A 71,185-nucleotide genomic window follows, 5' to 3' on the forward strand; every position below is an offset into this window, starting at 1 on the left:
TTTAATCAAAGATACTGAAATATATCGATCGAATTGTATTGAAATTATACTTATATACAGTAATAATCTTCTATTGATTTGTGTATTGAAATACTCCAATTTATAACGTACATGTTATATGTATTTTGAGCAAAACTAAGATTAGAAGGAAATTAGATTAAATACCATAACGAGGTGTGAGAAGTGGGCAAAACTATTAAATTGTGTTTATCTATTATTTTTAATGTTTAAGACGTCGATTTGATGTTAATTCGAATCGACGTGTCTTCAGATACCGTATAGTTTGTAGTAACTCTGTAACTTAATTACCGTACAAGAATCCTCTCCACCCTGAGCATGTTCGGCGCATATTATACCATCAGTGATATCAGGTGCATTAGGAAATTTGGAATAAGCTATTTTGCATTCGGCGTTCTTAATCACTGGCATTTGTACTTCCATTAATGCATTACGTCGTGGTCGTCCTACGAAGAAAATAAGAAAGATATTTAAGACTGGAACTATTTAATTTTATTATAAAATTGATATCACTTACTATATCTTAATGCTCCCGATCCAGCAACAAGGGGGTTATAGCCGACGAAGTTGCTCTTTCGTAGGGGCTCTTTCGTACAAATGGGATATACGTACCCTGAAAAATAAAAAAATAAATGAAAATGCAGGAAACGAATGACCAAAAGTATGAGAAAGAATTATACACGCTTTATGACACAATATATGTGTACAGTAAGAAATTTCAGGATATGATACTTCAGTAATACTCAATAGCATATATATATATATATATTTGAGGACTTACTCGAAAATGGCACCTCCTCCACCAATCTAAGAATGGCAATATTATGATTGTGTATGTTTTCTATTCCATCCATATGTGCACAATGTGCTGCGGTCAAAACATGCCTAGCCGATATCAGGGAACCTCCGCACTTCCATAGTGGTTTGTCTGGGTTTCGGGGATTACGAAAACCTAATGCAGCGATCCATGGCCAAGCGCCTAAAATGCAATAGTCATAGTTGTGAATATACATAATTTTTTCTCACATAACGGGTAACAACGATTATTACCTATTCGATATTCGATCATACAGCAGACGATAAGTACATACGTACAAATACTCTGAAATAGAGATTTGATAAAGACAGAAATTAAATTTTTATTCCAGTGGAATACAAATTATTAAATAATTCTATATAATTTCTATTTGAACTATACTGAACTATAAAGTTCAAACGTGTAATTTCTGCCCTAACAGTTTTTGATCTCTATCCATATTATTACTCCTATATCAATTTTTTATTTCAAGCAAAAAGATACTCTTCCTAACATGAAGTAAAAGAAAGAAATAATTCAAGTTAATAAGTAAAGTTACTACCGATAAAATCATAGCATTATTATTTAGTCTAATTGAAATGTACATTGATGTGCTGTTTAATGCCTTTAAAGTTCATTCTTTGCAGTAAATGGCTTATTATTAATCGGAAAGAAAGACATAAAACGTACCAAGTTCAGCTGGTTTACCATCGACCACCCTGGTATGAGAGACGTTGCTAAAACCACAGTATGGTGGTCGCAAAGCCTTATACTTATACACAGTTTTTATTAAAATTTCTCTCTTCTCTTTGTTTGGATCGTTCGGACAGCAAACGATCGTAACATTGCCCTGGTATCTGCACACTGATCGTCTATAAAAATCGGTGGCTGTACGGTACTGTATCTGCCATATTTCTTGCAGAGGTTTACATTTTCTGTAGTCAAGGCACCTGCCTTCTTGATTGTCCGGTGTGGTACATTCTGGATCAAACAATTTTAAAACATTTATACAGTTCAAAGATGCGTAAGAAAGCGACACCGATTACTCAACTTTCGAAGTAAAAGGCCGATCAAGTCCACCGGATTGCCCTACAGACACGTATTAATCCGTAAGAGTTAGTCATCATGTTGATAATAATTATCTAAAGAAACTTTTCACGTGAAAATATAAAATTTTAATTGATTAGATATTGTGTTAGCCATACTTAAGAAAGAAAATGAAAATGAATGAAATGAAAGAAAAGGACTACCTTCAACCTCATGTTTTAAATAAACACTTTGTCAGTTTTGCGGTAAATAAATTCTTAGGAATTCAGGACAGTTTTTAGTGAATCATTTTGTTTCGACCGTTCGCGGAGAGACGCGATCGCGAGATAGCACGTCAACGAGAGTTGTAAGTTCCCGTTACGATTAAATAATCGACGCCACGAACTGATCGATCCCCTTATTTCGATTATGATAATAAGGGTAGTTCAACGAAATTCCACAGAATTAACACAAATAAATTAATGTTTATTTCAACAACTTATTAACTAGAAAGATATAAATGGAACAAAAAAAATGTAACTGCGTTTTGGTTGATAAGTAATGCGCGACATACCACATGTGTTGACGGTTCGACATCTCGAAAAGTTCTGAACGCCTTTCGATTTTTTTCGTTTTTTCTGGAAGGCGACCCCCACTACGTTCGGATCACGCCACATTCTTTTACTGCGAGGTAAAATACGGGCCACGAGTCGACGTTTCTGGAAGTCGCCCTGCTTAATGAACCATGCGCTTGCCACTACAATGTTTGTTTGCCGGGCAGACGCGACGATCCGTCTGCGACATTATAGTGCCGCGATCGATAGTTAAGAATATGACCTATTGTAAGCCGCATGGCGTAACATTCTCCCCCCGTTGAGAGGGTACCGATCAAACTAGCGAGGTGTGGTTGAAGTTCCCATCTTATTTCGTCTCGGTGGCTAGTTGTTCGGGTTTCTCGAGATCGGGTTGAATTGGCAGTGGGACAAGCCTTTTGACGCCCCGATCCAAAATGCTCTTTGCCGTCTGAACTGTAGCTGTCCGGATGACACCATCGGCGCCTGGTTGAACCTTGATAACTCGGCCCAGAGGCCAATGCATGGAGGGAACGTTGTCCTCTCTGAGGATGACGATTGTGCCCTTTTGGATGCTGTGTCCACCCTTGCTCCATTTATTGCGGTTGGTTAGCTCGTTCAAATACTCCTTATGCCAGCGGTTCCAAAAATGTTGTTTAAGCTGTTGGATATGCTGCCATTTGGAGAGTCGGTTCGATGGAATGTCTCTGAAATCTCGATCACGTAAGCACATTAATGAATCGCCAATGAGGAAATGTCCGGGAGTGAGGGCTAGGAGATCATTTGGATCGGTGGAGATAGGAGTTAGCGGGCGGGAATTGAGGACTGCTTCTATTTCTATGATAAGAGTATTACGGTGTTAAGCTCATATGTTTCTGTTTCTCCACTCGCGCTGCGCCATAATATCCTTTGATATTTCCGATCCTCTGGTCGTACGAGGAATTGCCGATACAGGAATTTTCTCGATGTCGCCAGTGAGTACGTACTGATGAGCGCGGAATCTAATTAATATGCAAAATAAATTGTGAATTGATTCGAGAATATAGGATTTCCCCATTTTCATGATTATCGTGATTTTTGTATAAATATATTTTTTAAGATACTAATAATTAGGTACTTATAAATTAGTATTATCAATTATTTTGCATTTATAATTCCGCCTCTAGTATAAGTGTTAATTGAAAACTAACTTTATGTTTGAAAAAGTACTAGCAAAGTCGTTGAGTAACAAGCCACTGATGCTAACACAAATAGCATTGTCGTAATTAAATATTTCTAAATATTCATTTTTCATTTTGAACCTGTAGAAACAATTTATTATATATACTATTAGCTAAGTAATTGCATATTTAATTAAGTCGAAATATAAAACTTAGTTATTTTAATAATTTAAAAAATAAAAAACTGACAAACATTTCAATTTAATTTATGGTTGGAACAAAAGACAGTTATTCTTCATTAATTGAAATATTGCAATGCAGAGTACTTTCCAAAATACGCCGAGAGTATTCCTGATGGTGAAACGAGCGTTGCTTCATCGAACGCAGCTAAAGAAAACAACATCTATGTAGTTGGTGGTACGATGCCTGAAATAGGGGGCGATAAATTGTACAATACCTGTACTATTTGGGGTCCCGATGGAACTTTGATAGCAAAACACCGAAAGGTAAGTAATATATTCCTTTATGGCTTTGAATTTGAAAATATTGGGGCGAAGAAAGTGACTCTATCTAGGAATAATTTAGGAATATACATATGTACATACGTATACTATAACCAATTCTATAATTTACGGTTTATAAAATACGTTATGATACGGGAAACGCCCATTTTTGTTGTAATGTGTTTGTGTTGTATAAATTTTTCACATACTTAAAATATTATTATACTTATTTTTTCTCCTTTTTAAACATTATTAAATGATAGGATTTTTTAATAAAAGAAAGTGATAAAAACGCTGTCAGTTATTAAATAAAAAATAATTAAAGTTTAGGAGTTGGTAACTTTGATATTAAATTACAAAAGTTGCAGCAATAGAATTAGCGACTACATTTTTATGTTATTAGGTACATCTATTCGACATCGACATTCCTAATAAGATTACTTTTCGAGAGAGTGATTCACTCAGTCCTGGTAACTCCCTAACGACGTTCGATGTGAAGGGCTGCAAAATAGGTATTGGCATTTGCTATGATATTAGATTCGAGGAAATGGCACGCATTTATCGGAACAAAGGTACAGTAACTTAATCGATCAATACTTAACTAGCAAAAAATTAAATATCTTTCTTAAATATATTCTATATAAAATTAATATAATCTGTAACTCTGTATAAAAAGAAGCTTAATTTAAAAAACCAGTATATTTGCTGAAAATGAAACAAATAAAAGAATTAAAAGCACAATAAGAGGACTGTCCTCGCATATTCAGAAATGATGGAATGTGAATCGTGCAACTACGAAGTTAATTGGTATTCGGTGGCTTCATATTTCCTGCTTCTCTGGGTTAGGTTGCCAAATGCTGATATATCCAGCGGCATTCAATATGACCACTGGACCACTGCACTGGTCATTACTTCAGCGTTTCAGAGCGAATGATAATCAATTATACGTTGCCTGCATATCACCGGCTCGTGTTCCTTAAGCAAGTTACGTCGCATGGGGACATACACAGTTGACCAATCCCTGGGGAAAGATTCTTTACGATTTGGAAACTCAAGAGAATATGGCAGTCACCGATATCGGTAATTTACAGCTTAAAATTAAAAGCGAGAGATCCATGATGTAATTAATTTTTAGTCTCGTTAATTTATCGATTTAGCCATCTTCCTCTGTATTTGTTGAATTTATTAGTAAGCATTACTTATTACTTCGTATGTTTCTTTTTTCTATCAGATCTAAAAGTTGTTGAGGAAGTAAGGGCTCAGATACCTACATTTTCTCAGAGACGTACAGATTTGTACGACACTGTCTGTAAGAAGGAGTAACTCTACACTAAAACAGAAAATGTTTTTTTATAATATTTCTACTACGATATCCTTTTTTTGTGAATTATTACTAATTTCTTATCATTTGTACTAAATGAATGACTCAATTAAGAAAACCAAAACGTTATAAATAATAATCTGTATATCTTGTGTATCAACATGTAATTGGATATTATAATAATATAGGATAATAATATAGGAGAATAATAATATAGAAAATAATACATGCTTTTAAACACCTTTAATATCGATCACATAAATTGTAATAATTCACAATGATCACGCATACATAAAAGACCCTTTGATAGTAAAATTTACGATCAAAACGCAATTACGTATCGTTTAACAACATTTAATTTATAACACCTTTTAAACATTTAGACAGATTAACACATAACACTTCTTATATAGAAACATCAATTCGAAGTTATCAGCTTGGAGAAATTGGTCGATTAATACCTGTAGATTGTCTGTCTCGATGAAAGACTTAAAGAGAGCAAAAACATGATAATGCCGCTAATATAATATTCCTTCTTTCTTGTATCTGTCTGCCTCTCAGGTCGTTTTACTAATTACAATAAGTAATTTCGCCTTCTTTGCGCTCTCTTTTAACGCATTCGAGACCGAAAGAAATTCATATCAGTCAGTAGGCAAGGGTATAATATACATATTTTATATATAACTTATGTAGTAATGTATATATCATGTTAATTTCATATTTTTTTCAATATAGAATTATTATATATATATATTTAACTGTACATAATACATTATAGAATAACGTAGTATATAATTTTATATTTTAAAAATATGAGGCATACTATTCAAGATTGTCGTCGATTTAAAATCAAAGTATGAAAAGGATACCCTGGAGAGAGTAAAACACAGAATCATTCTAACTAAACATTCAGATCGTACCGACACCTAGGTATCGTCTTACAATTAAATCTCGGTCTCGAATGGATTAAAATGAAATACATACTTGCAGCTTCAACATCTTCAATATCGAGGAGATTCAAACTTTACAAATAAAAGCGGCCTGTTCCCCTTTCCACGACAGACTCTCATACCATATCCGCTCTTATCCAGGCTTTTACTTGAAACCAGCAATGCGTTCATTTACAATTTAAATTTACCCGGACCATCCACTGAATCGTCAGCCCTTTACAAGAAATGAGAGGGAACGTTCGCCCTTGAACACATAAAACAAAAAAAAAAAAAAAAAAATAGAAAAGGAAAAAAACCACAAATTTTAGTGAAGCTATTTTATTGAAACTTATTATATCATTTTAACAGCTATATATAAAACGTTGAATTATTTCCTTTCGCGCTGAGCAATTTTATTTCAAATTTCTAGCTTCAGAATGATAATTACGTATTTGTAATTATCAACAAGCTTTAAAAATATGGAATATTCAGCCAGATGAAATATAGGTAAAGTATTTAGAAGAAAAAAGATTGAAATGTTTTATGTAAAACGATTAAATTAAGTGGAAAACTGCGCTTCTTCCTGCTCCTCTACATGGCGCTACGCGGGACTCGCTTCTGAGCACGTCTTTCTCGTTGGAGGCTTCTTCTTTCTTTTCTTTCCCAGTAGAATTTTTGCACAATTCTTTCTCCCTTTTATCATTAAATTACCTCTAATTCTTAACAATCTTTAATCTTTGTCTCTTCTTCCCTATATATATATTTTTGTTTACTTTTCTCCGTAGCGAATTTTGTCTTTCTGACGCAGGATTAGGTTCCTGGACTTAGGGAGTTGCTACACGCCAGCTCCACCATGGCGACGGCATTCACTAGGCAGCCTACATAGCCACCTTTCAGCTCACGCTTCGGGACACTTTTTTCGCTGAGATTCTCCGCGATGAGGCATGAAAGCAGAGACCACCGTCTGCGGAGGCATGATTATTCTATTGTTCCTTTTAACGAGTAATCGTTTTACTCGAGTCCTCTCACTAAACCGTAAGTACGAAAGACTATTATACTTAGATAGGTACTTGGTCTCAAGAACCAACTTATTTTGGTCTTTCGATTAAGTTCTTAATTAAATGCTCAATTAGATATTCCTAAATATATCTTCATAATATTTCCCTCATCTATTTCTTTGACATTCTAGCAACCTCGTTAAGACGTCCGCCACTTCAACTTCTATCTACAAGTGGCAAAAACTGAAGCTGACCTTCTTCATGGAGAAACATGCCGGAAATGGCATCCGCACGTGTGAATAATTATACTCAGTGTCCAGGTAGTTCTTTCGATCATCCGATAGAAGTCGTTTCTGTTTTTCAGAGTTCGTTCACGTCTCCAGAATGTAAAAATATCCAAGGAAGTACCATTAGGAAGCAATGAAATTCAGAGTTTCTGTGGTTATTCCTTTTTCTGATTGTTTCTTTTCTTTGCCCAAAATGGATGATTTCTATATCAAATTGTTTATTCGTATTTTTTTTTTAATATTCCTTGAGATTTTCAATCAACTCGATTTCGAATTTTTTAGCACCCGATCTTCTGGTTGACGTCGTTAAGAAAGAGGAACGAGTGCACAGGAAGCATGGTCGGCGTGAGCATGATTAGATCCGGTCTGCCCGATGACCTTGCCAGTGATAATAGCGGTTCGTTAAGGTGGTTGCAGTCTTGATTTGCTTCTGTTTCGATTTCCAGCGAACTCGTCAGCCGGCATGGCTTCCGAGATGCTCCCCCTGAAACAAGTCGAAGGGAAATAATTAATGGACTCTCTGTTCGATTGTACGTGGATGACAAGCTGACCGTAAAAAGAAATATACAAATACGATTAGAAAATATAATCCGAACCCCTTTCGGTTTGATCTGAAGGTTTCTTTTTCTAGACGGAACCAAAGATTCTTATCTGGTTTATGGTGAGCTAAGGAACTCTTTGAAAACAGCATTTATAACTTTCGAAAAAGAGACAGGTATTTCTTGCGCGAACAATTGAATAATTAATTCGTTCTCTAAATATCCTTATTTGTTGTTCCTAAAATACATAATGATTGGAAGCTTCTTACGGGAAGCGCAATCAGCCGCTGATATCATTGAAGTCGAAACGCCATTAAAACCATATTACGATTCGCATGCGACATGCTCCATTCATGAAAACACAAAAGCAATAAACAAGTACAAATCAACGAAATAAATCCTCCGAGAACGAGACGTTACAGGAATTATACCATTGCGAGGATACAAAAGACTTGCTCATGAGCTACTTCCTTCAAGTAGTCGAGCGGTGTATTTTCCGGTCGTTAACTTCCATATAATGGGATATTAAAGAGTACGGACACAACGCTGCTATTTTTCAACTATTCATTATCAAATTACGCAGCGGGAATCGTTGCAACGACAAAACTGTAACGACTCGTACCTGCGTATCTTCCATTTAGCTGCGGTAAACGCTGACTTGTCTGCGTTTTTTTTTTTCACTTCCTCGTTACGGAAACCAGGAAAAGTGATTCACAATACAGTTTCTAACTGTACTTCTCGCGATTCTTTCTTAGAAACAAGCAATTGCTTCTTTTCAATTTCCTAAATCTATAATAAAACAGTCCATTCCTTGAATAGAAATTAACTTTAAAACTTTAGGCGCATACATTGTACGTATCGTATGTATGTATTTTGATTTGAAAAGAAACGCGGCAAACGCCTTTGAAAAGACGTTAGGTTTTCAACACCTTAACTAACTTAATTCCAGCGAGTTGCAAATCTGCTGCATCTCCAACATCTGAATATCAATCTTTTACAATGACTTGTTCTCCAATTTATTAAAATTACATCTCTCCCGTTGCACCGACCTTCTTTAAAGGTTCCCGCGGCAGGTTGAACCCGCATCACGTATCTTCCCTCTTCCTTCCACCCCCTGTTCCCTTTCTCTTTCTATCGGACGGGAAGAGCGGGAACGCTTAAAACGCGCGAATCACGCGAGCGCCTCACGATTTGCGAAACATCACGTGAAAATCACCGATCCGATCTCCGTGCGCGCGGTGCACCGTGGGGGTAACGATTAAATCGACAGGATATACTTTATTAGCTATTCCGTTATTACAGGCTGTAGTTGGCGGGGAAATAGTCACTATGGATCGATGAACTCCATTGTAACAACGCACCTTCGAATTGCATCGGAAACGCTTCTGTATTGCGTCCACCGTATAACCTATCATCGTGTGTTTAGGGTAAATCAGTGGATCGGAAGTTACGTTTCTATGTTTCTCGCCTGTCAGTATAACACTGTGCAAGAGATACAGCAAGATCCTAAAATCATTCGAGTACAAGTAGCGTAAAATGGTCGTTTAAATTTCAATAAATTAACTATTCATACGTTAATTGTACGCGGTCAGGATTAAGGGGTACGGCGATGGAGAAGATTTTGTTAGCTAGATGTTGAGTAAATAATCGAAGATGATAATTTTATAAATGTTTCGTATTTATGATGATGGAAAAGATTTAATTTGAGTTACGTTACGTTTGAATAAGATAGACTTTTCCAAGAGTGGAGGATTTGTAGAGATAGTGGACGTAATAGTAGTATGATTTAATACCTGATGTGTCTTTTTTTTCTTTGACATATAGGTCACTGTGGGGGTAATATTGATCTAGATATAACTATCTTTTCTGAGAAGTACGTATATGCTTATGGGAACTATGTTTGGTTAATCAATAGAGCCATTCTTTTGAGAAATTGAATCTAGAAGAATTTGACGATATTTTGCCTTGTTTCAATAGTACATCAGTTTAAAGAAACGCCTGCGATTATAGTATATAATTGCACATAGGTATATGCAAAATTGCATTTTCAAATAATTAAATCAAAAATATAGGAATGTATCAATGGGAAGAATATTTGTTAAAGATCTTTCCTTTTTAATCAAATTCGTCCAACAACCCCATTCTCGTCAAACATAAAATGAACGGTGCCTTTCTCAAAGAAACAAGAAGAAAATTGCTGTCGTTCTAAAGTTCTTCTCCATTGCTAAACTACACGTTCGTGTTTCTAGTTACACTCCAATTATTCGATTGTAAGAAGCAAGCAATCCCTCCATCCAAGCGCTAGATATAGTTTCTCGAGTAGTTCTCTTCAATACCGTTATATCGATGAACTCTTTTTGAATAAAGTTCACATTTATAAAGCAAACACAATAAAATACGACAGGACAATTGTAATCGATAAATAACATTTTATTAGGATATTATAAGAAGCTAAGATATCGAGTTCTAATTGTGAATATCAAGCGCTCGTCGTTCGAGGAGATTACCAATATTTTCTTCCTTAACAATATTAATTACGAAGTTTCGATACCGTTTATGACATTAAGATCTCTTGATAAAGTTGTATCGTTAAAATCTTACTGTTCCTAGGGAAAATATATAGTTAATATATATAGTTAAATATATATAGTTAAAACCGGAATATATATAGTTAAAACTTCCAGAGGAGCATCTCGCAGACAAATTATTGATTGTTAGTGTCGATTGACTGTAATCGATATTTGGTGCGTGAAGTTGTATGTTTCGTGAACCTGCGTTGATGCAGGGATTCTGTTGCAAATCATAAACTAAAGAGCCACTGGTCAAGGTGAAAGAGGTTCAATAAATCCAGTGTTAGTGTAATTTGACACTTTATGTGCACCGGGTGTATGCAAACAGAGTTTGATGTTCTGAACACCACGGTTGTAAGATTTTATTGAGACCCCAGTATTGTATCCGCACGGTGTGACCCTCTGTTGATGATTGCCCTCTCCACCAGCCGTTTAATCTCATCTGTCTATCGTGCCTTACCGGCCAGGGAGTTTCCCTAACATCTGAGATATCAGATTTGCAGCTCGGAGAGGACAGATAATTCGGAATATCCCAAAGAAGGGCAAGGTACTGGCCGAGCCCCAAATCACTTACATAGAATTACTTACATAGAACAATCACTTACATAGAATTTTTTTTTTCTTTTCTTTTCTTTTCTTTTTTATTTTCTTGTTGAAATTATAATTAATTCTCACGTCGAGAATTTTCAGTTACTTTACTTAGTATTATGCAGTGTTAGCTGATTATTAATAATAAGTTAAGACTTATTATAGATAAATATAATTTACTCACATAGAATAAATTCATTTAATTAATTATGAGATTAATTCACTTACATAATTATGACATACAAGTAAATTTTATAACCACAAATTTTTAAATGTTATACTTTGAATCTGTTCTTACATTTAATTTTAATTTTAATTTTAATTTAAAAAAAAACCTTACAGCCAGTACCTCTAAAATATTCGATAAAAATTCTGATGAAACATTAATTGAAACATCTAAACGCAACAAAGAATGGATATAATTATACAATTTTCCAATATTTCAACATTCATTCATGTACATCGATTTTTATTATCACATTTGTTTCATATCTGAAGAATATGTATTTGTTGGCATCAAAATATTCTCTGTTTCAATCCTTGGTCATTTTAGATCGAGACTTCAAAATCTTCTTGATTAAAATTCTTAAATTTTTTTAAATGAGAATCATTAATTAGAGGACAAAAAGTTGCTTCAATTATTTGAATATTCTGCTATTCATACAATAACATATTTCATTTTAAATTAAAACGAGAATAAATACTATTGTGTATAAATTTAATAGAACGACAAAGTAAATGTACAAAGTAGTTGCAAAGTAAATGAACAAATTGTACGAGGCAACTGTCATTAGCGTAATTTTAACGTGTACATTTACAGTATGATATTAACCATTATTTAGGATTGTTAAAGTGAATTAATGCGTAACTGCGTCATCCACGATTGACCATGATTATGGTAGTGATTATTGCTATAAATGAAGCTTAATAGTTGTCGAAAAGAATCACTCGAAAATCGCGTTCATAAATCATTCTCTCGTCTCGTATCGTGTTCGTCGGGCGGAAAACAAGATTGTGTTTTAAAGAAATCGCGTGTTCCGATTACTATCAAACTTACTGTGTCACTCGCATAGCAGAAGAGAAAGATTAAGATAAGGTCACCAATGAGCAAAACGTTTAACGTATAAGTGTGGTACATTAAAATTGAGTCCGCTGCAACCCTCATGACATTTAAAATCCTACGCGTATATTGAGTAAAGTTGTTATATTAAATATAATCATATTAAATACAAGCTCGTAGGCTGGATTCCCAAATTATTTGGTTAAATACTTTGAATACGAGAATACCGAGTGTTAACAGTAGTAAATCCTCTATATGGTATGTTTACTTTGCTATCTTGAATAGGTAAATAACATTTCACTTTAACACATTTAACCAATATTATACGCATATGCACATAATGTTACTGTTACATATAATGATATATACGTAGATATACACGTTAATTAAATCCTCTATATGGTATTTTTATATCAGTATCGTAAACATTGTAAACCGGAAATCTTTTATTACACACGTACATATACAGTCAATATTATTGTTACATATAGTGATACATACGTTGATCCACACATTAATTAAATCCTCTATATGCTATTTCTACTTTGCTATCTTGAATAGATAAATAACATGTCGCTTCCAGATGTCAAATAATATTTGCCAAATGCACATATAATGATATAATTACATATAATGATAATAACAATATAATAATTATATATAATATTGATAATAATGATATAATTACATATAATGATATATACGTTGATCCACACATTAATTAAATCCTCCATATGATACTTTTGTATCGGTGTCATGAACATTTTTCCCCGAACGACCTTCTATGACGCGTGTACGTATATCGAGAATATTATTGTATTATATATAGTGATACATACGTTGATATACACATTAATTAAATCCTCTATATAGTATTTTTACTTTGCTATCTTGAATAGATAAATAATCTCGAATATAGACATACAGGTACACTTACGTTGATATACACCTTTGTACAAGGTGTCAAAAAATTTTTTATCACGGCGTTTTTTTAAGACGATTTTATAGCTTCGAAATTGATCTTGACACGATTTTCAATGTCAAATTATTTTTCTATTGCATCATGTGATACTCATTAGGAGGAACGAAACTTCTGTTTTCTTAGAAAAAATGTTTGAAATTTCATTAATTCCTAGATTGATTTTATTTATACTTTAAGGTCAGATATGACATCAAATAATGTCAATACTAATATTTAGTTATTTGTCAATTTATAGCATCTGAAAAATAAGATATCTTCGAGACAGCGTGGGTTTTCTTTCCAACTTTCTTAACTTTCAACAATAAAATTTTCGTCAAACGATACAATCTATCCAACAAAGTTCTTGTAGACAGCCAATCTCGTAAGAACATAGATCTTCTTCAAGTATTATTCTTCACAATGCTTCGTGTGGAATTTCTACTTGACGAGTTATTATTAAACGATTAAAAGCTTATTATTATACGATAATGTAATATCGTACAATAGCTTTGATTGGAGATCGGCTGAAATTAGAAAACACCGTGTACGCCGTCTTTTTGTGGTTTGTTTACATCCAAGAGCGCCTAGTAACAATGACGCGAGAAAAGATAAGCAGCGTCAAAACAGAAGTACGGTTTCATATTTCAAGGAGTGGCAATCGAGAGGCCAGAGTATGTGAGCCGAAAAGTGTGTGTGTGTGTGTGTGTGTGTGTGTGTGTGTGTGTGTGTGTGTGTGTGTGTGTGTGTGTGTGTGTGTGTGTGTGTGTGTGTGCATTTACCACTGACGAATATAATATATATTTGAAAGGATGGAAATTTTATTTATCCGACTATATGACCATACTCGGTTAAGTATCAACAGCGACTATCTATCAAAAAGATTAAAAATTTTAGCCATGTGATTTGGTCCCTTAAAGCGGGGATTTTAGAAGTAATATTTTTATAATAAAAGAATTCATGAAAAAGTTGTATTATCATACAACTAATGATAAAATGATCTGGTTCTTCATTATATAATGTTCTAAAATTTGTCGTATATATAGGATGTACAAACCGTGATATCAAGGTATCAGTTCTTCCTTCCCAAGGGACAGTTTCATTAAAATTCTGATAGAATTAAAAATTAATTATTAATATTCTAACAATCATATATGTTAAATACGTTATAGTCAACGATATATACCTGAGCGAATGTAGGGGTGATTCCTTGATAATTATAAATGTCATCAGCCCACATCATTGTGCCACTTCTTTGTACTCCAGCCTCTAGATTAACAGCCTAAACAAACATACGAAATTTTATAGAAGCTGTACAAAATATAGTATATATGCGCAATATTGAAGCGTTCAAGGGGATATAAAGGTAATGTACATCACATACACGTGTACTCTCATGCAACAAAATACAATTAGATTTAATAGTATAAGCTCTTTTATTCATCATAATAGATTGGAAATTTAAGTGTCTTACGAGGGTGAGTAAAAAGTTACCCGCTCTGTCGGTGTAGAATTTATTTTAAGCAATTGTCAAAAAAGACATACATCATTTTTTGACATAATCACTCGATTTCTGTATACACTTTGTCCATTTGCCGAAGGACCTTTGTATTTTCTCATTAAAAAATGTTTTGGGCTGAGCTGCGAACCACGAATGCATCGTCGTCTTCACCTTTTCATCAGCTTTTTCGGCATCCATCTCGCACAAACTTTTTAAAATCCAAATCTGTCGTGCACTATTGCATAAGCAGAGCCGTGGCTGATTTGCAAATGATTTGCCACATTATCCAGTGTCACTCGTCTATTCCATAGAGCATAAGTTCATGAGCACGTTCAATGTTGTCATCGTGGATGTGGACGGGCGTCCAGCTGTTTTTTCATAACACTCGTGCGATCTTCTTTGAACTTTTGTGCCCATTCAAACACACTTCGTGACAAAACACTTTCTCCATAATGTGCATTAAATCTTTGATAAATATAGGCATCAAACATAACCTCCGACCACAAGAAACGAATCACAGCATCCTGCACTGTTTTCCTGCAAATCACCATTGCAAAGCGCCATTACTCGCGCAACGGTCACAAACGAATTGACGTAACACAAAGAAACCTGCGCAGCAGCACTGAACAGATATTGACGTCATACGAAGAGTGCAGATGGATCAATACGGTCGACAGAAGTTTTAACTATCTGGAGTGCGGATAAATTTTTACTGAGAGTCGTATAGGAATCTATAATCTGTAAGTACACCTTTGGCTGAATGGAAATTTCTCTTACATATAGTCAAAAATGCTGAAACTGTGTATTGAATTGGAAAGTGATAAAAAATAAGTGAAGTTTCGAGGTTGCATGTGATTGCATGAGTACACAGGACGTTTTTAGCGAATAAAAAATAATTTTGAAAGACACGAGACTTATCTTGTATTTTATGCACTCTCTGTGTCCGAATTTCCAGAAGCTCTCTATCTTATGAAGTGTTTTAGATTAGCCGGAAAATTTTGTACGTACGTACAAGAAGTATACGATCTAAGTGGAATATTCCATTATTCTCTTGATACAACAGAAACGAAATTTACAGAACTTCTCAGAAAGTTGGTTTATTATTACCAAATTAATAGAATTAATACACGTTTATCATCTTTACATACCTAAGTCGTGGAGGTTTATCGTGCGTAAAAAATTAGTGTCGTTTCAAAGTTACATTTCGTACATTTTAAGCCTATAATTTGTAACGTACAAAACAATGTAAATTTGAGCTGTTTCTTATCTCCACAATAAGAAAATCCAACTTTACGTTTTTTACACAATGATATTTATGGAACAGTAATATCATATTATTGCATCGCTTGGAGAATGAAGTCAAGGTACGATGTGACCCTAGTGTAAACGCTGGGATACCCAGCTGTGCCGCACTTATAAGCATAAGACACAATACCTATTAAATACGAGGTTAATTCATGTTGTATCAGCAGTGGTCCGCCGCGGTCAGCCTGAAAGGATCGTTAAATTTTTAATCAAAGATACTGAAATATATCGATCGAATTGTATTGAAATTATACTTATATACAGTAATAATCTTCTATTGATTTGTGTATTGAAATACTCCAATTTATAACGTACATGTTATATGTATTTTGAGCAAAACTAAGATTAGAAGGAAATTAGATTAAATACCATAACGAGGTGTGAGAAGTGGGCAAAACTATTAAATTGTGTTTATCTATTATTTTTAATGTTTAAGACGTCGATTTGATGTTAATTCGAATCGACGTGTCTTCAGATACCGTATAGTTTGTAGTAACTCTGTAACTTAATTACCGTACAAGAATCCTCTCCACCCTGAGCATGTTCGGCGCATATTATACCATCAGTGATATCAGGTGCATTAGGAAATTTGGAATAAGCTATTTTGCATTCGGCGTTCTTAATCACTGGCATTTGTACTTCCATTAATGCATTACGTCGTGGTCGTCCTACGAAGAAAATAAGAAAGATATTTAAGACTGGAACTATTTAATTTTATTATAAAATTGATATCACTTACTATATCTTAATGCTCCCGATCCAGCAACAAGGGGGTTATAGCCGACGAAGTTGCTCTTTCGTAGGGGCTCTTTCGTACAAATGGGATATACGTACCCTGAAAAATAAAAAAATAAATGAAAATGCAGGAAACGAATGACCAAAAGTATGAGAAAGAATTATACACGCTTTATGACACAATATATGTGTACAGTAAGAAATTTCAGGATATGATACTTCAGTAATACTCAATAGCATATATATATATATATATTTGAGGACTTACTCGAAAATGGCACCTCCTCCACCAATCTAAGAATGGCAATATTATGATTGTGTATGTTTTCTATTCCATCCATATGTGCACAATGTGCTGCGGTCAAAACATGCCTAGCCGATATCAGGGAACCTCCGCACTTCCATAGTGGTTTGTCTGGGTTTCGGGGATTACGAAAACCTAATGCAGCGATCCATGGCCAAGCGCCTAAAATGCAATAGTCATAGTTGTGAATATACATAATTTTTTCTCACATAACGGGTAACAACGATTATTACCTATTCGATATTCGATCATACAGCAGACGATAAGTACATACGTACAAATACTCTGAAATAGAGATTTGATAAAGACAGAAATTAAATTTTTATTCCAGTGGAATACAAATTATTAAATAATTCTATATAATTTCTATTTGAACTATACTGAACTATAAAGTTCAAACGTGTAATTTCTGCCCTAACAGTTTTTGATCTCTATCCATATTATTACTCCTATATCAATTTTTTATTTCAAGCAAAAAGATACTCTTCCTAACATGAAGTAAAAGAAAGAAATAATTCAAGTTAATAAGTAAAGTTACTACCGATAAAATCATAGCATTATTATTTAGTCTAATTGAAATGTACATTGATGTGCTGTTTAATGCCTTTAAAGTTCATTCTTTGCAGTAAATGGCTTATTATTAATCGGAAAGAAAGACATAAAACGTACCAAGTTCAGCTGGTTTACCATCGACCACCCTGGTATGAGAGACGCTGCTAAAACCACAGTATGGTGGTCGCAAAGCCTTATACTTATACACAGTTTTTATTAAAATTTCTCTCTTCTCTTTGTTTGGATCGTTCGGACAGCAAACGATCGTAACATTGCCCTGGTATCTGCACACTGATCGTCTATAAAAATCGGTGGCTGTACGGTACTGTATCTGCCATATTTCTTGCAGAGGTTTACATTTTCTGTAGTCAAGGCACCTGCCTTCTTGATTGTCCGGTGTGGTACATTCTGGATCAAACAATTTTAAAACATTTATACAGTTCAAAGATGCGTAAGAAAGCGACACCGATTACTCAACTTTCGAAGTAAAAGGCCGATCAAGTCCACCGGATTGCCCTACAGACACGTATTAATCCGTAAGAGTTAGTCATCATGTTGATAATAATTATCTAAAGAAACTTTTCACGTGAAAATATAAAATTTTAATTGATTAGATATTGTGTTAGCCATACTTAAGAAAGAAAATGAAAATGAATGAAATGAAAGAAAAGGACTACCTTCAACCTCATGTTTTAAATAAACACTTTGTCAGTTTTGCGGTAAATAAATTCTTAGGAATTCAGGACAGTTTTTAGTGTGAATCATTTTGTTTCGACCGTTCGCGGAGAGACGCGATCGCGAGATAGCACGTCAACGAGAGTTGTAAGTTCCCGTTACGATTAAATAATCGACGCCACGAACTGATCGATCCCCTTATTTCGATTATGATAATAAGGGTAGTTCAACGAAATTCCACAGAATTAACACAAATAAATTAATGTTTATTTCAACAACTTATTAACTAGAAAGATATAAATGGAACAAAAAAAATGTAACTGCGTTTTGGTTGATAAGTAATGCGCGACATACCACATGTGTTGACGGTTCGACATCTCGAAAAGTTCTGAACGCCTTTCGATTTTTTTCGTTTTTTCTGGAAGGCGACCCCCACTACGTTCGGATCACGCCACATTCTTTTACGCGAGGTAAAATACGGGCCACGAGTCGACGTTTCTGGAAGTCGCCCTGCTTAATGAACCATGCGCTTGCCACTACAATGTTTGTTTGCCGGGCAGACACGACGATCCATCTGCGACATTATAGTGCCGCGATCGATAGTTAAGAATATGACCTATGGTAAGCCGCATGGCGTAACATTCTCCCCCCGTTGAGAGGGTACCGATCAAACTAGGGAGGTGTGGTTGAAGTTCCCATCTTATTTCGTCTCGGTGGCTAGTTGTTCGGGTTTCTCGAGATCGGGTTGAATTGGCAGTGGGACAAGCCTTTTGACGCCCCGATCCAAAATGCTCTTTGCCGTCTGAACTGTAGCTGTCCGGATGACACCATCGGCGCCTGGATGAATCTTGATAACTCGGCCCAGAGGCCAATGCATGGAGGGAACGTTGTCCTCTCTGAGGATGACGATTGTGCCCTTTTGGATGCTGTGTCCACCCTTGCTCCATTTATTGCGGTTGGTTAGCTCGTTCAAATACTCCTTATGCCAGCGGTTCCAAAAATGTTGTTTAAGCTGTTGGATATGCTGCCATTTGGAGAGTCGGTTCGATGGAATGTCCCTGAAATCTCGATCACGTAAGCACATTAATGAATCGCCAATGAGGAAATGTCCGGGAGTGGGGGCTAGGAGATCATTTGGATCGGTGGAGATAGAAGTTAGAGGGCGGGAATTGAGGACTGCTTCTATTTCTATGATAAGAGTATTACGGTGTTAAGCTCATATGTTTCTGTTTCTCCACTCGCGCTGCGCCATAATATCCTTTGATATTTCCGATCCTCTGGTCGTACGAGGAATTGCCGATACAGGAATTTTCTCGATGTCGCCAGTGAGTACGTACTGATGAGCGCGGAATCTAATTAATATGCAAAATAAATTGTGAATTGATTCGAGAATATAGGATTTCCCCATTTTCATGATTATCGTGATTTTTGTATAAATATATTTTTTAAGATACTAATAATTAGGTACTTATAAATTAGTATTATCAATTATTTTGCATTTATAATTCCGCCTCTAGTATAAGTGTTAATTGAAAACTAACTTTATGTTTGAAAAAGTACTAGCAAAGTCGTTGAGTAACAAGCCACTGATGCTAACACAAATAGCATTGTCGTAATTAAATATTTCTAAATATTCATTTTTCATTTTGAACCTGTAGAAACAATTTATTATATATACTATTAGCTAAGTAATTGCATATTTAATTAAGTCGAAATATAAAACTTAGTTATTTTAATAATTTAAAAAATAAAAAACTGACAAACATTTCAATTTAATTTATGGTTGGAACAAAAGACAGTTATTTTTCATTAATTGAAATATTGCAATGCAGAGTACTTTCCAAAATACGCCGAGAGTATTCCTGATGGTGAAACGAGCGTTGCTTCATCGAACGCAGCTAAAGAAAACAACATCTATGTAGTTGGTGGTACGATGCCTGAAATAGGGGGCGATAAATTGTACAATACCTGTACTATTTGGGGTCCCGATGGAACTTTGATAGCAAAACACCGAAAGGTAAGTAATATATTCCTTTATGGCTTTGAATTTGAAAATATTGGGGCGAAGAAAGTGACTCTATCTAGGAATAATTTAGGAATATACATATGTACATACGTATACTATAACCAATTCTATAATTTACGGTTTATAAAATACGTTATGATACGGGAAACGCCCATTTTTGTTGTAATGTGTTTGTGTTGTATAAATTTTTCACATACTTAAAATATTATTATACTTATTTTTTCTCCTTTTTAAACATTATTAAATGATAGGATTTTTTAATAAAAGAAAGTGATAAAAACGCTGTTATAGTCAGTTATAGTCGCCAGTTGTCCTTGCTAATGGTTGCTTGTTGTCGCTAGTTAGTTCTCGTTATCGTTATGTATTCCATCAATCACGCGAAATTTAACGTATGGGAATTTATTCTTCTTTATTCTTTCTGTAGGGAGATTTTTTAAGACGAGGAAAATATAGAATATTTTAAGACGACGGTAAGGTTTGAATTTAAGTAACTGTTTTATGATACAACAAAGTGGAAAGACGATTTAATTTTATAAAGTTTAGGGTAATTTTTTAAAAAACTTCGAATTTAAAAGATTCAAATAGATATCTTAAACGTAATTAAACCCTCCATATCGTAAGAAATTAAATGAAACTGCGCAACAAAGTTGATACATTTAATGTATTATTTTAAACATTTATTTAAAAACATTTATTTAAAATTTAAGTGTAGGCGTCGACGCGCGCGCGCCATTCGAAGCATTTGTCAGTTCGTTACATCTGCGGTAAAAGTTGTAACTACGAAGAAGCTTAACATATGGTGCGTCTCAAGACGACAGTAAAAAGTATTAAGAGATTTTTCGAGATTTTTTCTTTTAAGTTTCCAAGTACTTTTTCTATTTAACTTCTTTTTTTTTTTTGTTGCATTTTCTAACAATATTCGATAAATAGAGACGAAATATGACAGTTCTTAGTTCGGGGATTTATTGGTTCGAAAGTTACTTGAAAAGTGTTTCTGGAGTTCGTGCGGTTAATACTTTTAAACTTTTACCGAGTACGACTTATTCCGTATGGCTGGACAAATCTTTGTTGATACTGTAAGCGTAACTGTAAGCGTCCGGATATTGTCTTGTGGAGATAGAAAAATACACGAAGTATTGATTGAACTACATATTTTTTTAATTCTTTTTTAATTCTTTTAGTTCTTCATATATTGATAATAAAACGATATTCCGCTACTTTGAGCACAATATAGTAATGTTTAAATAAATAATAAAATTTACGCATTTCGTCTTCATGCGTCGATAAGAAAATGCAAAAAAAGTTAAAGAAAGATGATGCGCAGACGCGAAAGATGATGCGCAGACGCGAAGTTTAGTCAGCAATAATATTTAAAACCTCTAAAATATATTGTACACATTTATTTGCAAATAAGCTCAATGAAATTGAACTGTAACTGTGTTTCCAATAATGTCTTCGATGTATTGCTCGCCATTATGTCGGATTAACAGCTCTAAGTGATCGACCTTAATCACTAAATGTCGGCCGTGATTCAGTGGTATAGCTTTACATATGACGGACATCGTAGGCGCTTGTAAGACGTCCATTGTGAAACGTTTCCAATAGCACCGTTTATGCACCGTTTATGTGATGGTGAAATCTGAATATATATATCGCTGAAATATATATCGCTTATCACTTGAGTCTGACACGATCGTTTTTAAATAGAATCACAATTTTTTATTCTTTACAAAATCAGTCTTTAAAGATTATGTGCAAATAAAATAGATAAATAGATAAATGGTTGTAGAAACTTATAAAACAGATATTACAAGTATATCTAAATAAATGATATATTTATAAATTGTAATATTTGATCTAAAGTTTAAATAAATAAAAGAGATACTCGTGACTTACAATAAACGTATTTTTTTTTTCAATTTTTAAACAAAGCAAAAGTGGATAACAATTTTTCAAAATGTAAAAATCAACACAATGGTTGGTTTCTTTAATTAATCAATAACGTTTAAAGTTAATTAATGTCCAGAGTGGTTTGTACATTTTGTATTTCGCCGTATTTCAACGTTCGATGTGTAAATAGAACTTGATGCCTGAAATATCGAAAAAATAATTAAATCCGATCGTTCCGTCGAATTTGCAAATTGTATACTCGTGTAAAATCGAGTGCGCTTGTGTATGCTGATACGAAAAGTGGTAGTATATTTTTCTTTTTTCGATTATCGTTATCACTTTTTGTGTGGAAAAATTAATTCCGTGAAATGGAAGTGCAATCAATACGGCTTATCACGAAATAATAGCACAACGACGGTACATATTGGTATTGACGTCAGCTTCACAAAATTTCCCGAGTATCGCGGTCGACTATTTGGGTTAAGAATTCATTTTCAAGGTTCTACAAGCACGAGTATCTTATGGATATGAAATTTTCAGTGTACATTTTAATAACCATATTCCATATTGCATGCTGCGGTCCAAGAAAAATCCGCAGTTAATATTCTGCTAATCCCTGCTGCTTTTAAAGACCATAAGTAGTCGTCCGTAAGGTTTAAAAGATTTCGAGTAGATTTGTATTACGTATTTTATCTTCTAATTTTTAAAGAGAGGATCGTGTTTAATTAATTGAAAATGACGAAACTGTAATGGGACATTATTATCAAATATTAAACGTGGTTCCATTGGGTACTTTTATGGTCTTTGCGAGATATATATGCATTATACGTTGCTATTGGCAACGCGTAGCGATGAACGATGGAGAGCAATACCTTCGTTATCTCGTCTCGGTTGTGTACATATCAGTAATGCACAGTACTCGTACTAAATATCTTACAAATTCCATACAGATTTTCAGATTAGTTTCGAATAATACCAACACGACCATGATAGTCACAGTACAGTATTAAATGGTGCCACTATGCATAATACACTCCTAAAATGTTTCTACAAATATATTTGTCCGAATATTTTTGTCAGCTACTATATCCTAACCACGATTTATTAAACAATATATAGATTTAAAAAAGAATATATAACGACATTACTTGTTTAGGCTAGATTGGTTTAACTTGTATAGTTTTAGTAACTGTGTAAGATCAAACAAGAACTTATCGTTAGTTTGGCGAGATTTGATTACACGAAGCAACATAATTGCTTTGAAACTCAGGACAGAAAACAATGTCAACCGGTAGACGCGTTTGTCTGGTGAACGTGTAACGCGTGAATAATAGATAGCGACAATCACGCGAACGCTAGTTACAGCTGACTTGGCTTACATTGTAGCATTCAAACTAGAGTATACGAGCCGTAAGCACTATTGAAAGTTCAAAGGCCGACTAGTGAGCTTCATCCTATCTCATTTTTTAATCAGGCGATGGATCGACGAATCGTATTGATTTCGAGGATTATTATAGTTCTGTGGAAATTTTAAAGCGCGGTTTGTCTAATCTTGTCTCGTTAGCTACAGACTCTTTGGCGAGCAGCCTGAAACTTGATCCAGTTTCGAGAAAATGAAAAATTCGTTTCTTCTCTTTGCTTCCCTGTTCCTTCTTTCCTCCTTTTTCCCTTTTTACATCGCGTTAAGACCCGTTAAATAATATTGACTGCCGTGGACGCTGGCTGAGAAGTGCACTTTATAACTAGCTTTAAAATCACTGACGTCGATGAGGACAAAGGTAAGTTAGAGGGTCATTTATCTGAGCTGGTGTTATTCGACCTGAACTCTGCAGCTTTTCACAGTTTCTTTCGTTTTTCTTTTAAGAGCAGAGATGTTAACTGGTCTCTTGTTACGTGTAAGAAAGTACGTGTATGTACTAAAGCTTATTTATCACCAATTGGTTGCTCAAAGTCGAGATATACATACCTATATTATATTAATACGTTACAGAAGATTACGCGTTAGTTAGCTTATGAGAATTTATAGTGTGTCACAGATCACAAAAGCAGAATGACTACTTTTTCATAAACGATATATGTATATGAATTGAAAGTTTAACTATTACGTCACATACTTCTCTCGATAAACGTCGTCGAGTGCATATTGTTAAAGAATATTAGCCATTTGAATTCAATAGTTTCGAAGATACTAATGCTTCTGTGAAGTTTTTGCAGGCTGTTAATTTTTTATTCAGATACTACAAATTTTAAATAACTTCGATTAGAAATAAAAATCACATTACATTAACGCGTAGAATGTAACGTAACGTAGATAATGTAAATATAAATTATATTACAAGGAAACAATACGGTAATTGTAGGTAATGTGAAACATTCTGGTTAAAATTGCATCCTTTGAAGGCTAGGACACACAGTACTTACGAAGTAGATTAAGTAGCAAATGGGGTACTTAAGAAAATTCATGTTGTCATTGTTTAATAAACATCTTCAGCTAATAGCTTTCTGCAAAAGCTGGTTTAAGTTATGCTAGCTTATTCCTTATTAATTGCAATTATATTGTTCGTATCTCCTAGAGGATTAACAATCCATTTTTATAATGGATAATAAAAGTAAATTCCTATTAGGTTGTCCCAAGTTTCTTTCGCTTTATAAAGAAATGACAGTTATGTTATTCTATATTATTTTATATTAAATTGGAAAAGTGCTAAAATATTTGATAAAAATGTTAAGAAATTCTGATATTGATTTAAGCGTATCGATTTATCTGCTCTTCATATTTGATCAAACAGAAATTGTTAATTATGATTTCCACTTAAAAGCGGATTGCATATTATGAGGATAAATTATCAAATTCATCTCTAATATACACATTAGAGAATCATTCATAGCCGTAATCCTGTTTACCGCTAACATTCCTGGTACTCAATCATTCATTAGGAGACTGCTCTAGCCGCACAGAATACACCTGTAAATAATTAATCGCCATTAATATTCCATCGACTTTTGAAAATCCCTCATGTGATCTATTTCATGCGATGAGAATATGTATAAATTGAGATTGCGATCGACCATCCTCAGTCGGATAAATCGAGTGATTCAAATTATAACACAAAAAAAAGTTAAAACTAGTTACATTATCTTTTTCAATTTTTATGTATTATTTGGCGGAAGAAACTTTGGTAATTAGTAAGTAAAGTTCACCTCCTTAATGTTAATGATTTTAATATGTTATTAAGCTCAAAGTTCTAAGGAATTTTCTATATATATATACATATACATAACTGTGTGCGTATATATATAATATACGTATAACAGCCAAAGTTCAGCTCTCAAGTGTACGCAAAACTTTTATGTTCATTTTACGCTATACCAGTATGTTTCATGAATTTGTTTGCTAACAGTATCGAAACAAATAACAAGCAGAGGACGAGCTATTCATGAATTGTTTTGCCAGCGTGTACGCTCCCAATATTTTCTATTTGAGAAAACATACTTGTTGCTATTGCAACTACAAATATTTTTACAGTCGACGCTTTTGCCGTGAATCATTGGCTAACATGTAAAATCGAGAAAAAACATGGTTTATTGTGATGGAAATGTGGAAAACCGCAAAACCGATATAGAAGGGAAAATAAAGGAAAGGAAGGTAGGGATAAGTAGAAGCTTGGGGCCAAGTTTAATTCACTGAAACCGAGCTGCTTGTATTATCACAAAACAAAATTGCCAGTACGTCATTTCCGTACTCTCGTCCTCGCGAAAATGGTTTTGCTCGTGAAGAAAAAAACGAAGAGACAGGGAAGAGAGGAAAAAGCAAACGGAGAGCGCTTTTAAAAAGCTGGCGAACCGTGTGTTACCACAACGAGACACGCGGTGCTATTTGTCGCTTTAAATTGTGTCGCAACTCGTTTTTGAGATCTTTGCCAGGGATGCGTTAAAACACGCTGCAAATATATTTCTGGCTTTTCTGGGGTTTAACTGAAATATGACAAATAACGTTGTAAAACATATGTACTTATGACTTACAGAGTAATTGAGTGTACAAAATATAATAGCCAGCGATTTAGGGCTTTAAAAGATCAAAAGAAAAGAAAAGAAAAGAAAAGAAAAGAAAAGAAAAGAAAAGAAAAGAAAAGAAAAGAAAAGAAAAGAAAAGAAAAGAAAAGAAAAGAAAAGAAAAGAAAAGAAAAGAAAAGAAAAGAAAAGAAAAGAAAAGAAAAGAAAAGAAAAGAAAAGAAAAGAAAAGAAAAGAAAAGAAAAGAAAAGAAAAGAAAAGAAAAGAAAAGAAAAGAAAAGAAAAGAAAAGAAAAGAAAAGAAAAGAAAAGAAAAGAAAAGAAAAGAAAAGAAAAGAAAAGAAAAGAAAAGAAAAGAAAAGAAAAGAAAAGAAAAGAAAAGAAAAGAAAAGAAAAGAAAAGAAAAGAAAAGAAAAGAAAAGAAAAGAAAAGAAAAGAAAAGAAAAGAAAAGAAAAGAAAAGAAAAGAAAAGAAAAGAAAAGAAAAGAAAAGAAAAGAAAAGAAAAGAAAAGAAAAGAAAAGAAAAGAAAAGAAAAGAAAAGAAAAGAAAAGAAAAGAAAAGAAAAGAAAAGAAAAGAAAAGAAAAGAAAAGAAAAGAAGAAAGATAATATGTTGCGGCAGTTTAAGTCGATCTAAGAAAATAGATAACGGGAGGGGGGGGGGAGGGCAAAGCTAGTTAATCTGGAAAGAATCCAAGCGTCAATTTCAAGCATTTACAGAGAATCAAGCGGGCTGGTTAAGGTCGTGAGTTGAGCAATTATCCCGCGTTAGGTTCAATCAGGTTAGTCCCACGCGAAATTGATCCAACCATGCGAAAACGAGTGTATTCTGATTTCTGTTGCAGATATTTCTGGATTGTTGATTTGTTTCCGCTTGTCATCGAAATTTTTTACCAACAATGAACGTGTACGTGAAAGCAATCATAATTGCGGCAATCATAATAGTGTCGGTTCTTCTTTATATTTTCCAGTTTGCAAAGATTGGTAAGTTGATACTGATTAATTATGCGATCGAAATCCTATATAATGGCTACAAAAAATATTTGCATCATTATTCTCGTTTCCTAATGAATCGCTGTTTTAATCAAGTTTTATATTGCATCAAATTTCTGTAGTTACACGAAAGTACTAAATTATAGAAAACTTGATATACACGGATTTAATTAATTGATAAATTAGCCAATATATAGGCATTATTATTTATTATATTATATATTATAGGCATTATATATTAGTAATGTATATATACACTTTTGAATTTTAGCCTTCTTAGCCTTCTATTCTTATATCCTTTAAACGTCATTTCAAGCTACAAGCTACTTTAACTCAAATAGCTCGATTTCAAGTTCTAACGTATACTGTAAAGCACACTTGCGAAGTGAAACAGTAAACACGATATGAAAACTCTCTCCCCAGTAAGAAATCGAATATCCAATTTCAATCGTGCTTCATCGATGAAGCATCAATGCTACGTAAAAGCATCGTGGCAGCCGCAATGCGGATCCGTTGAACAAAAATTTCCTGGCGCGATCGTTTTCGTAACGCTATTAGCCGTTTCAGTATCAGGGATGTTTTAAAAATCCGTATCGGATTGTACCATGAAGCGCAATAGCGCTTCGTTTATTTATTTACGAGAAGTGCCGATCAACTCGATTGCACTGCTCTTTTTTTTTTGTCGAAACATACCGTTCAACGCGTTCACGCTTCACTTCATCAGCTATATCAGAAACGTTACACTAAAGAGTCAAAAGGTTGCCAAATATTCGTGCTTTACCTTTTGTTTGTGTGACGTTCTGTAATTGGTTTTCCAATTCAAGAGGTAATTTATACATTAGTTTTTTCTTTATTTGGTTTACGATTATTTGAAAGAAAAGTAATTACGAGAGGAAACTCTGATAGACTAGCGGCAAGCTACGTTCGGAACCGAGCGCGTTGTGAATTGACAATCGTAACCAAACATCGCGACACAGTTCACCACACTACGTGTACAGCATGATCACGCTGAGTGGCGTTGAAACGGTTAACGTAACTGCGCGTACGACCGTCGAATGGCAAAGATATTCAAGCTGAGAATCGTTTTCAGATGTTACAAACAGCTGTGTTGACTTTCAAGGAGAAACCATTCGACATGATCTTACGTTTGAGCCGGGACCTTCGGTTTGCAGTTTCTGCACCTGCTATAATTCGAGGCTGAAGTGGTGCCAGTCGATCGTATGCGACCCGCCCGTAGTGAGTATATGCTCATTACTTAAACACTTAACACAACCAGAGAGAAACTAAAGCACACCGTTAACGCTTGCACGCTGGTCGTTAAAGCACATGCTACGCGAATAGGGTACACAACGATTCATCTAACTTGCCTTGAATTACTTTTACAAAGAGAAACATGGACAGGAATAATTTTTTGTTACGAGTCGTTTAATTTATTCGTTCGTTAGAACGATTGGTCTGACAAATTCAAAGTCTTGTTCCGTATAAATATTTTTAAACAAGTACGTCATAAGCTTTGTATATTTTTTTTATCGCAACGAAACTGTTCAGAGAAATGTTGAAATTATTAATTACAAAAGAAGACATTTACGTTGTAAAAATGTTAGCGAAAACATTTGTGAAAAAGTTACTTTGTTATAAATTCTACAAAAAGAAATATTGAAAATCACGCGCCATTTATTCAGTTGCACGTATGAAAAGTATTTTGCATTCGCGCAAAAGAATCCCTTAAGGATACATATTTTATAATAATTGGAGTGTCAAAGTTATTACGCGGATTGGCGTATACGTGCCTTTTAATGAAACTAGGTTATTCATTTGTTATTCGTTCCTAACTTTCAACTTTATGATTTTTGCGGAATAAAATTTTATATTCCGGTTCAGTTTATAAATGATTCATTTTGAATTTAATAAAATTAGAGTTACAGCAGTGCAATTTAATAAAGAACAAATAATCATTTGTACTTTATTAAAATGTTCTTTTAGCGTCTCGTTTTAATATTTCTCTAATAATATTTTGTTAACCGTTATATTTAAATGAAGGTTTTCAAAGCAGAGACGTACTTTAACGTAGGAAATGGACGTACATTTATAATGAGAATTCAGAAGCAAAAATATTTCATACAAAAATAAATATTCCCCATGTAAATAGGTGTAAATAGCTACGTTATGACTTTTATATGTATCTAACGTTTTTCCATGCAAGCTAACGTATATTTGCTTCTTCGCTTCTTCGATTCTGAGTAGTAAAACCTGGCATTCATGCGGTTGATAGGTAGTTACGCGCTGACAACGAAAAACATAAAATGAATAAAAAGCATGAGCCATCCTATAAAAAAAATAAAGCTGCTTTTATCTTTCATTATATATTCGTCAGAATATTGTTAATAAATATTTAAGTTCAGATTTCAGCTTAAATAAATGCATAGGATTGGACATTTATTTATATATGTATCTGTGAACGCTTTTTGACATAAAATTTTTATAACGACTAAAATGACATATTCCGATATTAAATTAATTTGATGAGAATAAAAACTGAATTTTTTAAACGAGATTTTGTATGAAGTTACATTTATTGGGAAAAATTCATTCTTTTATAATATGATAAAACGAGACTCATAGTCTGTATAAATCATTTCATGGAATATTATGTGTATGTACATGTGTTCTACGCTTTTATTATAAAAATGCTAAATGAACATAACGATCAAACGCATCGACAAATGCATTGAACATATCGATTGTTATTTTGAAAAATTGATTATCTTTTATTTGTTTCGAACTACAAATTGATTGAGACATTCGTGTTTGCTAAATTGCGAATTTAACGCAATGAAGTCGTCTGAATCCCTTGCGAGCATGTAAATATAGCGTCGAATTAACAGGTCAATTACTTGAGGTTGGAACTGAAAGAAAGAGAAAGATGGAGGAGGTCTTGCCTTTGAATGCTGGACACTTCTAAAGCCCACAGTTCGCTGAAATTGCCAGAGAATTCAATTAAATGGCAAATTAAACCATTGAACTGAATCTGTTTCCAATCGTGAGCTTGGAGGTTCTACCCTTTGAATTTTTAAACCAGTCACCCTTCTTTTGTACGTATGGTAACGAATATAATTCATAAACTAATGAAGTGTGTAATTCAATTGAAAGCTCTTTTCACTGAATCCAGTTTAGACTAAGAAAAATGATATAATAACGAAATTATCAATTTACAATTTATAGAGCGTATACTTTATTCGAAAGTGAAGTTTATTACTGCAAATATTAGTTGGCTATTTATAGCCTGTTTGAAAAGGTGATTTAATTTCGATTGATTTTCGATAAGTTTTTGTTGGTTTACTCAGGTTAATTAATCTCCAATAAAATAGAAATACCAATCCGGTAGTATAATTGCTTTCTTGCTTATTACCTTTTTACTAATTAGCGATGCACGATTCCAGACCAGTAAATATTTTTCCATCGGGAGAAGTCAGGTCGAGAGATGCAAGATTTATACGCTCGTTCTGTCAGTTATCCCAGTGTCTGTTACGCGATAGAAAATGAACGAACTGAATAATAAATGCATTATCGGCATGAAGATTGCTTGATGTAGGCCACCGCTTTTTTTTCTATCCTTCCGATACCATTTTTCTTTTTTTTTCTTCTTTTTTTTCTTTTTTTTTTTCTTTTTTTTTCTTTTTTTTTTTTTTTTTTTTTTTTTTTTGCGAAACACTTTGCTAGTCGTGAGAAGCAGCAATTCGGTAATACGAGCGGTAATACGAGCGGTAATACGAGACAAAGCGATTCAGAACTCGAATTCATTTGTTGGAACGACGCCATGGGCAAAAGTAGATAATGGAAAACTTTCTTCCAAAGACCATTTGATAGCGCCGACGTAATCAAGAGTGTGACGATATTGCCAGAGACGTTTCTGCAAATAGAAGACTAACTTATTTACGAATTGCCGTAACACGATTGCCGCTGGTAGTATGGTTAGTAATCGCTTTATTGAATTTTCGCTTGATGTGACATCGTCGAGAGTTTCTAGCGAAATTCTTCTCCCTGTAAAACTATGTTTCTACAGCAATGGCTGTAATTTTCGAGTTACCGTTTGCGAAGAAATCTTTTTCTTTGTTACGTGTAATAGATTATTTTTAAGTTTTAAGTTTTAAATTACATTGGTAACCTTCTATAATTTATTACTCGAAGGTGGTAATTTTTTCTTAAATAGTTTGTTTTTCCTATAATTTATTATAATATATTTTACTACAGAATCCTCAAAAACATGATGTATGTATATATATCCTGAAATATTATCAGTCTATTGTCAAGTTATAGAACATTATGGAAATTGCCAATTAAAGTCATAAAAAACAAAAAATAAGGAAGTTCGTTAAAATATGTGATTTTCCAATCAAGATATAGAATTTATTCGAGTAATATAGATTACGGTAGAGATGGTGACGGTAACAATGAGTGGACTGATTCTTCGTGCGAAAACAAATTGGAAGCGCAGAGCGATGTATTGTTTCAGCGAATATCGATTTTAAAGCACGGTTTTAAAGTACGTGTGCGTTTGACTAGGTGTGTTAATTAATATTGCTGTCTGATTTTCGATATGTAAATACAATATCTACATATCTTTAAACTTATGATAATTGAACTAACAATTATTTTAAATTTAAATTAAACATGATAATTGAACTAACAATTTTTTTAAATTTAAATTAATATTTATCCTTTTAAATGCAACAATTTTTTTTAATAATAATTTCACGCGTAAGTCAGCTGCGCACATATTTGATCGTTCTTTAAAGCTTGAATCTCTGCGAAGAGAAAAAATCTTTCAACCAACAAGAACTGGTTCTACGTTTTCTATCCATTTCCTTCCAGATAAATCTCTCTCTATCTAAAATCCTTATTTCCGTATTTCCTTGAAAAGGTTAAAGTCGTTTTGTATAAAATCCAACGTAGAGAAGAAGGAAGATCCGCAAAAGATTCTTTCAGCTTTCCCTATGTTTGAGCTCGAATCAAAGCAATCCTATTCCCAATAGGGTGACTATGCGTTTAACTTCTCATAGAATCTCTCTGATTCCGTGTGATACCTTCGGTGTTTTTGAAGTATGTAATTGATGTCGTAACGTCGACGCTTTGCAGTGCGAATTCAATTTTGAGTTGCAATTTCCCTGTTTGCGTGGCAAAAGCATAAAATCGATAAACACGTTTTCTTTGCCGATGGCGCACTGTAAATATAAATATTTGAATAAATATCGCGAATTTCATGTTGCTAAAAGATTTATACTATTTATTCGTAAATAACTGTTGGATATGTTTAAGTTGAAACCACTGCATTAGGTCTTTTTTCTTCTTTAAAATTATTTGTATTGGTAAATTGAATGAAAGTTCTAACATGTAATTTGTTCTTCTCTTATAAATAGTTTACGGAGGATAAAGCGTGGGTAACTCACGACTGTCGCGATCATGACACTATACATACCTATGTATAGCACGTATACTAAGCTAACTAAAATAGCAAGTCAGAGAAATGGAAACTTAGGAAAATCTAAAGGAAGATAAAACGTTCGAGCCTTGCCAGGAATATAAGATGCTAAGTAATCTTCCTAAGTAATCTCCTCCAGCTTTTTCTAGTTTGATCAATAATTATTAGTACATGTTAGGAAAATAAATAGAATTTTTGTTCTCAAGCGAGGTATAATTTAAATTTTGTATGTACACAAAAATGTTAAATATCTGTAATAAACATGGTATAATCAATTTTTTTACATAAAATTATATTGTATAGGCTATTGTTATTTAAACATTTTAAATTGGATGAAGGAAAAAAATGACGCAAATAAAACGTAGGACATTTTAATTAAAGAGACTAATATAGAGATTTATCTACTTAACTGTGATTAAATCATCTCCACTTAACGCTCTACCTCTTCTATTAATTATGCTTCGTTAAACTATGATTACAGAGGATGGGTTTTTTGATAAAATGACATTCTGACAAATATATATAGATCGATATATATAGATATAGATAGACAAATATATAGATTCTTACAACAGTAGTTATGAATGAACAGTAGTTATTGTATCAATTCCGTTCTTCAGAAGCTTCATTTGTGAAAAGACAATTCGCCAGAATATGGATTCACTGTAGTTATAGCTGTAGGATTTCAATCTAGTTGACAGACTTGCTTTACGTAGAGAATATCTGTCTCTTGTTCTACCTTATCGCGATTCTCTCCTCATCTTATACGCTTTGTCGAGCAAAGTAATATTGGCATATATCTCGGCTCTGGTTACAATCATTAGTTTCCGCCTAAACGGTTAGAATCACATAGCTCGCGCTCTACTCTCGTTTATTCAACATTCAGGCCATATGGTCGCATGCGACGAGTTTTATGTTAATTCCGACCGATTACAATACCTTTCTTTCGTTTACAAGGAACGACGAGACTGGCAGTTGCGTGATTTCCAATGCAAAAGCCGCGATATCTGCACGATAACCTAACCTCAACCGATTTTGTTGTACTATTCTTATGTGGACTTCGTTTGTACCACAACTTCGTCGTAACAAAAATAGAATACGTAGAACACGGCATTCCGTTATGCGATATTGTCGATTGCTAACATCCGAAAAATCAGAGATAATTTTTTCCCTACAGTTGTACATTTGTGTGAAAAATTACGAACGTAAAGTTGTTTGGTGCATGCACAGTCCTCCCCTCCGCTGCATTTGCGTGGACATGCTAGAAAGATTCACTTTTCCACGGTGAAACTGTATGAAATGTATTATAATTTCATTTTTACAAAGGTCGAACATCCTACTATGCATAAATTTAATATTAATATAAGCAGGTTTCGTGTTAAGTATTACATCTGACGTATAAGCACACGTGTGTACGAGCCTTGGTTTTAAATGTCTTATAGTAGACACCGAAAAGATTATTCAGTTGGATATCTGACTCAACATCAATATTTTACTAGGAGATAACATGTTAAGAACACGTTGGTGGATGGCATGGGAGATGATGAATGAAGACATACTTCTGTGAGATACATAAAATAGTAGTCAGAACGTATTTTGGCGCTTGGGGACAGCAACAGCTGGTGATACTGTCATACACCTCCATTTATAAACTTTCGAAAATCGATGTGACCTTCAAACTTTAGTGTATTCTGTTTCACAGCACAAAATGTTTCCGAAACGTACGTTTATTGTTACAATGAACTTGACTAATGGCTCTGAAATACTATCCTTGAAAAAACAATGGGGGAATTGGAGCAAAAAAAAGAAGGAAATAAACAAAGACCTTGTTGGTTCGTAAAAATAAAATATGCTACAGGAAAAACTTTTTCCAACGGATTGAGATGCGACGAGCTTTAAAAGCTATGACGCGAATCGAGCGTTTGTCTACAAGAGCGCATTTTCGGTGGATATATAGATATACATGTATATGTGACGAAATATACTAAAGCAATATTGACCCTTTGTCGCTGAAAGTATCAAAATACAAAACTTCCTTTCAAATTTTCAGAATAAGGAAATCAGGATCATGATAAATAATTGGAACATAATTAAAAATAATATATCTTCTCTATAAGATAATGAATACATTGGTTCATTTAATTTTTATGGATATTCAAACGCTTCTGTGAAATAAAACGTCAAGATTATAGAGTATAAAATTCATAGCTATGAAATAACTAAAACTCTGATGTATTATTAAAAATATACGTTAGGTTGTATGTAGTGATACATACAAAGATTACATGTACAAACCCATAATTAACACAATGCTACCGCAACCATTCTGCAATCTACCTTGCCCAAAACACTCTTCCAGTCACCTCCAAACTCTTCAATTCTCTCCACCTAATCACCCACAAACCATTCACAAACATGCAATTCTCGACAAAAGAAGAACTTATCGTCAGTTGTCCTTAACATCTCGTTCATTCATTTGGTCCCTATCCCCCTATTTCCTCCCACCGTGATGATCGCACTACATTTTTCCACATTTTCTACATTTTTCTCTATTCTATTCTCTGGATGACCTGAATTCTCGAGCAGTCGAGTGACGATTGATCTGTACAATTGATCGATTTCTTTTTACTACAGCCATGCAGAAAATTTCGCCTTGGAAAAGAATGTTGTGATTTCGAATGTCTGGATCACCTGAAGAACGTTACCGGAAGTGGTAAAATTTATGTCCTTGATTATGATGAATCCTCCAGCTCCTCGACTCAGCGACAAACGCTACTCTGGGTGATGAGCGTAATGGTGCTATTGCGGCTTGTTTAATTTTTCAACAAGGATCCAGATGGCGCCGTTGACGGAATTCTTTCGCTATAAACGTCAACGATCAACATCAGCCATCAGGCAATTTCATATTTGTGACTTATTTCTTCTGTGTTATTTCTTCTAATTTTATTGTTAGTTCTTCAATTTGTATTCCAAAAGATTGAACTCTTTTTACGTGCGTGTGTGTTTTTCTTTTTTTTGTAACTCGTCGAGTTGCAATTCTAATTTTTGCACTTCCTCCTTCATGTCCTCTATGTGTTTCTCGAACTCTTGTGTCGTCCTGTCTTTGTCGGAACATTCTACTTGAAGATCAGCGAGTTGATGCTCGGGATCGTAATTCAATTTTTGGTCGTTAGCAGTAATAAGCTCACGTAACTTCACTTTTGAACTTGATCTTGTTTGGTCTTGATTGTGTTTTCGTGGTGCTTGTGGTGTTCTAAAAGTAATCGTCACGTTACTTGCATTTTTAGTGCACATTGATACACTGCACTCTGCAGTTCTCCTATTTTCAAACTTGCTTCATTTAAGGTAACTTTATGAATTTCCGATTGATGCTTTAACATTTGATGTAAGCCTTCTATTGCTGTTTCACGTTCTTTCAACTGTTCATTAAATTCGTTGTTTAGCATATCCACTCGAGAAATTCCGAGTTCTTGAGCATCGTTTCTTCTTTTAGAAATTTGGCCTATTTTCTCTCGCCTGCTGCTACATGTTGCTGTCATTTTATCAACTTCTTTCTTCTTTTTTTTTCTTTTTTTTTTTTCTTGAACTTAAAATCTTGATTTAAGGTTTGTGTTTCACTATATGATTTATTATTATTAACTAGTTCAACATTATTTTCAGTAGATTTTTTTTTCGCGTGATTTTTATACTTATTTAAATAGTTTTACACGAACAAATGCATCGTACGTCAGATATACCATTTTTAATAAATTGTCGCCTTTACAACTCGAGTTACCTCTGAACGAGTCGCATGATTGATCAATAAGCCATGAGTAATTATGCAAATTCAGTTTTTTTTTCATCTATCTATCTGAATATTATAACAAAGACTTTACATTGAATATTTTATTAAAATTGTAAGTTTTTCATAAACGCTTCAAAATCCACAGTCTATTGATCAACTCCTCTATCCTTTCTCTTTCTCCTCACTAAAATAGATAAATTCCTAATGTAGTTTGTGGATAATATTTCGTTTTTTTTTTTTTTTCTAAAGCAAATCACATTTATCATCTGATATATTTTTTTAAATAATTTCTGTCTGTACATTTTCTTCTTTTCCCTTACTCCTCTTTCTCTTTCTAATGAATTCTTTTTATTCCGTAAAATAGTTTTTGTATATTCAATTTTGTTAAGTGCAATCCTTATTTCTGATAACTTACTTTTATTAGATAATTCTTGTGAATCTTCTACTACATCTTCCATATCATTTTGAGTGCGGCTTCTACCTTCAGTAAATTTAATATCTTGAACCGTATCATTAATTTCAATAGCTCTTTCGGTATCAAGTAAATCGCACTTATTATTTAATATACCTTTTGAATTGACTTCTGTCTCTGTAGTTTCTTCTTCTGTATCTTCTTCGAGTTTTCTTCGTTCTTCTAATCCACCTTTCTCATTTTCTAGGATCTTCCTTGTTGTTACGCCGCCTAAAACATCTGCACGCCAGCCCGCGCCAGCTCGCACCACCGGACAACAACCAGCCTGCGTAACGTCACTTCGACCCTCAATAAACCTAAGGACCCACCATAACTTTCACTTCCCTGTAGTGTTTCGCCATGTGTCTTCAATCCGTTTGTCTTGAAGAATTTCTAAAGCTTAAAAATATTCTCGAAACACAGTCGGTTTTTAGAGAGGTCCTTGGGTTTATTAGACGTACTTAAAACACGGAGAAAACGGGTATGCACCCATTAGGAAAATCCGAATAGCCCTCTAATAAAACAAGCTATGTTTTCCTCACGCACACAGTCATCTATCCACCACGATGGTAGGAGACTTCCTACTCATCCCTTCGAGCAGTAGTGCAGGTCATGACCAATCGACACCGCGGTTCGTTACCCTCACTTTTCCTAACGAAAGTGGGGACAACGAATCCGCGTTCTTTAGGCACAGGGGCATACCCACACCGAACTTTTCTTCTGTATTAGAAAAAGAGCGACAGTCAGTCTAAAAACTAACGCCTAACGCGGCAGTCTACACATAGCGCGAGAGTCGCATACTTTACGAAAATCTTTTGTCGGTTCTCGGTGTTGTCGAACATACATCTTCTCTCCTAAATATATTATAGTGCTAAGTACATTAATACATTAATCTCCATTATAAGAGCCCTGCTCTAGCGTACATATCTATCACATCTTCGTGCGACAAGTTGTTAACTATTTATTTCTCTACGTCAGTGTAATCTGTAAAGTGTTGGAAATATATAATTTATAATTCAGTGAATCACAGTGTTATACAAACTCAATCACCCCTATTATCTCAACGGAAATCAGGGGATCGATCAATTCGTGGTGTCGATTGATATAATCGTACGACCCCCGTTGACGTCTCTCCTCGCGGTTACGTCTCCCCGCAATTGGTCGGAATTTACACTTGTATTTTCATCTTCTTTAACTTCGACTTTATCCGATCTCCTAGGTCTGCCTCTATGTTTCGCTTCATCAGTTGCTATTACACCCGTTACTGCATTATCATTTTCTACAGATTTATACTTATCGCTATCACTAGCTGTGTTCGTTAAAAGAACTTCCCTTCGTTGACGAACTTATCAGTTGTTTCGTTTTCACTATCTGAAATTGATTTTTGTTTAACACCTCTTTTTTCTTCTTTGGCAAATTTATTTTCTACATTTTCCGATGCCTTTTGTTTATTAATTATTTCAGACTTGTCTTCGATTAATTTCGTCTTTAAAGCGCTTCGCAAAATTTTATTTGTGTTTGATTGTCTGGTTTGATTATAAACAATTTCTTCAAATTTTGGCGAAGTAGCAGGCTTTGCAGCAACATTATAACGACTGCTCCGTTTACTACTATCTAACATAGATGGAGATGGATTCTTGTCATCTTTATTCTCTAAAGACTTCTCTTGTGTATTAGCATCTAAATTTCTCGACATAAGATCTGCTGAAGTTTTTTATTCTGTAGTGTCACACGCATTTTTCGCTGTCATCATTTGGTCTTCTTCTATAAGCAAATGTTCATTATTGTAAGCATTATCTCTTGCTTTTTGTATGGATTCTAATGATATATTTTGTTCAACGTTGTCTATTGATTTTGTATCATTTTCAGCAGTTGATTTACTAACTGCTTCTAATTCCTTCGTTTCAATTTGGTTTTCTTTATTTGTATCGCCGTCCAAAATATTTCTCATTGAAATATTATCCTTCTTGTTATGATCTTTTTCTGCTTCTCCTAAACTTTTACTTTTTTTGTCGAACCGTTCTTGTAAATTTTGAGTATCTTGTGACGAAGATGGTGACAAATCATTATACAATACTGCAATATCTTCTTTCCTTCGTTTCACAGACTCTTTCTGGTATTCTGTTGAGCTATTGACATCAAACATTAAGTCTGTTTTAATGAAAATATAATCCTGTGAAGCGGTGTCAATTGATACTTTCTTTTCATAAGAATTTTCTACATTAGACTGCAATTCTTTTGAAAATTCTTTCAAAACCATTTCTTCATTTCCTACAGTAACGTCTGTTTTCTCCAAGCTTTTGTTCAAATTATTAGAAACTAAACTACCCTGATAACTCCGACTAGTCGCTACTTTAATAGTCTCCTTTAACAGTTTTCTTAACTTGATTTCGTTCTGCTTCTGCATAGCGTCTAGTATGGCCCGAATATTTGGATCCACACCAGTAGCCATAGCCAAGCCGGTGAAAATTATCCTTTGTTCCGTGGTATATATAGGGTAAAACGAATGGTAGACCGCAGCATAGTGGTTTCCAACGATCCACACTTGTTCTAATTCCTCACTCAACGTCTTTCGTGTCCATTGACGTAGAAAAAAGTAAGTTATTGTAATATCGGAATATATTAAAGGTGTAATTTTGTCCGATTAATTATAATTTATTAATAATGGATTGAAAATACAGATATTACAGACAGAAAATACAGACAGAGAAACGATGTTTGATTAACAGGAAAACTAAATGCAACGCTCGTATTTACATCAAATAACTTGACAACTATTTGGTAACTCTCTCTCTCTCTCTCTCTCTCTCTCTCTCACTAGCAACTCTAACACTCGACAACACTCGCAACTCAATTCTAACGACTCTATGCTTCGACGTCTCGATCAACTCTGAACCTCGCCAATGCATTCCTGCTCGGTCCTGCACGCACACACACGCACACACACACACACACACACACACACACACACACACACACACACACACACACACACACACACACACACACTTTTCGGCTCACATACTCTGGCCTCTCGATTGCCACTCCTTGAAATATGAAACCGTACTTCTGTTTTGACGCTGCTTATCTTTTCTCGCGTCACTGTTACTAGGCGCTCTTGGATGTAAACAAACCACAAAAAGACGGCGTACACGGTGTTTTCTAATTTCAGCCGATCTCCAATCAAAGCTATTCTACGATATTACATTATCGTATAATAATAAGCTTTTAATCGTTTAATAATAACTCGTCAAGTAGAAATTCCACACGAAGCATTGTGAAGAATAATACTTGAAGAAGATCTATGTTCTTACGAGATTGGCTGTCTACAAGAACTTTGTTGGATAGATTGTATCGTTTGACGAAAATTTTATTGTTGAAAGTTAAGAAAGTTGGAAAGAAAACCCACGCTGTCTCGAAGATGTCTTGTTTTTCAGATGCTGTAAATTGACAAATAACTAGATATTAGTATTGACATTATTTGATGTCATATCTGACCTTAAAGTATAAATAAAATCAATCTAGGAATTAATGAAATTTCAAACATTTTTTCTAAGAAAACAGAAGTTTCGTTCCTCCTAATGAGTATCACATGATGCAATAGAAAAATAATTTGACATTGAAAATCGTGTCAAGATCAATTTCGAAGCTATAAAATCGTCTTAAAAAAACGCTGTGATAAAAAATTTTTTGACACCTTGTACAAAGGTGTATATCAACGTAAGTGTACCTGTATGTCTATATTCGAGATTATTTATCTATTCAAGATAGCAAAGTAAAAATACTATATAGAGGATTTAATTAATGTGTGGATCAACGTATGTATCACTATATGTAACAATAATATTGACTGTATATGTACGTGTGTAATAAAAGATTTCCGGTTTACAATGTTTACGATACTGATATAAAAATACCATATAGAGGATTTAATTAACGTGTATATCTACGTATATATCATTATATGTAACAGTAACATTATGTGCATATGCGTATAATATTGGTTAAATGTTAAATGTTAAATGTTAATATTGGTTAAATGCGTTAAAGTGAAATGTTATTTACCTATTCAAGATAGCAAAGTAAACATACCATATAGAGGATTTACTACTGTTAACACTCGGTATTCTCGTATTCAAAGTATTTAACCAAATAATTTGGGAATCCAGCGGACGAGCTTGTATTTAATATGATTATATTTAATATAACAACTTTACTCAATATACGCGTAGCATTTTAAATGTCATGAGGGTTGCAGCGGACTCAATTTTAATGTACCTCGATATCTTAGCTTCTTATAATATCCTAATAAAATGTTATTTATCGATTACAATTGTCCTGTCGTATTTTATAGTGTTTGCTTTATAAATGTGAACTTTATTCAAAAAGAGTTCATCGATGATTATCCATTACAGGTTGTTAATAAACCTGAATTATGCACAAAGGAATTGCCGTTAATAACTTAAGATTCTCTGCCCGTCGTACAGGGTACATATAGTAATTATTCTCGACGATCGTAACGTTTAAGTCCAATTCGAGCTTATAGTCCCATGCGAGTTAAACAACGACAATAGTTTGAATTTCTATTTGTTCGTTTGTCGTCTGTTTATACCCGGAGCACCTGCTGTAAACCAATACAAAATTTATTAGATCTATAAATAACACATATAAAACTTATTAATTTATAATTAATATAAAATAGGAGAGCACGAAACTTCCTATTTTATGGATATGTTAAATCTTTGTAAAAAATACCATATCATTAGTATCATTTTAATCGTTCTAAAGGATTTAGCCGCATAAAGCTGTGACCCTTGGAAGAATCGATGTTCACGCGTGACAAATTGAAATTGTGCGAAGGTTCCGGTACGAACATCACAAGCCGAACATCGATACCAGGGGCACAGGCACATGTTCTGGGTTCATTATATATTTATAAAGGGCTGACGATTCAGTGGATGGTCCGGGTAAATTTAAATTGTAAATGAACGCATTGCTGGTTTCAAGTAAAAGCCTGGATAAGAGCGGATATGGTATGAGAGTCTGTCGTGGAAAGGGGAACAGGCCGCTTTTATTTGTAAAGTTTGAATCTCCTCGATATTGAAGATGTTGAAGCTGCAAGTATGTATTTCATTTTAATCCATTCGAGACCGAGATTTAATTGTAAAACGATACCTAGGTGTCGGTACGATCTGAATGTTTAGTTAGAATGATTCTGTGTTTTACTCTCTCCAGGGTATCCTTTTCATACTTTGATTTTAAATCGATGACAATCTTAAATAGTATGCCTCATATTTTTAAAATATAAAATTATATACTATGTTATTCTATAATGTATTAGGTACAGTTATATATATATATATATATATATATATATATATATATATATATATATATATATATATATATATATATATATATATATATATATATATATATTATATTATATTATATTATTTATTACATATATATATATTATATATATATATATATATATATAATAATAATATATTGAAAAAAATATGAAATTAACATGATATATACATTACTACATAAGTTATATATAAAATATATATACTATACCCTTGCCTACTGACTGATATGAATTTCTTTCGGTCTCGAATGCGTTAAAAGAGAGCGCAAAGAAGACGAAATTACTTATTGTAATTAGTAAAACGACCTGAGAGGCAGACAGGTACAAGAAAGAAGGAATATTATATTAGCGGCATTATCATGTTTTTGCTCTCTTTAAGTCTTTCATCGAGACAGACAATCTACAGGTATTAATCGACCAATTTCTCCAAGCTGATAACTTCGAATTGATGTTTATATATAAGAAGTGTTATGTGTTAATCTGTCTAAATGTTTAAAAGGTGTTATAAATTAAATGTTGTTAAACGATACGTAATTGCCTTTTGATCGTAAATTTTACTATCAAGGGGTCTTTTATGTATGCGTAATCATTGTGAATTATAACAATTTATGTGATCGATATTAAAGGTGTTTAAAAGCATGTAGTTTTTTTCTATATTACTATTCTCCTATATTATTATCCTATATTATTATAGCATTCCTATATTATTATAATATCCAATTACATGTTGATACACAAAATATACAGATTATTATTTATAACGTTTTGGTTTTCTTAATTGAGTCATTCATTTAGTACAAATGATAAGAAATTAGTAATAATTCACAAAAAAAGGATATCGTAGTAGAAATATTATAAAAAAACATTTTCTGTTTTAGTGTAGAGTTACTCCTTCTTACAGACAGTGTCGTACAAATCTGTACGTCTCTGAGAAAATGTAGGTATCTGAGCCCTTACTTCCTCAACAACTTTTAGATCTGATAGAAAAAAGAAACATACGAAGTAATAAGTAATGCTTACTAATAAATTCAACAAATACAGAGGAAGATGGCTAAATCGATAAATTAACGAGACTAAAAATTAATTACATCATGGATCTCTCGCTTTTAATTTTAAGCTGTAAATTACCGATATCGGTGACTGCCATATTCTCTTGAGTTTCCAAATCGTAAAGAATCTTTCCCCAGGGATTGGTCAACTGTGTATGTCCCCATGCGACGTAACTTGCTGAAGGAACACGAGCCGGTGATATGCAAGCAACGTATAATTGATTATCATTCGCTCTGGAACGCTGAAGTAATGACCAGTGCAGTGGTCCAGTGGTCATATTGAATGCCGCTGGATATATCAGCATTTGGCAACCTAACCCAGAGAAGCAGGAAATATGAAGCCACCGAATACCAATTAACTTCGTAGTTGCACGGTTCACATTCCATCATTTCTGAATATGCGAGGACAGTCCTCTTATTGTGCTTTTAATTCTTTTATTTGTTTCATTTTCAGCAAATATACTGGTTTTTTAAATTAAGCTTCTTTTTATACAGATATTTAATTTTTTGCTAGTTAAGTATTGATCGATTAAGTTACTGTACCTTTGTTCCGATAAATGCGTGCCATTTCCTCGAATCTAATATCATAGCATATGCCAATACCTATTTTGCAGCCCTTCACATCGAACGTCGTTAGGGAGTTACCAGGACTGAGTGAATCACTCTCTCGAAAAGTAATCTTATTAGGAATGTCGATGTCGAATAGATGTACCTAATAACATAAAAATGTAGTCGCTAATTCTATTGCTGCAACTTTTGTAATTTAATATCAAAGTTACCAACTCCTAAACTTTAATTATTTTTTATTTAATAACTGACAGCGTTTTTATCACTTTCTTTTATTAAAAAATCTTATCATTTAATAATGTTTAAAAAGGAGAAAAAATAAGTATTTTCGTATGTGAAAAATTTATATTACACATTACAACAAAAATGGGCGTTTTCCGTATCATAACGTATTTTATAAACCGTAAATTATAGAATTGGTTATAGTATACGTATGTACATATGTATATTCCTAAATTATTCCTAGATAGAGTCACTTTCTTCACCCCAATATTTTCAAATTCAAAGCCATAAAGGAATATATTACTTACCTTTCGGTGTTTTGCTATCAAAGTTCCATCGGGACCCCAAATAGTACAGGTATTGTACAATTTATCGCCCTCTATTTCAGGCATCGTACCACCAACTACATAGATGTTGTTTTCTTTAGCTGCATTCGATAAAGCAACGCTCGTTTCACCATCAGGAATACTCTCGGCGTATTTTCGAAAGTACTCTGCATTGCAATATTTCAATTAATGAAAAATAACTGTCTTTTGTTCCAACCATAAATTAAATTGAAATTTTTGTCAGTTTTTTATTTTTTAAATTATTAAAATAACTAAGTTTTATATCTCGACTTAATTAAATATGCAATTACTTAGCTAACAGTATATATAATAAATTGTTTCTACAGGTTCAAAACGAAAAATGAATATTTAGAAATATTTAATTACGACAATGCTATTTGTGTTAGCATCAGTGGCTTGTTACTCTACGACTTTGCTAGTACTTTTTGAAACATAAAGTTAGTTTTCAATTAACACTTATACTAGAGGCGGAATTATAAATGCAAAATAATTGATAATACCAATTTATAAGTACCTAATTATTAGTATCTTAAAAAATATATTTATACAAAAATCACGATAATCATGAAAATGGGGAAATCCTATATTCTCGACTCAATTCACAATCTTTATGGAAGTATAAACGGTAAGGTAATTTGTCTACTTTTACTTTTTTCTATATAGTTGTTACACACATGGTAAATTATTGAAAAAAAAAACAAATTATTACGTATTCCATATGGTGAATTAAAGCATTCAGGAAGAGCTATAATATCAGCATTGCGCTCTTTTGCGCTAGAAATGTAGGAAACTGCCCGCTCTACATTTTTGCGTTTTACTTCATTTACTTCAAGTTGTACCAACGCCAAGCGAAATGCTAAAATGTTGGAAAAGTTAAATACATTCGGTTATATATTTCCCATACTTTTTATCTATAAATACTTTTTACATAGTGAATACTTACTCGACATCGTTCGCACTACTTGTTTAGCGATGTTTGTAAGTATCATAATGTTGAGGTTATGTATGGTACTACTCAATATCAACATTACGTAAGCAATACGCAGGGATTTTTAATAATTCTTGGTAAAGTTTAGGACATTAATTTTGATGTAATTGTAAACATTATTTGTTCACAATTTGTCCATTTACTTTGCAACAAAAAGAACGCATCTGCAAGCGTGTTAATCGGATAACGACGAACTTCATTTCGCAAACACCGACACGTGAAACATTTTGAAGTTACGTCGACGCGAGAGTAATTGGTTCCCTTAAATTCCTCAATTTCCATTTCTTTCGCCATGTATATTCGAGTATTGCATTTGAATTGCAGAGCAGTCGAAAGTAGAGGAGCACCTCGCCGATATATCGACAGGAACATGAATTTTTTTTCATAGGGCGAATATTTTTTCCATTGAATTATTAAACCGAGTCAAATTTTCAAACTCAACCACTTAATTTAATCGTTTTACATAAAACATTTCAATCTTTTTTCTTCTAAATACTTTACCTATATTTCATCTGGCTGAATATTCCATATTTTTAAAGCTTGTTGATAATTACAAATACGTAATTATCATTCTGAAGCTAGAAATTTGAAGTAAAATTGCTCTGCGCGAAAGGAAATAATTCAACGTTTTATATATAGCTGTTAAAATGATATAAGTTTCAGTAAAATAGCTTCACTAAAATTTGTGGTTTTTTTCCTTTTCTATTTTTTTTTTTTTTTTTTGGTTTTATGTGTTCAAGGGCGAACGTTCCCTCTCATTTCCTGTATTTTTATGAGGAATTTAGCCTTTTTACACCACGAGAGCCTCAACGTTTTCATTTTCACGCTTACGCTACGCTCGTTAAACACGTTCTAATGAGACCATGTGCTGACATTGCGAGTTTTATTATTATCGCACAATAATTTATCATTTTAGATTTCAAATATTACATTCATACATTTTTCGTTGTAAATTTCTTTCTCTATTTAAACAATTTACCATTGTTGCTACAATAAATCAATTAATTAAATTAATTGATCAGTTTAAACTTAAAATATCATTTCATAAGTTTTCGTCACTTGAATCTAAAAACAACAGAAAACGGATCATATTCAACGATCACAAAACGATAATAGGACATTGTGTTTCTTCTGAAGGGCATGAAATTGTCAGGAGATTATGCCATAAATGAAATTGGAAGCTGGCTGGTCAAAGGGATTAAACTCGGTTAAACTCAATTGTGCTATATTGCACAAAGACTTGAGAACTGCTACCAAATATCTACTAGCTTAAAGGTGTGCTGATTACACCTTACAAATTGTAATTATATTTCAAATACAATCTCCTAAGTAATAAGTAAATTAAATTAATACTTTACCTAGAATCTGTGATACATTAATATAACAAAAATACATTTCTTAAATTATTCATTAATTTGCAATGTAATTAGAATATTATCTTTATTTTCTGGTGTCTTTATTATTCTTAAAAGATACGCTGCTTGTTTGCAAATTTAACACTACGTATGCTATTAATAAATCATTTTATATTTAATTTTGCAACCTTCAATCATTGTTAAAATTGATTGATAATACCGTTGGTTAATAGAAATTTGAAAATGCTCTCGTTTCCACTCGATTAAAAGGTAATTGCACAAACTGTCACAGTGTTGACTACAAATCACGTGTGTCGTTCTATTAAATTTATACACAATAGTATTTATTCTCGTTTTAATTTAAAATGAAATGTGTTATTGTATTTTTTTTTTTTATTTATTTGTTGAGATTACAATCAATTCTCGCGTTGAGAATTTTCAGTAATTTTTCTGGCGTGGCGCAGTGACATGGCTGTTTATTTACAATAAGTTAATACTTATTATAGATAGGTATAATTTATAAGTAATATAAGTAAGTGCATATGCTTAATTTGGATAATTAAATGAATCTAACGTTTAGGTCTAGCGGGTAGTGCCTCTTCAGCCTGCGAATCTGGTCCGTCGTATCGAGTAGTCCAGTGATTAGGGGGTTTCGGTGTTTGTTGATTCTTTTGCTATATCTGTCGCTATATTTTGCTATTTCCTCTTTGACGGTGGGTATCTTGAGGTCGCGGTGTATTGTTTCATTGGTTACATACCAAGGTGCGTCAATTAGGGATCTTAGCGTTTTCGATTGAAAGCGTTGGAGTATTTCAATGTTGGAGTTACTTGCTGTTCCCCATAGTTGGATTCCGTAGGTCCAGACAGGTTTTATTACGGTCTTGTAGAGGGTAATTTTATTCTGTATATTTAGTTTGGAGCGTCGGCCCGTGAGCCAATAGAGTTTTTTTAGTTTGTCCTTTAGTTGCTTCCTTTTATCTGAGATGTGTGTCTTCCACGTTAGTCTCCTGTCCAGGGTCATGCCCAGGTATCGGACTGTGTCCCTGCTAGGAACTGTTGCATTGTTGATGGTGACCTGGGGGCAGGTTTGTTTTCGGAGCGTGAAGGTTACATGTGAGGATTTCTTTTCGTTGACTTTGAAGCCCCATTTGTGAAACCACTTTTCCATGGAGTCGAGACTTCGCTGGAGAGTGGATGAGGCTATTACCGGGTCTGCGTGGGTAGCCAATAGCGCTGTGTCGTCTGCAAATGTCGCTATTGTTATATCGTTTGATATAGGTAGGTCGGCAGTGTAGATGGAGTACAGTAGGGGTCCGAGGACACTACCTTGGGGTATGCCGGCTTCTATTGGGAATGTTGCGGAAGTGGCGTCTAGGCATTTAACCATGAATTGTCTATTGGTTAGGTAAGATTTTAGGATGGAGTAGTAGGGGTGGGGTAGGATCTTTTTAAGTTTGTATAGTAGCCCTTCATGCCATACTTTATCGAATGCCTGTTGGATGTCTGGGAAAACCGCTGAGCAATATTTTTTCTTTTCGAGTGTTTGGCTGATCGTATGAGTTAAGCGGTGGATTTGCTCTACTGTAGAATGATGTTTTCGGAAGCCGAATTGGTGATCTGGGAGTGTTTTCAAGTTCTCTAGGATTGGAAGGAGTCGGTTCGTGAGCATCTTCTCGAATAGTTTGGACAGGGTAGGTAAAAGACTGATTGGGCGATAGGAGCAGGTTTCGTATATCGGTTTACCGGGTTTAGGGATGAGGGTAATCAATGAGATTTTCCAAGCCTTAGGATAGTGTTCCAGGCGAAGGATAGCATTAAAAATCGATGTGATGAGTGCTATCCCTTTTGTGGGAAGTTCCTTGATTGCTCTATTGCCTATTAGGTCGTGTCCTGCTGCTTTCTTGGGGTTTAGGCGACTGATTGTTTCTATAGTCTCTGCAGAGGAGAAGGGTTCGATAGGAGGGGACATTTGGAAGGGGGTGTGCAGGTATTCAGTAACGTCCGCGGCGGCTTTGGGGGAATGGGGTTTGAATACTTTTGACAAGTGTTTTGCAAACAGGTCGGCTTTTTCTATAGGGCTTCGCGCCCATCCACCTTGCGGACGGCGGATAGGTGGGATTATTTGTGGGGGGCGTGTGAGTTTCCTGGAGGCCTTCCATAGTGAGTAGTTGGCGTCGGCTGTGGGGGATAAGCTGGCGAGGTATTTATGGAAACAGTCGTTTTTATAGTTTCTTAAGGTTCTGGATAGCTTTCTAGTTGCGTTGTTAAGTTTGCGTTTGTCCTCCGGTGTTCTATGGGTCTGCCATACTCTTCTTAGTCTACGTTTTTCTGCTATTTTTTTTTTAGTATGTATTGGGGATATTCTTGTTTGCTGTTAGATGGCTTTGTCGGTGTGGAGAGGCGGATTGCGTTTATTATGCTCGTGTTTAAGTATTCCGTGGCTGCTTCGATATCTTCCTTTGTTTTTAGTGGGGTGAAGGCTCTGAGGTCGAGTGTGTAAAGACTTCTCTGAAGAGCTGCCAGTTGGTGTGTTGGTTGTGAATGGAGCCATTAGGTGTATTCTCGATGATTGTTGAACTGACTGTTGCTATCACGGGAGAATGATCAGAGGAGAGATCAGCCGAGGAGTTGATCTGGACGTGTCTTGATGGGATATTTTTAGTTATGAAGAAGTCGAGAAGGTCGGGTATTTTGTTGGTGTCAGTGGGCCAGTATGTGGGTTCGTATGTGGTGAGGTAGTTGAGGTTGTTGTTTATTATGCTGTTTAAGAGGTTTTTGCCTCTTGCTGTAACCAGTCTGCTGCCCCATTGGATGTGCTTGGCGTTATAGTCTCCTCCAACTATGAATCTATTGCCCAGGGTGTCCAGGAAGTTATCAAAGTCTTCTTTGGCGATGGAGTGTCTGGGAGGGCAGTATACTGCTGAGGTGGTGATTGAGCCATGACAGTCTTCTATTGCTACGTTTGTTGCTTGGAGGTAGTCTTTCTGGAATGATGGAAGTTCGTAGTGCTTAATACTTGCTTTGATTATTATTCCGGTGCCACCGTGGGCCTTTCCGCTGGGGTGTTGGGTATGGTAGAATTTGTAACCATTTATTTTCAGGTAGCTCTTGTCGGTGAAGTGGGTTTCCGATACGAGCATTACGTCGATTTGCTGGTGTTTTAAGAAGAGTTCTAGTTCAAGTTTGTGTTGCGCTAGACCGTTGGCGTTCCAGAGTGCTATGCGCCTTGGTTTTATTTTGAGTCGGGGCGTGCTAATTTTTCCACGATGAGTGTTAGTAGCGATAGCAAGTGATTTATTTGCTCCGATTGTTTCTCTATTAGCTTTTCAAGCCTTGAGGAGTTGTCTGTGTTAGGTGGGTTGGGGACACTGTTTTGGGGAAGGTTCCTTTGGCTGTTCGGGTTATTTTGGATGCCTTGTACTGCTTGGGCATAGGAGGTTGAGGTGGAGATGAATTTGGAGATGGTAGGACTGGGTGTTTGGTTGGTTGAGGGGGTTGGGGTAGTCGTGAATTTCGGCGGGCTGGGTGTTTGGTTGGATACCTCTTTTGCTCTGAGCTTAGGGTACCTGTTCGTGTATAGTGTTTTATATGCTGGGCAGCCTTTGTAGTTGGCAGGGTGGTCCCCTTGGCAGTGGATGCATTTCGCTGGGGTTTCCGGTGATTTGGCGCACTGGTCAGTGGAGTGAGTGCCTGCGCATTTAACGCAGCGGAAAGTATGGTTGCAGTATTTCTGCGTATGACCGTACCTTTGGCACCTTTTGCACTGCACTATTTCTTTTTTCACGAGCGGTGGTTCGATCTTTACTATCGCGTTCATTAGGCGACTGATGTTGTAGATTTCCTTATTGTTCGGCTTTTGTTTAATGTCTAGGAAGAATAAGGATAACGGGTCTTTCGAGACTCTATGCCTTATATTACTTACGTTGATGACTTCGTGGCCGAGTTTTGAGAGTTCGTATTTTAGTTCGTCTATGTCTGCTGAGTGGTGTATGTTTCGTAGGACCACCCGGAAAGGCCTTTCCTGTTTGAGCTGGTAGGTGTGGAAGTTGGCGTTCAGGGTCCTGAGTGTCTTGGTGAGTTTTCTGTAAGCTTCTGGGTTCGTCGGTAGTATTTTTACTTTGTTGTTGCTTATCTTAAGGTTATATTCCTCCTTGCTGATATCTCTCTCTAGGGACTTGATCATTGTCTGTATGTCAATGACGTCGTCCACAAATATTGATGGGGGAGGGGGGATTCTCTGTGAGTGTTGGTTTGGTGGCGGTTCTACGATTTCCATGGCGTCGTTTGAGGATTCCAATACGGCGAACCTGTTGTGTGTGTTTATTTGCGTTGCTGTTTCTATTTTCCTTTTCTTTGTAGTGTTAGCGTCGTTAGTGCGGAGAGTTCTGCTACACTTCTGCCACGGGGGGGGGGGGGGTAGCACGGGGTAGCTGCGAGTCTGCTCCGGAGAGCCTGGTCGCGGTTGCTGGGCCATCATCGAGCTAGTTAATTCGGAATGAACAACTAGTCGTGAGGCTGTGAGGCTAGTATTCGGGTTGGGGTTAGGTGCGTGGGATTTTCTTCTCCCTAAAGGGTAAGGGACACTTAGCTGTGTTCTCTTTCGACTCAGATTTCTCAGATTTCTTGAACGATAAATGTTTATTCACTCTAATGTCAATGAGTACACTTGATACAGGATTCGCGATTGTATTCGGTTCGCGAATGCGCGGTTATAAGATAGAGCTTGGATAGCTACGATTCGAGATACGCTGCGAGTGCGGACAATGATTGCACGAGATGTCGAGAGCTTAGATAATTATTCGGCTCGAACCGTGTAAGTATAACGATCGTGATATACTGCGGTAACTCGCGGTAATAGACTGACATTTTTGTCGCGATGCTGCTGCGGAGGAAGACTCGTTGGGATGTGTCTAAGGATGCGAAGGCATCGGATTCGTTGAGAAAAGCTTTGAGAGGGTGTTGCTAGCGGGCAGCGTCGTACGTGAGAGATAGCAGATTTCTCGTGTGTCCCCGTGGTAGGTGGTCGACTTCGAGACTGATAAACAAAGACTGTTTGTCTCTTTGGAGGACCTTAGCTAAAATAAATCCTAAGATTTATAGCGGTCCCTTGGCTAGCTGGAAATATTCGGTACGAATGTATCGACATCTGGCAATCATCTTGTCCGCAGGTATAGGGTCTTTGTGTCGTGCGTCACGCGACGTAAACTGTTGGGAAGTTTACTGTCAAGTGCCGCCACATGTTCAAGGAAAATGTATCTGCAGCCGGTTATAGCGGTATTTACGTTACGGATGATCTATGGGAAGATTCACACGAACAAACCTTTATGGACTAACCAAATTTATTTTGTTATTAAAAACGATCTACAGAACCGATCGACGACTGGTGTTCAATTTAAAAATTGCTTCTCTATAAAAGCAAGAAATCTAATTTACATCGTGTTCTTCATCTGTCGCCTCCATATACATCCTGGTGGCAATAAAATTCTGAATTTACGAGAAATCCGTATTTCGACTTAAGCTTATCGATGTTACCGACTGGACAAAGCCTTCGAGAGTTTAAATTAACCGATCGACCCTTCGATGAAAGGGCGAGCAAGTGCCAGGAAACTATCGCGGGAACGCTCGTAAAAGCGCGCAATGGTTCGGCGTGGTAACCTAGGAAGAGGAACAGGTGCGACTGAATCGTAACGGTTGTCGTGGCCCCTTTCAAACGATCCGTGGCCACTCTTCAGTTTCGGCGTCATTAACCCTTCCCTTCTTTCTTCCTGGTTCACTTAGAAACGAAGAAAATTCCGGAGGTAGTTTGCTCTTAGCAGCTGTCATTTTTTTTTTTTTCTTTGTTTAGTCGACACGAAGCATTTTGGAGAATTTCTGTGATTGCTTCGCGAAGGTACAGAGGATAAGAAAAAGCGCTCTTTGTTCGTTGACGACTTTCTGTCAATTAGAAATAAGAGTAAACGGCATAACAGTTTTCTTCTTTGCCACTGTATACGTAATTTTTGTTAGACTTTAACAACTCGTATTTTTCGTGAGCAAATACTGTCGAGTGGTTATACACTGTATATGTGAAGCTTCGTTTTCTTCGCGCGAAATATCCATGTTGTTCTTTCTATACTTGTGTTCATATATCATGACGTTCAGCCTACACGTGCCCGAGAATGTAATGTAACAGATAATTGGGTTCGAGCTGTAAATCTTTCATTTGCAGCATGACGCGAATCTAACAACACTTCTTTCCTTGTTCAGATCATGAATATTTTTGTCGCGTGCAGGTAGAATCATATGTCTAGAGTATCCACGGGTTTCGTGTTTACTTATTTCTTTAACTAACTTCGGTTTTAACCAACTTCCTATTAACCAGCAAATTAATCAAATACTTTCAGAATCAATGACAAGAATATACCGAAAAGTGTCGAAAGAATTTTAAAGAATTTTACAATCATTTTCCTAAAAGTTATCTTGAGACGTATTGTATCGTTAGTCTCATAGAGTTAATCACTTTTCTCTAGAATAATGCTCGAACACAGCTGTAGCTTTCTATAAATTTCCTCGATATTCGATTGAATTTCCCGAGATCGTTTCCAATGACGAGATCGCAGCAGTTGTTACGAAAAATATCGGAAGAGCGAAGAACGCGTATGTGTGTCTGATCCATCATTCACGATAGTCTCTACGGTCCATGCGTATGATCCATCATCTGCGTAACCGTTTTACAATCCTCACCGTGGAAATGCCGATCCGCGATGCTATTCTCGCGCGCACTCGACCGCTTAAGAGCATCGTCCAGAGACGTTTCCATCATACACAAATAACTTTGTTTTTCTTCTTGCAGTCGGAAGCGTGGAGAATTCGATGTTTCTGGCTGATCTGTTGTTTTATCATTTGCGCGGCATTTTTTCGCGGTTAGAAGAAAGATGAGATTAATATCTTTGTGGTATTTTGATACTTATCGATCTGCCGATAATGTCGGTGCTGGTAGGGGAAAGCGTAGTTGAGAAGAAGCGCGCTTTTTCGATAAATTATGAATTATGGCTAACGGTAATTCACGCAATTTACATAATCTAGATGGAACAGACGCTTTTCAAGATCGCTTGTCGACTCATTTATGTTTATAATTTTCAGGAGAAGAAAATCTAAACCTTGAATATATTCAATTCGAATATGTACTGTAGCCTAAATTCGGGTCTTTTTTCGGCTTTCAACGATATCGATTTTGTCTCGATTGACCTCCTGCCGGTTTACGTGCTTTTATTCTTCCTCCTTCTTCTTCTTCCGGTGTCCAATGATTCCTTTGAAAATCGACGCGGTTCGTACCGAAGCGTACGCTTCCGATGCGGAAAGTACGCGATCGAAGCGCGTGGCTTCTGACCGGAAGCGTAGCCTTGCAAACGCGATTAGATTGCATTAGCTACGAGACTGAAATTAAATCTCGAGTCGGAATTGTATTTAATTTTCTTCGGGAAGTTCGATGCCGGAATCGAAAATTAGACGATTGAATAGGGATTCCTAGTTGATTTTAGACGTCCCTCTTCCTGTAACTCCCACCGAACTTGCATTGGGCGTTGTTCGCAGGCTTGTCGTGCGGCAAACCGTTTCGCAAGAGCTTATTTGCATTTCCTCTAACTGCGGTTCGCATAAGACGCGTCAAAGGAATATTGACTACTATCTATTAGGTCAGATTTTTTCACTATTTTCTGCTTCTCGTAGGATTGTAATGTTACAGTACCGGTAACACGAAGCTTGATCTACGGCAAATAATAAAATATCTTTGAGATTAAAAAATATAAAGATTTGAAAATTAGGACATTTGAAAGTTTGTGCTTACTCGACTGAATTGCTATTAAGTGACGTTTAAAAATTTTAATCACAAGGTTGAAAGTAATATAGTTGGTAATTCTAAGGAACACCTATCCTCAGATAGATTGGTATACACACGCGAGTCGACCGTATTCTCCGGAAATGAAAACAACTACATCCCTGGAACCTGGAACACGTGATTTTCCGCATATCCATTAAAGCAACATCGGTCAGTGACTCGTCTACGGTGCAGTCGCTAGACTCAATTAATGACCACGTTCTGGTCGTAAATATAGAAAAGGCAGCGAGATATTTTAGTTTGTTGGCTAACTGGGCTGAGGTTGGGTCAATGTTTCTGTGGATTTCATTTACCTCTTCCGGCCTCCTTATATTTTCTGAATTCTTACAATTTCCGAGATACCAGTTCATAGCAAATTGATTCTTATTATGGCGTAGGATATAGTAAATCTTATTGTCTAAAAATACAGGAAAAGATTTCATAATTATTATTTTTTTTAACATTTTATTCAAGCGTTTCTTAAGACATTTGTTCAAAGAGATGTCAGGTTATAAAAAATTGAATCAACCTCCCCAAAGCTCCTTAACCTCTTGTTATTTTTGATAAATCAATAGCATTACGCAATATATACCGTGTGATTTCCCTAGACGATCTAGTAGCACTCTTTTTTACAACCTTCTTTCAAAACGAGAAACAAGAAGAGGATTGACCAAATAAATATCATTGTCATCGAAGCGCAGAGACGCTCCGGTGATTCTTATCTCCATTCATCTCTCCGAGTGAAACTATTTGACGTCGCCTTGAATAGGCTCAGACAGTTTTGTCGGGGGTCCGTGTCGTCGCCTGTAGTCAGCTCGCACGATCGTGAATGGAAAGACTCGTATAAAATCAAAGGGCCGACAGACTCTTCCTGCTTAGACGAGATCAACGAGATCTCGTTCAATAGAGAAGTTACCTTCTCGACCGCCGGCGCCGTATTACCCTTCAAAGTCACCGGAAAGTCATATAAGCCAACCGATGCAGCCTAACCTTTATCCTAGCCTAACCTAGATAAAATAGGTTTCTCTTATTCCATCTGAATTTCTAAAGAAACCAAGACTTGATTTCAGTCTGGTTAAAAGCTTCGCTCGATTAAAGCTGTTTTTCAAGCAATAACCTACTTTGTGAATTTCATGCACGCGAATCCAAGTATGTATGCGGCAGAAATGAAGCTTTCGTGCATGTCTAATTGTAAGTTGATGCGAAACAATGCGCATGCGCCGAAATCCCACCACTTTGCGGACCCACATTGTGCCTTTTATCAAGGCGCCTTGTTTGTTTACTCTGCTCGAGCTAATTCTTCACTATTATTATCTACATTATTTTCACTGGCTAACAACTGGTTGGTCTGCAATTGACGAACCAATACAAATTTTTCGTTACGTGCATATATTCGAAAGAATTCGAAATTAAATTATCATGTATTACGGGCAGTTACGATAGAGTGACACAAAGCAATCTGTGTTTGAATGCCTCCACTCGTGGACAATATCGATATAACCTAAATGCGATAAATCGCGAACGTTTGATTCGACTCATGGGAAATTTACGCGTTTTTGAATCGTTCCGAGTCGCACGCGAAATGCAGGTCAGAGAACCGTCTAATATTTATTGTTGAGATCGTGGGCTTGATCTTAATGGCGCGGCGGCACGCGATTCTTTACCAACTATGCTCCTTAACTCCAGCTCTCGACCTTCTTCCCTATTCAACTAGCTCGAGCAGTGAAATTGACTCTGCATGCCTGTGATTTTGGCAGGGAATGGGAGTCGAGTTCGTAGTGAATGCACATTGTGTATACGTGTTTTAGGCGGTTTGTGTGAGTTTGTTGCGGAGATTCGAGACATTTATTTAACCTCTTTATCATATTCGAGCCTGTGCGATATAACCATATCTTAAATGTAATAAGTTTTATTTTTTATTGCAAAGTTCTTGAAATATATAATGCACACAATAAGTGTATAATATTTTATATATATATATATATATATATATATATATATATATATATATATATATATATATATAAATTATATTTAAGAAGTTTGGGATAGTTTAAAGATGAAATAAATTGCTTTTTAAGTTTAATCTCTTACTCTCGACGAAATCAAGTTTCTCTGGAATTTGGTGGAGTTTAAGATTTGATATCGGTGTCGTAGGAGTTATGTGACACTTTAAGGTGGAATAAATCTAGCGAGGAGTTTAAGGTGCGGCAAAGGAGCGTGGAATGTTGCAATAGAAATTTATTGCAGTGTTAGTGCATTGGTAGATTGATCAAATTTACGTGTAGCGTGGGTAACCAATGGTAAATATTTTGCAATGTGTATAATTTCTCAGTAATCTGAGGTTTATAAAATCTATCGACAACTAATGGAAATTGTTGATTTAACAGATCAATTTTAAATTCCTCGTTAATCTAAATTTTTTTAATCCTATTTACAGCTAAACCTTACGACGAAAAATTAACGAAGTGGAATAAAAATGGCATTGTGATTCTTCTCGTCGTGTATCGGTGTCACATCAAATTTAAGAGACAGTTTTACTTGCGGATGCTGCGTGTTACGTTGGTGAAGTCGACGAAAGCGTAAAATAGGAGCTCGTCCGAAATACACTAACGCGGAAGGTTAAATTTAACGCAAAAGGCCGAGAAATTAGTCTAGAACTCGAAGTTTCATTGGTACGACGCACTTGAAACGCATTCAAAGAGGTCGGCGACCTCGAAAGGGGATGAACGCAACTGTTTCGTGGGAATTTCTTATTGTGGCTTATTTGGATGAAGCTGCTTTAAAATCAGCGCTGGATTCGTCTGTTTTTTGCCCGGAAATCATAAAATGTTTAGGCCAGGCGACTCCATGTACAGAAAATGTTATGTCCACTTTTTACGTCCGTAGAATTCAACTCTTTACTACTATGCACTTCTTCTCCAAAAAAATATCGCGTTTCAATATTAAAAAAAGTTTCAATAATATACTATCCATTAGAAGAATGATAACATGATAACCTTACAAATTATTAGTATTAACAAATTCTTATTGTCGTATAGAAATGCCAACTATTGCTTCGGTAAAACAAACAAAGGAATTTTACAGGTAAATTTTACAAATTACAAGTCATCTTATAACGCAAAATACGACGTGTAAAATTGTCTCAATTTATTAATAGTATTAATAAATTATTATGATAAAAGATGCAGGAATCTTAGCCTCATGAGAAATTAGAGATGAAAATTAAAGATTAAAGGGAAAAGATTAATCACTGGTCCTCCTAAAAAGATGCAGTCCCATGGATGGATGGTTGTGCGAGTATTAAAGCAGCGCAAAACCGTTCCCCGAATTCTCATCCCGGACGTCGTACGACCAAAGACAAAAACAACTCACTCGAGGGCATTGCGGAGAGACATTCATCGAGGACACAATAGTATTATTCCAGGAAGTGCTAGTTCTTCCTAGATTCCGGTTACAATGTTCTTAACGCGTGGAAATTAGTCTTGACCAGGAAACATCTATAACGGCATGTATTTTCTGCCGTGATTGTAAATCTGTTTGGAACATGCGGTTTGTCCGTTAATCTAGGCGCTGTTGTTCAATTGAGTCAATATTATTTGTTGGTAGATTAGTGTGTGCAAGAGCGCTCTATCCATTATTGACCAATTCGAGCACGTATTGGTAAATTTCACACCGGCAATTACGGTGAAATCGTTCGTGGTCGCTGGAAATTAGCAGTATCGTTTGCGGTCGTGAGCTGATTGACACTGCGTGAGCGGGGAATTATGTGAAGCAGCTTTGCTTTGTCGTTTCATGCATTTAATAGGTTTGCGGCGGTGGACAGAGTTTGTAAAAAATGAAGACAAGGTAGAAAAAGATTATTTTTCATTTTTTACTATTAGATTATTTTCAAAGTGATCATTTCAGTGAAATATGATTGACAAAAAATAAGATCTATAATTGAATCATTATAGAAAATAGAATAATATTGATAATAAAGAAATAAAAATCAATTATAGAATAACATATAATAATAATAATAATAATAATAATAATAATAACAACAACAACAACAACAACAACGACAACGACAACGACAACGACAACGACAACGACAACGACAACGACAACGACAACGACAACGACAACGACAACGACAACGACAACGACAACGACAACGACAACGACAACGACAACGACAACGACAACAACAACAACAACAACAACAACAACAACAACAACAACAACAACAACAACAACAACAACAACAACAACAATGTGGATAGACTTTATGTTTACTTTTATATGTATAATGATACTGTTTGATCCTTGAATTAAAGTTAAGATTAACGTTGCGATTATGATTATCCTTTGTCTGACTAAATATATTTGAAGTATCAATTACAGTAGAATTTTTGAAAGATTCTTGGCTGTTAAACAAAAAACTGGTTCCTTTATATTTCGCTCAATTATCATAGAATCGTGAAACTGACTTTCACTTCAAATTTTGTCTGTTTCAGGAGTAACAAGTACCTGCAAAAATCATCCATCAGCCGGATATGTGCTGTCGGAGGGTTTTTCATTAGCATTCCCGTCTTTCTAACTGGTAAGAACCAATTCCTTCAATTCTGTCAACTTTAACCTTTTGAAAGATACTAGTACATAAGTTATACGTTTAATTTTTCTTGAATTCAGGCATGAATCTAAAAGATACTGTGAACTATCTCTGAGTGTATGAAATCAGTTTAGAAATCCAATGGAAATAAAGTTAATTTTAACGCCGAATAGTCATTATTTTTCTTAGAAAAATAAAAAATGATCGTCTTTTAGAGAAGTTTTAACAGATTAATTTATAAAGAGCTGAAACAGAATATTCATGTCATGCATGAATACGGCTGGTGGATGGATCGAGATCTAATCTAAAGTTTACGTTGTGTCATGCTAGTTTACACAGCTATCATTCGCTCGATCGATCGTTAAGCTGTTGAACTCGATTCAAGACGGACATTTTGACTCTGTTCAGAAGAAAACTGCGTTTTAATAAATTTGACGGAATAGAAATTATGATAGACTACAATGTTTTTTTAATTATATCATAAAATTTATTTATTTTTTTTTAATGTCATGTTAGAAACTTCAAATACTGTCCAAAACTTCGAACGTAATCGTTTTAGAAATTTGTAAATTACTTAACGACCAAAAATATTGAATTCTCTATTGTCTGAAGATAGATTCTCTATAATTTAAGTAATTTATTCGTCGAGAATTGATATATAAAGACTTAAATAATAAATTAATTGAAAAATAATTTGCAACTAGTATTGAAAATTTCAATTAAAAGCATATGTATATAGTTTACGCTTCGAGAATTATATGTATTGAGAATATGTATTTGCGCCGATTCTTTGTCCCGCTTGTTATGGCATACGTGTTATAATGATCCTCTAACAATGCTTTCAGGTATGATATTGTATACATTCATCCAGTTTCATTCGACGCCGGCAATCGTTACGTCGGTTTTCATAGGCCTTGGCATCGTGTTTTGTGGATGCGCAATGGTCCATAACGTCTTCGTGTGGCAGAGGGTAAGAACATATCGCTATTAAAAAAGAAAACGAACACGTTCAAACACGTCTAAATCATCTTTTATGTGTATTTTACCCGGAAATCATTTTATCGTGAAATTTTGTTTTTCAGAGTTACCATAATTTATCTGGTAGAGTTCATAAAAATTTTTCTGAAATCAATTGCAAGCTTTTAGGAAACCAGGATTTTTCACATTTTTAAGAAGCGTTATAATTATATTGCGGATCTTTATACGTTCGTGCGAAATTGAAAAGTACGCAAATGGCGCAAAATGCATAAAATGCGCTAAAATATACGTATATAAGAAAACAAATCTCTATTAAAATTTTATTTCTTTGATTATGTTCGTAAAACTACAAACTTGTATAAAAATACGCATTCTAGTTATAAATGTTAAAACATTCGATCTAGTCCTTATCACATTCATGAAAACCTCCATTTAACCATTCGTTGTATCAACAAACATTCATATGCAAAACTTACCACCTACCACATCCTCCGCGTATTAATATAATCCCCTTTTATAAATTATACACTTTAGAGTGGACTGGTTGGGTCAGAGTGATATAAGCTTACAAGTTCTCGAGGAGATCTACCGAAGTTACATTTACGTTTGCATAATTTCACCGAAAAAGATACTCTGTAGAATGACAGGTTCGTTTGTTTATGTGATCCGCGATCGCAACTATTTCAAGGGGATTTTATAAATAACCATACACACGATATTCAGTGTATTTTCGTATTCTCGTTTATTTTGGGGAGATTTGTAAAACTGTTGAACAAAATAATTGAGTAACGATTATATTTGCCGAGAAAAAGTCTTTTTCTCTGTACCCCTCCTTCTACTTCAAGCATGTAGTATAATAAGACAATAAGATTGACAATGGCTGAAAGTAATCCAAAAGAGTTTTCACCATGGTTATCGGTAACGAAAAAGATTTGAATCATCTTTAATACTTATTCGTAACTAGAATCATTTCAACTAAAATGTAAATTCTTATATTATAACTTTTTTAATTTGTTATGGCCCCTGACTACAACCTAACCTATCATTCTTATTTCGTAGGAGAAGACGAATGCCGTGAAGGCGTTAGCGCGCGAACAGTGCGAAGCGGCGGTACAGCTGCAGCGTCAGCAGCAGCTGCAACAGCACCAGAACCAGCCACAGCTACAACAGCAACAACAACTACGTGGCCCGTTAACCATCCACCATGCTGGCTGCCCAACGAAAGTCGGGCCCGTGACGAACCAACTAAATACCAGCCACGCAACGCACGGCCGAGCTGCACAGTACCAACACTATCATCACCATCATCATCATCGACACGTGTCAATGTCCCCACCGCCCTTGTTGCTCTCATCGCCAGCTCCGATCGCGGCGACGCACAATCATCTGAACGTGAGCGGACACAGAAACGTGGTTACGCCACCGGATACACCAGCAGATAGATCGCCACCGAGTCCTGGAAATAAGCTAAATAGATCGCAGCATTTGCCACGGGAAGCAACCGGCAGCGTCAGTCCTGGTCTTCCGGCTGCCACATTGGATCTAAGTAGCGCAGCAACCACCAATAGTCCGCATGAATTGTCCACGTTAGTTTAGAAATTTGGTCCGAACATTATATCTTCACATAGGATTGGAGATTAATAGTTGATAGTTAATTTACACATCGATCTTTTTATTTGTAAATTGGGTCGTGGTTTAGAGTTGGTTTGTAAAAATTCGGTCCTAATTGTTAAATGATGAATATTGATTAAGAATAATAGGCATTGATGTACCAATCTTTTTTTAACTTATATACTTGAGCACACGCATTGGAGATTTCACTTTTATTCAGTGAAACAGCAACTTCATTACTCGCTTATTCAATACGGCAATTGCATATATTTCATGGACATTTTAACAATGTTTTGAATAATTTCTAACGGTACAATTGTGATGAAGTGAAAAAAATCGTGATAAGAAACAGAGAGAAAAGTTGCTCGTTAATGAATATTGACCAGAAATAAAGTAATTTCTAAAGAATATCCCGAAGACGTCGTAGATATTACGAAAGGAATGATTAATTTATACCCGCGTGTATCTTGCCATTACCATACTATTATTATTATTATTATTATTAATATTGTTAGTAGTACTCGATTACATTATTATTAATATTAATATTATTGCCTTATTATTATTAATGTTATGGAACCTCTAGTCCTAGGTTACTTTCGCTGCCACGAAAGGATAAGATTTTCGAACTTTTTACTATTACGTGTAATTCAAGTTTTCCTGTTGCGCATGCGCAGTAGAAAGAAAGTTAGCGGAACTCAAATCTCGAACTATAGAGAGTTGAAAAGTAGTAAAAGTAAAAAAGCACGAAGAACATTTGTATTTGTGCTGGATTAAGTTTGATAATTGAAAATTGAGTTTGATGATAACATTTTTTTCGTATTCGCTTTGGTAAATATTAGTTTTATTTAAAATTGAACAAAGCATTTTATGTTTTTCAAATACGGTACATAATCGTAATATCGAATTTTGTAAACTGATAGTAAGAAACTCTATAATTCGAGACTGGAACTTTGATCAAGTTCACATTGAACGTAAACTGACTTAATTTTGTTATTTAAGCGTGTATACTATACGTGTTTGTTCCTTCTTCTCTTGTGCGCAGGCTATAGCTTAATTACTTCCAATAAACGCAGTTATATCGAATCAATGACCGATACAAATTTAGATATTAGGATTATTTAAACAAGAGATTAAAAACTAAAAAGTATTGTTTTTATACTGCATATGTACATATGCAATATGAACGACAGTTTGTGTAATAATATGTACCCCTCTTCTTAGTTTACTTTTGTATATTTTGCGACATTTGATATTAATTTTATGAGCAACGTACTTACACTTTATCTTTGTAATTAAATGTGAAATGAAAGAAAAGAAATGACATGAGAAAAGGAAATTCGATGTACGAGTATATACGAATTGACGGAATTAAAATTTAACGCTATATTTAAATAGAAGACGTGAAATATCTTGTCATCTTAAAATAACTTCCTAATAATCATTCCTATTCTTTTACATAAAAACATTTTTCGACTGTAACTTAAGAAAAATGTCTGCTAACGTGAAACGTGCCAGAAAAAATTAACAACTTCCATTAAATTGGCAAATTTCTCATTAATATCGTAAAACTCGCGTTTACAAAGATCAGATCAGTGTACATAATATACAAAACAAATGCAGAATATATAAATATAGCACATACGTTCTGAATTATATTCGAATTGGGCAGGGTAACCAAGTGAAAATATGTAAATTTCACGATGTGTAATGTACACTTTATCGAACTTGTAAGTAGTGTAGAAATAGAATATTTTACACGTAACAAAATATACAAACGACAATACACAAGTTAAATTATTTGTTAGATCCATGTATAACAAGCATAGTACAAAAGTGTTTTAGCTTTATGTACTGGTAATTATGAGAAATACCAACTTAATAGATGTATTTGGTATGTACCTAGTTAAGAAAACAATAAATTATTCTGAACAGATAAAGCGTTTAGTAGCTTGTAAAGTATGAATTTTCGAAAACGTAAGTATTTTATATCTAAGTAGTTAAGAAACGCGAGCAAGGGAAATCAAACAAAGGAACAAAGTTTTTTTGTTTAAAAATATTTAATTTGTTGTTCTATTATCCGAGGTTAGAAGCGATAATGTACAAAATCTGAATAAATAAGATTCCTCAATATTATTGAATTTTAATTCTAGGGTAAAGTAATATATCCGCATATTTTATTTATATACAATATGTATAAATAATGATGTGATTTGACTAATTTTGTTGAAAGAATATTTGTACTTTTTACATAAAACTTCAGTCTTTTACAAACTTTCTTGTAATTAATAAACCAGTAAAAACAATATTAATAAAATCTATTAAAATTATAAACAAACTCATAAGTTTTAATTTTAGTCCTTAAAGGTTGAAATATTTTGCCCCAATGTCGAGACACTTGTTTCAATCCAAAACATTACTATACTGAATCGATAATGTTGCATGTGCCACGAAAATGATGATAGTGTCAGATAACTTGTTGTGAAACGAAAAAGCATTGCATGTACATTTCTGTTGTTTTGTTGACCATGAGTTTGATGATCTTTTAAACTTGCCCACAGCTAAGAAATCAAACAGTATATCTAAACGAAATTAATTTCAAATTATTTTTTAGGTTCTAAGCTTTTATCTAATCTTTCAGAAGTTGCAAAATTTATTCCACAAGAGTCTTTTTTATCATAACCAAGTACACATCTTAAAACCATTTAAGTCTTCCTTAGTAATTTCTTCTTATCTTTAATAGTAACGAAAATAATTTAGATGAACGTTTTAAAATTGACACCCTGTATATTAAAAATAAAAGATATATTTTCTTCATAATTGGATAGGCTTTTTACAATGGCAATGTACAAATATCAAAATTGCAATTATACTATATAACATATGTATATATATAAGCTTCACATTTAAACACAAGATTCTTTATTATATTTTTTTAATACCAATATTTTAATAATTATAACAAGGGTTTTTTAACAAGAGATGTATAACATTGTATACAAATTTTCAAAAACCTATAGATAATTTCAGTTATGCTCTTGCATCATTAATTGTTGATGGAACTCTTACCTCAATTCCATCTAGTTCCTTAGACATTACTATTTGACAGCCTAGCCGTGACCTGAAATTAAATATTATATAACTGAATATGTCAATAAATATATTTATTGCTATACAAATTAATACTAATACACAATAAGATTTCTATTTATCCATTTGAAAATCAACATTGTAAATATGCTAATTCCAACATAGATTCGTAATGATTATAGGGTCATAAATAAAAAACTATGAAAATTTATTATAATTTCAGTTTCGTAGTATTCAGAGATAGCGATTTGAAATTCTACATTGAGATGCAGATTTCGAAATACCCAATACTAACCTGTTTTTACATAAATTTACAAAGAAAAATTCACTTTATAAAATATTAAAAGGTAATAGAATTAATAATGTGAATGATTTGATACTGATTATTATGAACTCACGTATCTGTTAATTCATATGCTAAATCCAACATGTCTAATTCTTCATCTGTTGGTTTGTCAGGAAGTGCATCATAAACTTCTTTCGAAAATATTAAATGGCACGTACTACAAGTTAATGTTCCTTCACAAGCACCTATATCAATTATATTTTAATATTACAACATACTTATATAATAAAGTATCAAAAGTTAAAAATAATAAGAATATTAAACTCGATAAAAATGAAAATTTTCAAATATTTTCTACCTCAAAATTATTTATTTTAAATTAAGTAAATTATGCTTCTTTAAAACATACCATATCCATCTAAATCAATTTCATTATTTACTACTATGTCTAATATAGTATCTCCAACTTTCCCTTTTGCTTTGATTCTCTCTCCACTTGCTTTAACAAACGTTATATTTACTCTGAAAATAATATTTATGAAAGATAAAAATTATCTCAATATAATTATTTTCCTTATTTTTTGTGTTTCTTCAATTAATCTTCTCTTAATTATACCTTAATTATATGTATCACTTATGATAATAGAAATAATTTAAAAATAAGATATACTTGTCTTAATAATACATAAATAAAATTCGTATATCATATATTTATAACAGTGTTATATTTTTAGTTGTTCACTGTCAATGTTGTTCTTATTAATACTATGTTATTTTTCTAGATGTTATACTCCTACAAAGAGAAAAATTTCTTAGACATTATTATTAGCATTATTATTTTGACACCAATTTTATATTGGAAGGTAAGTACTGAAATTCTATTAAAAAAAGAAGGAAAGCACAAGAAAATTTGTATCACTTACTCTTGTTTTTCTGAAAGTGGTTGCGTGGTCGATATTCCTCTTGTTGCCTGCAAAAAGGGTAACGTTGTGTTGCTTGTATATTTTGAATAATTTGATGCAATACCGAGAATTGATCTCGAAAATTTTTGTAATTGATTTACTAACGCCATTCCACTGTCATAAATATCATGAGTATGGGACACCCTGACCGAACATCAGATAAGTATTGCGGAAAATATCAATTGTAGATCAATTGTACTTTGTACAGAAACTTTCACGGCATTCTTCGGCTGCTATACTGCCGACGTTCCTTTACTGTGATAGGTTATAAAACGGTTCCTAACACAAGTGACGTATCTCTACCGGACACGTGCTCTTCGGGCCACACGTTTTATGATACAAGACCAGCAAAATGATCAATATGTAATTTTACATATCTTACATTTTTTCCAAATGAAATATTGTTTTTATTAAACGTTTAAAACCTCAGGCAACATTTATTTCATCTGATTTCAGTTTTACAAATATATATCTATAATACATATCTGTATAAATTACGGTCTGGTTATATCAAACAGGGACCGACACTCGCTAGGGAAAACTGCCCAAAAATTGAATCGTAAAAACCAATATGAAAGACAACAAATTTCTCGTTCTGCGGAACAAATAGAAATGAGCAGAGTATCTTTATCTTTATCTGAGACATTCAAAGCGTATCACGCATACGCTAAACCTGAAGAAAACTTTCTTGTCTTCCATGTTCATTTTTCCCTTTTCATTTCCATATAGAAGAAACCATATAGAGGTTTCTTCTATATTTATTTATATGTTCGTGATTGATGCTATTGACAACATACAACTAAGGGGAAATACGAATAGTAATAAATAGATGTATAATTCATTATGCAATTTTATAGAATTAAATCTTATTTATCTTCAGATATAAAAACTATATTTACCAGCTGAAACACTAACGCATATGCAGTATAATATAATCTACTTAACAATCTCGTTTTAGTTATAATATGTGATTAATTCTTTTGCTATTTCGCTATAAACAGTTTTTTGTGCATACAATATTTTTTTATAGTATTCTAATATATTGTTAGATATTGTAAAGAAAGTAAAATACAGTTATTGAAGTGTGGGAACATTCAATGTTAACCTTGCTTCAAAAAATAATCTTTCGAATGAATGGGGAATAGATTTTTAGTATTATAGTTGGTATAATGTCATCATTGTTTACAATGTGTTAGAGTTAAAGAAATGAGACAAATTAATATTTCAGAAGCAAATTCAATATTTAAATGATGTTATTTTAAAATGGCAGATGATATGAATGTTCTTTTTATACGAGGAAATGGAAACGTATGTATGGTAATGGAAACGTAATGGTTTTAACATTATTTTAGCACAAGATCTTAGCATAATAGTAATTAACAGTATCCATTACCTTTTAGTCAATTTTTGAAAAATGACATATATGATAATTTGCAATAGTTTGATAATAAAATACTTGTATCGATATTAATAACGTATAATTTGCTATCTCAAAAGGATACAGACACAGCCAATGATAATGTTTGGGACGATAGTGCATTAATAGAAGCATATGATAAAGCAATAAATTTAGCAAAAGAAGAAGTTATCAAGCGAATGGGAATGGATGTTGGAAATTCTCAACCGAAAGAAAACCTACAAAATCTTAAGCAGCCTAAACACGCAAGTAAATTACACAAGGTTGTGATTTTGATAGAATATTACAAATTTGATACAGAATATTATTAAATATATTGATTAAGAAGCAAATTATTTTATTTTGCTATTTACTTATATTTATTTGTATACACATCTTTTCTCTATAGAAATGGATCATAGGAGCACCTTGTCGTGCAATATACTCAGAGGATGGAGAAATTTATGAAGCTATAATATCAAAAATTTACGAAAACAATGGCACGTGTGTTGTAAAATTTGTAGGTAATACCTTTAGCATGATGGTTATGTCAATTAAGAAATGTACTAAAAATACATATATATATATGAAGTAAAGGCTTTCGCATAGTCTATCACAGTGTCATTCAGCAGGTTCTTAACTCGGCAGGAGTACCTGTCAATGTCTATGGAGAGACCCGTGGGATATAGGGTCATGAACCATAAACATGCATGTTACTTATTGTTCATTATTAGCTGCTTGGAATATAATTCTCCTCATTAGACGAGTGATTATTACTACATATATCAAGGCAAACATTTATACATATACATTTATGCACGGGAAATTCTAGTACATTGCCTGTAAGGACAGTAACTGAATGTCACTCAGCCATTCTATTAAATGACAAAAATTTCTTTTACTCTGTGTTTAGGCTATGGTAATACAGAGAAAGTCGAGTTGAGTTCTCTTTTAGAATCAGAAGGTTTGCAAAGTCAAATAGCACAACAAAAGAAAGCTTTGGAAGAGAAATTCAATGAAGAGAACGACGAGACTTGTGAGACTAATTTTTCTACAAATGTAAATTCGAAAAAATATAATGTAGAAAAAATGGATTGTGCACATCACTTCATATCGGGACCATCTTTCAATTCGATGACTGATATAATGCCACCTGCACCTCCTTTACCACCATAATTAATGGCCGAGTAAGTACAATTTAAAAATTCTAATGAAATGCTGAATACTTCTAATATTAATAAGTAATTTGGAATAAGTTTAACATTTTATTTGGAAAAAAAAAATACGAAATTTTAATAAAATGTACTAGATTACCAGATAATGATACAGACGCACTTTCAAGTATGTTGATGTCATGGTATATTAGTGGTTTTCACACAGGTAATTATTTCATATAAGTATTTTATTGTATATTAAATTTTCAATGGACTATGTTATTTCTTTTGTAGGTTATTATCATGGTTTGAAACAAGCAAGAAACAATCAAGAGAACAGGAAGAAGTGTTGATTATATCAATTTTTTCAATAACAATATAACGATAATATAAGATATAATAAAATATAAAACTCATTGTATTTATTTACTTCAATTATTTGAAATAAAGAACAGCTTTATTTTCATATAAGACTTTATTTTTTTAAAAATAATTACTAAGATAAGAAAAACTAAAAAACATATTTTTGATAAAATACACTCACATATATATGTCGGGTTATCATTAGGATTTAAGGCGCGTAATGATCCTTCGTTTGAATTAGCCATTGTTTTACGAAACAGAGAATATATTTACGCGAATAAACAAGATTTTACAAAATATTATGAATAATGAGTTTAATAAATAATAAGATTAACAAACGATAAGTTTAACTAATAATTAGATTAAAGATTAATAAGTTTAACGAACAATAAGAGGAACGAATAATATGTCTTACGAATAATGAATTTAACGTATAATGAGATTAACGATCGATAGGTTTCACGAATAATGAATTTAATTAACGCTATTAACAATGTTCCGGGGTTCAAACGAATCCACGGTCAACGGGATAACTCTTTACTATTACAATTGCTGAGACACTCGGTAAATTGCTCGATGTATCACTTTCCAAGGCGATCACACGAATGAATATCTGATGAAAATCTTTTTCGCTATCCGACTGCATTTGTTTGTTATATGCTCGCTGGAAACATCGAGAAGGTTCCAATCGTTGTTGCTAGGCAATTTCTGTCAAAAGTTTGTTGTATACTCTTTGGAAACATCGAGAAAGATTCAAACGCCGTTACTAGGCAGTTTCTGTCTGGAGATTGATTCCTAATACAACGTGTGTCCCATTATATCGACATCTCTAAAGTACAATTCTATGCGATTTCTAGGGAGAACAATACAACCGATCCACACCTTCGTCAGGCAAAACGTTTATCCCGTGACCGTGGCTACGTTCGGCAACCAGTTGTCACCTCGAACTCACTTTCGCTTTCACAAATATCAAACAATTACAAATGACAATTGCTTAATTACAGTTATGATAAAATCTAGGCTAAAGCATTAGAAGGCTTCCTCAAAATTGCAAAGGGAAGGCTCCGGTTTTCCTTTCATCTCCGACATATATAATACAAGGATATAATACAACCGAACATTTTAAACTTAGCCTATAGCGTGTGCGCGCACACACACGCACACACACATGACACACACGACACACATGCGCGCACACACATGCGCGCATACACACATGCACACACATGCGAATGATTTCTCGAACGATAATCCATTTATTTATATTTTTCAATATCTGTCATTACGATTGCGTATTTATTTGTTCCGCGTATCATATTTATCTATTTGCATAACTGTAGGTGACATTTTTTTTAACAATTTTGCTAATATTTCATAACTTTTTAATTCATATTTCAAAGTGGTAACAGGTGTTTCTTTCTTTTCAAGTCTCCTCCATATCGGGCTTATTTCTAGTAGCCACGCTTGCTTACAAAGCAATTTTATATCTGCACAAGAATATCTTTCAGTACATTTTACTATGTGGTTTACAATATCTGTATTTTCTAATAAGTGGTTGCTAAGGTATAATTTGAATATACCAAGTCGAGCAACTTCATTGGGTAATGATACGTATATTTGCTTTTCGAGACGCCTGAGTAAAGCTGCATCAATGCCCCTAATAACATATTTACAATAAATATTATCGTTCTATTATACTAATAATAATGAAGGAATACTTCAAACAACACAATAACATATTTGGAATTTGGAGAAATATTACGATATTTTCTACTTAGAAAACATTGAAATAACGTGATATACGTACCAAGGGGAATTAGTTGTAGCCAGAAGAACTACATTAGAATTCTCATTAGACACTAATCCATCCAATCTAGAAAGAAGTTCTGATCTGAATCTCTTTGCAGGTTCAGACAATATACAGTCTCCTTTATTTGTGGCGATCCAGGGCGATCCAGTCA

At 34.3% G+C, this 71,185-nt stretch overlaps 7 protein-coding genes and 3 long non-coding RNA genes across 17 annotated transcripts in view; 5 read left to right on the forward strand and 5 right to left on the reverse strand.

The window, feature by feature from the left end:
• The first annotated feature begins 4,018 nt into the window (after positions 1–4,018).
• Positions 4,019–5,680, forward strand: LOC126877374 (uncharacterized). The gene is made up of 3 exons (XR_007694966.1): positions 4,019–4,078; positions 4,479–5,155; positions 5,307–5,680. It is a non-coding gene; the product is annotated as an uncharacterized LOC126877374 (long non-coding RNA).
• Positions 5,681–5,735: 55 nt separating this feature from the next.
• Positions 5,736–9,152, forward strand: LOC126877373 (uncharacterized). Its single transcript, XR_007694965.1, has 2 exons — positions 5,736–8,140; positions 8,242–9,152. It is a non-coding gene; the product is annotated as an uncharacterized LOC126877373 (long non-coding RNA).
• Positions 9,153–14,108: 4,956 nt separating this feature from the next.
• LOC126877375 (uncharacterized) lies at positions 14,109–18,333 on the reverse strand. Of its 3 annotated transcripts, XM_050640172.1 has the most exons (4): positions 18,080–18,333; positions 17,840–18,021; positions 14,512–14,607; positions 14,109–14,435 (listed from the first exon to the last, which is right to left on the reverse strand). In XM_050640172.1, exons 2-4 carry the CDS (start codon positions 17,858–17,860, stop codon positions 14,184–14,186), a joined length of 369 nt encoding a protein of 122 aa, XP_050496129.1. In that variant the 5' UTR covers positions 17,861–18,021; positions 18,080–18,333; the 3' UTR covers positions 14,109–14,183. The 3 variants fall into 3 exon arrangements, 2 of the variants coding, with proteins under 2 accessions (XP_050496129.1, XP_050496128.1); XM_050640171.1 differs by having other exon boundaries at positions 17,840–18,333; XR_007694967.1 differs by lacking the exons at positions 14,109–14,435; positions 14,512–14,607 and adding an exon at positions 17,140–17,332 and having other exon boundaries at positions 17,840–18,333.
• Positions 15,776–16,775, reverse strand: LOC126877376 (venom serine protease Bi-VSP-like). The gene is made up of 2 exons (XM_050640173.1): positions 16,645–16,775; positions 15,776–16,316 (listed from the first exon to the last, which is right to left on the reverse strand). The coding sequence occupies exons 1-2, from the start codon at positions 16,762–16,764 to the stop codon at positions 16,161–16,163; spliced, it is 276 nt and encodes a 91-aa protein (XP_050496130.1). The 5' UTR covers positions 16,765–16,775; the 3' UTR covers positions 15,776–16,160.
• Positions 18,334–43,066: 24,733 nt separating the features above from the next.
• Positions 43,067–45,617, reverse strand: LOC126877365 (omega-amidase NIT2-like). The gene is made up of 6 exons (XM_050640158.1): positions 45,533–45,617; positions 45,299–45,478; positions 44,551–44,735; positions 43,997–44,165; positions 43,533–43,766; positions 43,067–43,381 (listed from the first exon to the last, which is right to left on the reverse strand). The coding sequence occupies exons 1-6, from the start codon at positions 45,615–45,617 to the stop codon at positions 43,290–43,292; spliced, it is 945 nt and encodes a 314-aa protein (XP_050496115.1). The 3' UTR covers positions 43,067–43,289.
• Positions 45,618–56,828: 11,211 nt separating this feature from the next.
• LOC126877370 (uncharacterized) lies at positions 56,829–58,007 on the forward strand. The gene is made up of 3 exons (XR_007694962.1): positions 56,829–57,090; positions 57,228–57,874; positions 57,973–58,007. It is a non-coding gene; the product is annotated as an uncharacterized LOC126877370 (long non-coding RNA).
• Positions 58,008–59,063: 1,056 nt separating this feature from the next.
• On the forward strand, positions 59,064–62,566 carry LOC126877367 (dual specificity tyrosine-phosphorylation-regulated kinase 1A-like). Its single transcript, XM_050640165.1, has 3 exons — positions 59,064–59,375; positions 60,230–60,354; positions 61,422–62,566. Exons 2-3 carry the CDS (start codon positions 60,232–60,234, stop codon positions 61,956–61,958), a joined length of 660 nt encoding a protein of 219 aa, XP_050496122.1. The 5' UTR covers positions 59,064–59,375; positions 60,230–60,231; the 3' UTR covers positions 61,959–62,566.
• A 2,193-nt stretch (positions 62,567–64,759) lies between these two features.
• Positions 64,760–66,559, reverse strand: LOC126877369 (adrenodoxin-like protein 2, mitochondrial). The gene is made up of 4 exons (XM_050640169.1): positions 66,273–66,559; positions 65,759–65,871; positions 65,462–65,594; positions 64,760–65,094 (listed from the first exon to the last, which is right to left on the reverse strand). Exons 1-4 carry the CDS (start codon positions 66,419–66,421, stop codon positions 65,004–65,006), a joined length of 486 nt encoding a protein of 161 aa, XP_050496126.1. The 5' UTR covers positions 66,422–66,559; the 3' UTR covers positions 64,760–65,003.
• LOC126877368 (survival motor neuron protein-like) lies at positions 66,555–69,332 on the forward strand. 3 transcript variants are annotated; one of them, XM_050640166.1, is made up of 6 exons: positions 67,136–67,471; positions 67,540–67,628; positions 67,809–67,991; positions 68,117–68,231; positions 68,621–69,087; positions 69,156–69,332. In XM_050640166.1, the coding sequence occupies exons 2-5, from the start codon at positions 67,575–67,577 to the stop codon at positions 68,881–68,883; spliced, it is 615 nt and encodes a 204-aa protein (XP_050496123.1). In that variant the 5' UTR covers positions 67,136–67,471; positions 67,540–67,574; the 3' UTR covers positions 68,884–69,087; positions 69,156–69,332. The 3 variants fall into 3 exon arrangements, with proteins under 3 accessions (XP_050496125.1, XP_050496123.1, XP_050496124.1); XM_050640167.1 differs by having other exon boundaries at positions 67,540–67,619; XM_050640168.1 differs by lacking the exons at positions 67,136–67,471; positions 67,540–67,628 and adding an exon at positions 66,555–66,674.
• Positions 69,333–70,479: 1,147 nt separating this feature from the next.
• LOC126877366 (katanin p60 ATPase-containing subunit A-like 2) overlaps positions 70,480–71,185 on the reverse strand; it is a 3,265-nt gene continuing 2,559 nt past the window's right edge. For all 4 annotated transcript variants that reach the window (XM_050640161.1, XM_050640160.1, XM_050640159.1 and 1 more), the window contains 2 exons: positions 71,032–71,185; positions 70,480–70,881 (listed from right to left, as the gene is read on the reverse strand). The exon at positions 71,032–71,185 is cut by the window's right edge and continues 56 nt beyond it. The gene's annotated coding sequence lies outside the window, so the exon portion shown is untranslated. The remainder of the gene's footprint in view (positions 70,882–71,031) is intronic.

The sequence above is a fragment of the Bombus huntii genome, unplaced genomic scaffold, assembly GCF_024542735.1.
Source record: "Bombus huntii isolate Logan2020A unplaced genomic scaffold, iyBomHunt1.1 ctg00000154.1, whole genome shotgun sequence".
Taxonomy (NCBI): domain Eukaryota; kingdom Metazoa; phylum Arthropoda; class Insecta; order Hymenoptera; family Apidae; genus Bombus; species Bombus huntii.

Coding starts and splice junctions, on each gene's coding strand:
- LOC126877376 (XM_050640173.1), bottom strand. CDS start 16,764: ATGCCAGTGATTAAGAACGCCGAATGCAAAATAGCTTATTCCAAATTT. Junction 16,317..16,644: donor GTGGAGAGGATTCTTGTACG/GTAATTAAGTTA, acceptor CGATCCTTTCAG/GCTGACCGCGGCGGACCACT.
- LOC126877365 (XM_050640158.1), bottom strand. CDS start 45,617: ATGTTGATATTGAGTAGTACCATACATAACCTCAACATTATGATACTT. Junction 44,736..45,298: donor TAATTCACCATATGGAATAC/GTAATAATTTGT, acceptor ATTGCAATGCAG/AGTACTTTCGAAAATACGCC. Junction 43,767..43,996: donor ACGCATTTATCGGAACAAAG/GTACAGTAACTT, acceptor TCTCTGGGTTAG/GTTGCCAAATGCTGATATAT.
- LOC126877367 (XM_050640165.1), top strand. CDS start 60,232: ATGATATTGTATACATTCATCCAGTTTCATTCGACGCCGGCAATCGTT. Junction 60,355..61,421: donor ACGTCTTCGTGTGGCAGAGG/GTAAGAACATAT, acceptor CTTATTTCGTAG/GAGAAGACGAATGCCGTGAA.
- LOC126877368 (XM_050640166.1), top strand. CDS start 67,575: ATGGCAGATGATATGAATGTTCTTTTTATACGAGGAAATGGAAACGTA. Junction 67,992..68,116: donor ACGCAAGTAAATTACACAAG/GTTGTGATTTTG, acceptor TTTTCTCTATAG/AAATGGATCATAGGAGCACC. Junction 68,232..68,620: donor GTGTGTTGTAAAATTTGTAG/GTAATACCTTTA, acceptor CTCTGTGTTTAG/GCTATGGTAATACAGAGAAA.
- LOC126877375 (XM_050640172.1), bottom strand. CDS start 17,860: ATGGTAAACCAGCTGAACTTG. Junction 14,608..17,839: donor TGGTAAACCAGCTGAACTTG/GTACGTTTTATG, acceptor ATGTTTGTTTAG/GCTGTTAATCTAGAGGCTGG. Junction 14,436..14,511: donor TCACCCCTACATTCGCTCAG/GTATATATCGTT, acceptor TAATTCTATCAG/AATTTTAATGAAACTGTCCC.
- LOC126877369 (XM_050640169.1), bottom strand. CDS start 66,421: ATGGCGTTAGTAAATCAATTACAAAAATTTTCGAGATCAATTCTCGGT. Junction 65,872..66,272: donor CCACTTTCAGAAAAACAAGA/GTAAGTGATACA, acceptor TATTATTTTCAG/AGTAAATATAACGTTTGTTA. Junction 65,095..65,461: donor GCATATGAATTAACAGATAC/GTGAGTTCATAA, acceptor ATTTAATTTCAG/GTCACGGCTAGGCTGTCAAA.